General features: G+C 47.1%; 3 protein-coding genes across 3 annotated transcripts; all 3 read right to left on the bottom strand.

Moving 5' to 3' along the window:
- Positions 1-16,834: 16,834 nt before the first annotated feature.
- On the bottom strand, positions 16,835-17,800 carry LOC127047775 (olfactory receptor 52B2-like). Its single transcript, XM_050946563.1, has one exon. It carries the CDS (start codon positions 17,798-17,800, stop codon positions 16,835-16,837), a length of 966 nt encoding a protein of 321 aa, XP_050802520.1.
- Positions 17,801-36,120: 18,320 nt separating this feature from the next.
- On the bottom strand, positions 36,121-36,726 carry LOC127044351 (olfactory receptor 52B2-like). Its single transcript, XM_050939105.1, has one exon. The coding sequence runs from the start codon at positions 36,724-36,726 to the stop codon at positions 36,121-36,123; it is 606 nt and encodes a 201-aa protein (XP_050795062.1).
- A 9,033-nt stretch (positions 36,727-45,759) lies between these two features.
- On the bottom strand, positions 45,760-46,725 carry LOC127047823 (olfactory receptor 52B2-like). The gene has a single exon (XM_050946700.1). It carries the CDS (start codon positions 46,723-46,725, stop codon positions 45,760-45,762), a length of 966 nt encoding a protein of 321 aa, XP_050802657.1.
- Positions 46,726-71,647: the final 24,922 nt, after the last annotated feature.

Raw genomic sequence — 71,647 nt, 5'->3', positions numbered from 1 at the left:
AGCAGGACTGAAGACAAGATGGAGATGAGGCATCAGCCTTTTATAGGCTTTTCCAGGTGTAAGAACCTCTTAGTTCTTACTGTGGAAAATTACAGCAAAATGGAGTCTAGAGTCACATGGGGAAGTCCTGCACAACCTGTGTGAAGAACCAGCCCCTTGTCAGAGCATTCAGCTCACCAAAAGCCTGTCTGGCAGGCTCTTTCCTTCCCCCACTGCCACTGGCTGGGCCGCTACGCCGGGAAAGTCCAAGACTCTCCAGCCCAGAGCACTGGCCAGGAGGTGCTGAGATCTGCATGAGTCAAAACCCCTCACAGCGCTGGTACAGGGAAGACTCTCTGCCCCTAAGCTAAGCTCTGGAGCGGATGGAGGGAAGAAGGAAGCAATTTCCAGCCTGTTCATGCCCCGAACCTGCAGGTTTCACACCATCCCCCCAGGGCAGGGTCTTAGCACCCTTTTCACCCACCAAGCTCCCACCCTGGATTCTGTCCCTGGGTTTGCTGGGGTGCTCTAGGCATCCTCCCTTGCTAAGCCACCTCTCTGGCCAGGTTCGCTGAAGCCCCTGCAGTCAGGTTCCCTGGGACATGGTGCAAAATGCATCCTTAGGGCTTAACCCCTTCTTGCCCTCACTGTAGCTGAGGGACAGGAGACAGATGGTTACATTATGGCCAACAGGAGCCTGGAGGTTTTATCTGCCTTTTGCTATGGGAAGGAAGGGTGGGGATGGGGAGAGAAGAGATGAGCTCTGCAAAGACATGGGCCAGGTCATCTTCACGACTGAGGATGTGAGGGAGATTCCCAAACCTGAGCCATTCTTTTTAGGTGACAAATCTGATGAACTGTCCCAGATTGACATGTCATTAAAGGAGGTTTTGGAACAAATTGATAAACTAAACATTAATTAGTCACCAGGACCAGATGGTTTCACCCAAGAGTTCTGAAGGAACTCAAATGTGAAATTGCAGAACTACTAACTGTAGTCTGTAACCTATCAATTAAATCAGCTTCTGTACCAAATGACTGGAGGACAGCCAATGTGAGGCCAATTTTTAAAAAGGGTTCCAGAGGTGATCCTGGTATTTACAGGCTGCTAAGCCTGAATTCAGAACCGGGCAAACTGGTTGAAATTACAGTAAAGAACAAAATTGTCAGATGCATAAAAGGACATAATTTGTTCGGGAGAGTCAACATGTTTTTTCTAAAGGGAAATCATGCCTCACCAATCTGCTAGAATTCTTTGAGGGGGTCAACAAGCATGTGGACAAAGGTGATCCAGTGGATAGAGCGTACTTAGATTTTCAGAAAGTCTTTGACAAGATCCCTCGCCAAAGGCTCTTCAGCAAAGTAAGCTGTCATGGGATAGGAGGGAAGGTCCTTTCATGGATCAGTAAGTGGTTAAAAGATAGGAAACAAAGGGCAGGAATAAATGGCCAGTTTTCAGAATGGTGAGAGGTAAACAGTCACGTCCCCCCAGGGATCTGTTCGGGGACCAGTCCTATTCAACATATTCATAAATGATCTCGAAAAAGGGGTAAACAGTGAGCCAGCAAAATCTGCAGATGATATAAAACTACTCAAGATATTTAGGTTCCAGGCAGACTGTGAAGAATTACAAAAGGATCTTTCAAAACTGTGTGATTGGACAAAAAAATGGAAGATGGAATTCAGTGTTGATAAATCCAAAGTATTGCACTTTGGAAAACATAATCCCAGCTATACCTATAAAATGATGGGGTCTAAATGAGCTGTTTCCATTCAAGAGAGGGATCTTGGAGTCATTGTGGATAGTTCTCTGAAAATGTCCATTCAATGTACAATGGCAGCCAAAAATGTGAACAGAATGTTTGGAACAATTAAGAAAGGGGTAGATAATAAGACAGAAAATACCATATTGCCTCTATATAAATCCATGGTACACTGACAACTTGAATACTGTGTGCGGATGTGCTCACCCCATATCAAAAAATGATATATTGGAAATGGAAAAGGTACAGAAAATGGCAACAAAAATGAGTAAGGGTAAGGGACGGCTTCCATATGAGGAGAAATTGATAAGACTGGGACTTTTCAGCTTGGAAGAGAGATGACTAAGTGGGGAAATGATGGCGATCTATAAAAGCATGACTGGTGTGGAGAAAGTGAATAAGGAAGTGTTATTTACTACTTCTCATAACACAAGAACTAGGGGTCACTAAATGAAATTAATAGACAGCAGGTTTATAACAAACACAAGGAAGTATTTCTTCCCACAACGCACAGTCAGCCTGTGGAACTCTTTGCCAGAGGCTGTTGTGAAGGCCAAGACGATAGCAGGGTTCAAAAAAGAACTAAAGAAGATCACGGAGGATAGGTCCATCAGTGGCTGTTAGCCAGGATGGGCAGGGATGGTGTCCCTAGCCTGTTTGCTAGAAGCTGAGAATGGGCTACAGGGAATGGATCACTTAATGATAACCTGTTCTGCACCTGGCACTGGTCACTGTCGGCAGACAGGATACTGGGCTAGGTGACCTTTGGTCTGACCCAGCGTAGCCTTTCTTATGTTCTTATCCCTTCCTCTCCCCTGTGGCTGGAGGCAGCTCCCCTCCCTTCCCTCCTACTCTGTGCCAAAAGGCTGCCGCTGACTAGATTCTGGTGTGTAACCTGAGAGAAATCTGCTGGGGGGGGGTATATATCTGATCTTCCGGGCCCCCCACATGTTGCCTCAGGAAGACACTCGCAAGGTACCAGGAGAGGCAGGTCCATCCCAGGGGACCAGCCAGGCATGGAGGGCAGAGCACGCAGACAGGGAGGGTCAGGTAGGTGGGTCTGTCACCCCACCTCCCGTATGAGAGAAGTGTACAGGAGTATGTGTGTATCACTTCTCCCTGTGTCTGGAGGGGGTAGGAGAGTGTGTGTCACCCCTCTCTGTGTTGTACTTTTTTTAATGGGAATTCAATTTATTTGATGTTAATTTGAAAGTTCGTACTGCACAGTTCTGATTCATTGCTGTTCAACCTGCTTGAATACAAGTAATTTTACCAGGTGTCCCGTATTCAGCATAGGGAGATATGATCACCCTAAGTAGGCAGAACATTGGTTATCAAAACAGCCCTTATAATTCATTGCTTGTGTGTTCTTCAGTTCAGACATTCACCACAAAGCTCTCTGAAACCAGCTAATTTCTGGCAGCCGGAACGGACCCAGTCCTGGGGTCCTTATAGAGTTAATGGAAGTGTTGCCTGAGTGAAGGCCTCAGGATTTGGGGTGTAGAATATTACAGGGCCTGAGTAGATTTCCAATGAGATTTCCTCTGAACAGTAACGTAACCAAGAATGTCCCAGTCCAGAGCCCACTGAGTGCACCAGCAAGACCCCCAGTGACTCCTCTGGGAGTGGATCAGGGTAACCCGGTGACTTCTTCCCAACACCCAACCTCAGCGCAGTCACAGGAGCGTACCTCAGAGCCCCGGCTCCTGTCCTACCCCTGCAGTCAGAGATACGCACCCTCATTCTAGCCAACCCCAGCTCAAACATTTCCTAGGTTTCATGTTTCCATTCGCCCCTTCACAGATTCAATCCATGCAAACGACTCACCAGGCTCCGGCCTCAGCTGAGGAGGAGGAATCTCTGCCTGTGACCGGGTCGGGGAGCTGCAGGCGGCAGGGAATCTGCACTGACTGGGGCTGAGGTACAGGGATATTTATACTGTTGCCCTGGGAATCCCAGGGGGGACTCAGAGCCAGCACGGAGCCCCAGGGACCTGCCTCTGTGCCTGGCTCAGGTGGGGAAGAGCAGCAGGGAATTAACCCTTTCCGCCTCTCACTTGTTTGATCTGATCATTTCTCTCTTTGTACGTTATTTAGAAAAGTCCTTCTGACACTGAGGCCCCTGGCAAAGAATCCTCTGTTCTTTGTGAACAGCTCATATCTCAGGCCTAACACACTCACGACACCACGCACAAGTCCTATGGAATATTTACCCATAAAGAGTAGCATGTGTAAGGTGTGTGCAGAAAGCTTGTAACTTCTCAAGCTTCATAACCATTGCAAAAGGCATGTCTGGGTAATAGTTAAGGAATAACATATTGCTATTGACAGTGAGCTTTATGGACTTGGAGGAGAAGTTAGTCACCAGGGAAGTGTGTCTTGGTGATGGTCATTCCAGGAGGGTGTTGTCACCCCATGCTAGTTAGCCAGGGATGTAATGCCAGGCTCTTATCTCCAGCCTTGCTCCATCCCAGGATGATCAATGGAAAACCATCAGAGTCAACTGCAAACAATAAACACCACATAGAGTTAAATGAAGGAACATGACAACAGACAGGATTGCCCTGCCTGTGAACAGAAACAAAAGTCTGTTTCAGGATAACACAGAGTGGGGAGAGGCCCTCTGGATCCTTTCACTGAGGAGCCATCATGTGGGGCAGGGAAGTTCTCATGAAAAATTGGTTCCTGGTTTTTGTGAATCCAGCCAGCTCTGCATCAGAGTAAACTGGTGTGGGGTGGAACCTAATTTATTACCTAGGAAAGGGTTCTATTGACCCAAGTTCTCATTTTGAGATGTTCTATTGGAACCATTTGTTTCCCTGACTCTCTCGTTTCTAGTTAACTCTCCTTTCTTCTTAAATAAACTGACTTCTGTTTTATTAAACATGCTCACAAGCACCGTAAGTTATACAGGAGTGGTGATTTATGTTGCAATTGGTAAACTGGGATATGCTGCTCCTTTCGGGGCAGAGAATCTGAATGTCTGCGAGTAGCCAGTGTCAGGGGCAGGATATCACAGGGGATCAATTCACAGGGGTTCAGAGATGGGGGTGCCCCCTTTGTTTCCATGCAAGGCAAAGACAGGGCTGTTGAGGACAGTATCCCATTGCTGAATCAGGGGGTAACAGGGAGCCGTGAGAACCATCACACTCGTTTTTACCCAGTCTGCCTTTAGTCTCACTTAATCCAACCATCCTGAAAACCTGTATGTGTGTGTGCATGTCATGTCGTTGTAGCTCTATCAGTCCCAGGATATTAGAAAGACAAGGTGGGGAGGGAATATCTTTCACTGGACCAACTTCTGCCTGTTCACCTTGAATGGTCTCTTAGAATAGGTGCAAACTACTCACACTAAACTATCCGTACCACCTTATTATAGCTGGGACACCCTCAGTGCCTTTCCCACACCTGACGAACTGCTCCATATAGCTCGAAAGTTTGTCACTTTATCTACCCATAGTTGGTCCAATAAAAGATATCTTGCCCCCAACTTGTCTCTTTCTCTGTGTATATGTAAGTCAGTAAGTGATAGAGAGAGGGGAAATCAGGAACTTTTCTTCCTCTCACTACACTAGAACAATGGTCATGCAAGGCAGTGAAAGATGGTAAATAAAAACAAGGAAATACTCTCCCACAAAACAAGTAATTAGACTGTGGAACTCACTGCTGCAGGATTTTGTTGAGGTCAAGACCTTAGCTAGATTCAAAAATGGATTGGGCATTTTTCTGGGTATCAAAAGCCCCCATGGTTACCAGAGTTAATGACCACAAATGTTTTGGAAGGGAGATGACCCCTTGGCTCTGGGTTTAAGATAATTACTGTTAGAGATAAGGTCTTGTGAGCAAGACACGAGAAGTTATTTTTCCGCTCTACTCTATGCAGGTAAGGCCTCAGCAGGAGTATTGTATCTCGTTCTGGGCACTGCATTTCAAGAAAGATGTGGAAAAGATTAGAGAGGATCCAGAGAAGAGCAAAAAGAATGATTAAATGTTTAGAGAACATGACCTATGAAGGAAGGCTGAAAGAATGGTGCTTGTTTAGTTCGGAAAAGAGAAGACTGAGAGGAGACATGATAGCAGTTTTCAGGTATCTAAAAGGGTGTTATAAGGAGGAGGGAGAAAACTTGTTCACCTTAGCCTCTAAGGATAGAACATGAAGCAATGGGCTTAAACTGCAGCAAGGGAGATTTAGGTTGGACATTAGGAAAAAGTTCCTAACTATTGGGGTGATTAAACACTGGAATAAATTACCTAAGGAGGTTGTGGAATCTCCATCTCTGGAGCTATTTAAGAGTAGGTTATATAAATGTCTATCAGGGATGGTCTAGACAGTATTTGGTCCTGCCATGAGGGCAGGGGACTGGACTCGATGACCTCTCGAGGTCCCTTCCAGTACTAGAATCTATGAATCTATAGGATGCAGGGTGTGAGAGGAATATTATCCCATCCCATATCCACTCATGAGAGATTCTCACAGCTTCTTCTGAAGCATCTGGTGCTGGTCCCTGCTGGAGACAGGCTACTGGGCTCAATGGACCCGACTCTCATCCAATCTGGTGGTTCCCATGTTCCTCCACCAAGGTGCAAAGCTGATCTACTGCACAGCCCCTATGTACGGTGAGCATTGACATTAAACCAAAAATGGAGCTGGCACTATCCAAAAGTGAGCTGCTGAATTGGGAGGCCTCTTTTCTCTAGCCCCCAACCTGAGACACACCTCAGCCAAGATTTCAAGAGGTGCTGAGCTCTCGCAGCTCCCACTCTCTGCCACTGGAGTGGCAGGTGCTCAGCAGCTGTGAAAAACTAGACCCTGGATGACACAAGCTCAGCATCCAAACAGGAGTGGCGGATAGGGATGCCAACTTTCTGACTGCAGAGAACTGAACACTTTTGCCTTGCCCCTCCCCTTCTCCAAGGTCCTGCCCCCTGCTCCATCCAACCCTGCTCCCTCCCTCGCTCGCTCTCACCCGCCCTTGCTCATTCGCTCAGGGGCTTGGAGGTGCAGGAGGAGGTGAGGGCTCTGGCTGAGGGTGCAGGATCCGGGGAGGGGCCAAGAATGAAGGGTTTGGAGTATAGGAGGGGTCTCTGGACTGAGGTAGGGGGCTGGGGTGCAGGACAAGTTTTGGGGTGCAGGCAGCTCTTACCTCAGACGGCCCCTGGAAGCGTCCTGCATATCCCTCTGGCTCCTAGGCAGAGGCACAGCCAGGAGACGCTGCATGGTGCGTGCTGCCCCAGTCCAGAGGAGCTAACCCTGCAGAACCCATTGGCCACGATTCCCGGCCAAAGGTAGTTGTGGGGCTGGCACTTGGGGTCAGGAGAATGCGGGGAGCCCCCTGGCTACCCCCAGCCTGTGGCCAGACATGCTGGCTGCTTCTGGAAGCCCCTCAGAGCCAGGGTAGGCAGGGAGCCTGCCTTAACCCCGCTGCACCACCGTCCAGATTTTTAAAAGCCAAGTCACAGGTGCTGACCAAAGCCACCAGGTAGACTGTCCTGATTGCTTCTGTCAGTGAAGGGCGGAGGCAGAGAATTTCTCTTCTCAGCGCAGACTTGATCGGCGGTAATAGTAAAGGGCGCCAGGAGAGAAGGCTGCCATGGGCCTGTTTGACTCTGCATCCATTACTGTCTGGGCGTCAGGGACCACAGGTCTTTTGGTTTGGTTTACAGGGCCCTTAGGTGCTAGAACTCAGCTCTAACAATGTTGTTTTTTCCTCCTTATTATGTTGTACGTGAGCCTATTCGAGTCTCACAGTTTTGCATGAATACTGTGTGTGTGCCTCAGTTTCCCTGTGTGCTGCACCAATGCCTACGTGGTGGGAATAAGAATGTGAGGTTTTTGCTGAGGCCCTCGGGACATGGTGAGGTGGCTCTAGCTGCCTGCTCATAAGCAATAGCTGGTGCTCTTTGTCACCTGAGACGCAGGAGTGGGATGCAACTGGGTGACACTTTGCCCAGGAAATGAGACAAAGACCAGGAGGAGGAGCAACGGGTGTGTTGCAAGTCAGGCCACTGGAAGCTGGGCAATCTGTTGGGGCAGACTTGGAGAGAGAGGAGTCTGGCCTGGAGTCCTCCCAAGATGGACTTTGCTGAAAGTCACTGATTTCTGTGCTAACAAGCTCTGTTCTACACTCTGTTCCTTCGACAAATAAACCTTCTGTTTTACACACTGGCTGAGAGTGACAGCTGACTGCGGAGTTGGGGTGCAGGGCCCTCTGGCTTCCCCACAAACTCCTCCTTCACCTTGGGGGTTTTCACCGTGACTCGATGATGCGGGGGTTGGCGGCGATGACTGGGCAGGCGATGGTGTTCTCTCCACTGTCAGCCAGGCTTCGTGAGGCTCAGGGAGGGCTTAGGAGAGCCGGAGTGCAGGGGGGGCCGGGTTTGTTTCACTGTGGTGATAGTTTTAGTATTATTCTTGCTGCTGTGATCACAGATCTATGAGTGGTGGAGCAAGGTTCTCCAGCAGAACCTTGGCAGAGCTTGGGGATAAAACCCAGATGTCCTGAGTCACAGTCCTGATTCAAAGCCTGTGTGGATTTTGCAGCATTTTATACCTTAAGAGAGCATTCTGTAACCCCCATATTCCTCAGTTATAATTAATTGTGATCTTCCGTAAAAATCCTGCAATGTGAGCTATCAAGGGAAAGGTAATGAACTGCTGAAAGCCACTATTCTAGCTATATATATAGATCTTTTGTGCATATGAAGGTACAAGAATTGTGTTGTCTGGTCATCTCTAAAACATGCTGTAAGTTGCGGGATCAGCCAGATGTTACCTCTCCGAGACAACAACAAGGAAAGTAACCAGTGCTCAGGTGGGGTGTCAAACAGCCTGTCAAAAGCCATTGTCCAGCAAGGGAGCTACAATTCAATGACTCACCTGCATGAGGCCACACCAGGGGAACTGCTAAACCTTTCCCAGTGACTCAGCAATGCCTCCAAACATGCCTGGACTGGTGCTCTCCAGGCACATGGGACTGAGGGTATAAAACAGGACACAGGGGCCCCACACTTAGCATTTCTCCTGCCACCACCTACGCTGCAAGAAACAAGGAGACTAAGAAGAATGAAGGGACTGGCCCAGGATTCAAGGGTGAAATCCTTTTCAAGGGTGGGCTGCATAAGTATTAGAATTGCCAACAAATGGAGGGACTTGATCATTCCCCTCTATTCGACACTGGAGAGGCCTCATCTGGAGTACTGTGTCCAGTTTTGGGCCCCACACTACAAGAAGGATGTGGAAAAGTTGGAGAGTCCAGCAGAGGGCAACAAAAATTATTAGGAAGATGGAGCACATGATTTATGAGGAGAGGCTGAGGGAACTGGGATTATTTAGTCTGCAGAAGAGAAGAATGAGGTGGCATTTGATAGATGCTTTCAACCATCTGAAAGGAGATTCCAAAAACTCATAGACTCATAGAATTTAGGGTCAGAAGGGACCAATATGATCATCTAGTCTGACCTTCTGCACAAAGCAGGCCACAGAATCCTACCCATCTACTTCTATAACAAACCCCTAACCTATGTCTGAGTTATTAAAGTCTTCAAATTGTGGTTTGAAGACCTCAAGCTGCAGAGAATCCACCAGCAAGTGACCCGTGTCGCACGCTGAAGAGGAAGGCGAAAAACCTCCAGGGCCTCTGCCAATCTGCCCCAGAGGAAAATTCCTTCCCGACCCCAAATATGGCGATCAGCTAAACCCTGAGCATGTGGGCAAGACTCACCAGCCAGCACCCAGGAAAGAATTCTCTGCAGTAACTCATATCCCAACCCATCTAACATCCCATCACAGACCACTGAGCATACTTACGTTCTGATAATCAAAGATCAATTGCCAGAATTAAGCTATCTCATCATACCATCCCCTCCATAAACTTATCAAGCTTAGTCTTAAAGCCAGATATGTCTTTTGCCCCCACTACTCCCCTTGGAAGGCTGTTCCAGAACTTCACTCCTCTAATGGTTAGAAACTTTGATCTAATTTCAAGTCTAAACTTCCTAGTGTCCAGTTTATACCCATTTGATCTTGTGTCTACATTGGTACTAAGCTTAAATAATTCCTCTCCCTCCCTAATATTAATCCCTCTGATATCTTTATAAAGAGAAAGCATATCCCCCCTCAGCCTTCTTTTGGTTAGGCTAAACAAGCCAAGCTCTTTGAGTCTCCTTTCATAAGACAAGTTTTCCATTCCTCGGATGGATGGATCAAGACTGTTCTCAGTGGTGACAGATGACAGAACAAGAAGCAATGGTCTCAAGTTGCAGTGGGGGAGGTCTAGGTTGGATATTAGGAAACACTATTTCACTAGGAGGGCGGTGAAGCACTGGAATGGGTTCCCTAGGGAGGTGGTGGAAACTCCTTCCTTAGAGGTTTTTAAAAAGCCTTGACAGAGCCCTGTCTGGGATGATTCAGTTGGAACTGGTCCTGCTTTGAGCAGGGGATTGGACAAGAACCTCCTGAGGTCCCTTCCAACCCTGAGATTCTATGACTCTGTGATTCTATCATCTGTCTATTATGAACTGCAATATCCAGTGGGGTGAGAAAAAACTGCTTAATCTAGACGTTGCCCAGTCTAACAGGGTTGAGAGTTTAGACGGTGTTCTTATATTTTCTTTTATTTTAGTAACTAATCTGACTGTTTGCCTATCACTTAATATTACTTAAAACTATCATTTATGGTCAATGCATTTGTTTTACTGTTTGTATGAAGTGTGTAGCAAAACGTTCCACTTTCCATTGATGAAGTGGTGAAACAATACATTTGCACTGCTCAAGACTGTACATTCCTGATGTACAGTGCTGGGAGATGTGGGGGTCTTGGCTCTGGTGCCTTTCCCTGTGTGATGCATGAGTGGCTCTCTGAACAGTCATGCAATCTAGCAGGCTGTGGGGCTCCACATGCTGTTGTGCTGAGTGATAACAGCACCGGGAGGGGTTTTCTGCTGGTCACTAGCAAAGCATTGTGAGGCACAGGGGGCACAGCGGTCCCGGCTATCCCATCACAGATGTCATTCAGGGTCTACATCTCCCTGCCAGGCAGATACTTCTCCCTGGGGTTACAGGACTGGCCAGGGGAGAAAGGAAGGATTCTTTTCTCTTGTTCTTCAGTGATGTACAGTGGGAGCAAGAGGCAACTAACCTAGAGTTGGTGTGTTACAGGGTCTGTAACTAACTCTCTGCCTCCTTCCTTCCTCCCTGAGCCAGAGGGACCCCCCCACATACACCAGAAGCTACTGGAAAAATGGGGAAAACTAAACAGGTTGTGAACTTCCAGTTCATTGAGGTACAAACCTCCATCGGGGTAGGGGTAGGGTTCGGGTTAGGGTTACAAAACAGAAGCTACTGGAAAAATGTAGAAAATTAAACAGGTTGTGAATTTACAGTTCACTGAGATGCACACATCAATTGAGGGATGTCCAGGACAATTGGAAAAAGGCTAATGTAGTGCCCATCTTTAAAAAAAGGAAGAAGGAAAATCTGGGGAACTACAGCCTCACCTCAGTCCCTGGAAAAGTCATGGAGCAGGTCCTCAAGGAAACCATTTTGAAACACTGGGAGGAGAGGAAGGTGATCAGGAATAGTCAACATGGATTCACCAAGGGCAAGTCATGCCTGACCAACCTGATTGCCTTCTATGATGAGATAACTGGCTCTGTGGATTTGGGGAAAGTGGTGGATGAGATATATCTTTCAGAGTGGCAGTCGTGTTAGTCTGTATCAGCAGAAACAACAAGGAGTCCTTGTGCCACCTTAGAGACTAACTCCTTTATTTGGGCATAAGCTTTCGTGGGCTAGAATCCACTTCATCAGATGCATGGAGTGGAAAACACAAAAGCAGATATATTTATACATAGTACATGAAAAGATGAGAGTTGGCTTATCAGGTGGGGGATCAGACTAACAAGACAATTTAATTATCAGCAGAATACCAAGGGAGGGAAAATCACTTTTGAAGTGGTAATGAGGGTGGCCCATTTCAAACAGTTGACAAGAAAGTATGAGTAACTGTAGGGGAAAATTAGTAAGGCAAAATTAAGTTTTGTAATGACCCATCTGTGACGGGTTGGATCACAGATACTCCCTTGGGGCTGCCAACTAATGTCCCAAGATTACTTCTGCCCCTGCCTTCCCTGTCTTCCCATATTGGGACTTCAGTGCCCTGCCTGGTTTGAGCCAGACCCGCTAGTGTGCAGCAAACCTCGTCCCAGGTCTGACCCATATCCCCTAATAGCTGTAGGCTTAATTGAAATCAGGTTAAGAAGTGTTCCTATCTTTAACGCTCAGATGCTCAAACCCCAAATAAATCCATTTTACCGTGTATAAAGCTTATACAGGGTAAACTCATCAATTGTTCGCCCTCTATAATACTGATAGAGAGATATGCAAAGCTGTTTGCACCCCCCACAGGTATTAATAAATACTCTGGGTTAATTAATAAGTAAAAAGTGATTTTATTAAATACAGAAAGTAGGATTTAAGTGGTTCCAAGTAGTAACAGACAGAACAAATTGAATTACCAAGCAAAATAAAATAAAACACACAAGTCTAAACCTAATGCAGTAAGAAAAATGAATAGAGATAAAATCTCACCCTCAGAGATGTTTCAGTAAGCTTCTGTCACACACAAGACACCTTCCTAGTCTAGGCACAATCCTTTCCCCTGGTGCAGCTCTTGTTCCAACTCTGGTGGTAGCTAGGGGATTCCTCATGATTGACGCCTCTTTTATTCTGTTCCACCCACTTAAACATCTTTTGCATAAGGCAGGAATCCTTTTGCCTCTCTCTGGGTTCCCACCTGCTCCTTCTCAGTGGAGAAACATCAGGTTAAAGATGGATTCCAGTTCAGGTGACATGATCACATGTCACTTTAAGACGTCATTACCCACTTGCCAGCCCCCAGTATATAGGAAGACTTACAAGTAAAACAGAGCCATCTTTACAGTCAATTGTCCTGATTAATGGGAGACATTAAGATTCCAAATCAACATTAATGGCCCACACTTTGCATAACTACAATAAGACCTCAGAGTTATATTTCATATTTCTAGTTTCAGATACAAGTGATACATTTATTCAAATAGGATGACCACGCTCAGTAGATTATACGCTTTGTAATGATACCTTACAAGAGACCTTTTGCATGAAGCATATTTTAGTTACATTATATTCACACTCATCAGCATACTTTCATAACATCACATAGATTGAAACATCACACAATCCACTCCCAGTCTTTATTCAGATCTAATCTGATGGTGTCCGGTTTGCAAATTAATTCCAGTTCTGCAGTTTCAAGTTACAGTCTGGTTTTGAAGATTTTTTATTGAAGAATTGCCACTTTTAAGTCCGTTATTGAATGACCAGGGAGGTTGAAGTGTTCTTCTACGTTTTTGAATGTTGTAATTCCTGAGGTCAGATTTGTGTCCATTTATTCTTTTGCGTAGAGGCTGTCCGGTTTGTCCAATGTACATGGCAGAGGGGCATTGCTGGCGCATGATGGCACATATCACATTGGTAGATGTGCAGGTGAACGAGCCCCTGATGTTGTGGCTGATGTGGTTAGGTCCTATGATGGTGTCCCTTGAATAGATATGTGGACAGAGTGGGCACCAGGGTTTGTTGCAGAGTTTGGTTCCTGGATTAGTGTTTTTGTTCTGTGGGGTGCACTTGCTGGTGAGTATTTGCTTCAGGGTGGGGGGCTGTCTGTAAGTGAGGACTGGCCTGTCTCCCAAGGTCTGTGAGATTAAGGGATCGTCCTTCAGGATAGGTTGCAGATCCTTGATGATGTGCTGGAGGGTTTTAGTTGGGGGCTGTAGGTGACGGTTAGTGGCTTTAGATATTTTGACTTTCGAAAAGCTTTTGATATGGTCTCCCACAGTGTTCTTCCCGCCACGTGAAAGAAATACGGGCTGGATGAATGGACTATAAGGTGGATATAAAGCTGGCTAGATCGTCGGGCTCAATGGGTAGAGATCAACGGCTCAATGTCTAGCTGGCAGCTGGTATCAAGCGGAGTGCCCCAGGGGTTGGTTCTGGGGCCAGTTTTGTTCAACATTTTCATTAATGATCTGGATGATGGAATGGATTGCACCCTCAGCAAGTCTGCAGATAGCACTAAGCTGGGGGGAGAGGTAGAAACGGTGGAGGGTAGGGGTACGGTCCAGAGTGACCTAGACAAATTAGAGGATTGGGCCAAAAGAAATCTGATGAGGTTCAAGAAGGAGAAGTGCAGAGTCCTTCCCTTAGGATGGAAGAATCCCAGGCATTTCTACAGGCTGGGGACCGACTGGCTAAGCGACAGTTCTGCAGAAAAGGACCTGGGGATTACAGTGGATGAGAAGCTGGATATGAGTTGACAGTGCACCCTTCTTTCCAAGAAGGATAATGGGACATTGGGCCGCATTCGTAGGAGCATTGCTAGCAGATCAAGGGAAGTGATTATTCTCCTCTATTTGGCACTGGAAAGGACACATCTGGAGTAATGGGTCCAATTTTGGGCCCCCTACTACAGAACAGATGTGGGCAAATTGGAGAGAGTCCAGTGGAGAGCAAGAGAAATGATTAGGGAGCAGGGGCACATGATTTATGAGGAGAGGCTGAGGGAACTGGGCTTGTTTAGTTTGCAGAAGAAAAGAATAAGGGGGGATTTGATAGCAGCCTTCAACTACCTGAAAGGGAGTTCCAAAGACGAAAGAGCTTGGCTGTTGTCAGTGGTGGCAGATGACAGAACAAGGAGCAATGGTCTCAGGTTGCAGTGGGGGAGGTCTAAGTTGGATATTTGGAAAAACTATTTCACTAGGAGGGTGGTGAAGCACTGGAATGGGTTACCTGGGGAGGTGGTAAAATCTCTATCCTTAGAGGTTTTTAAGACCCTGCTTGACAAAGCCCTGGCTAGGATGATTTAGTTGGGGTTGGTCCTGCTTTGAGCAGGTGGTTGGATTAGATGACTGTCTGAGGTCTCTTCCAACCCTAATCTTCGAAACAAAGCATAGGAATAAATGGTCCATTTTCACAATAGAGTAAGGTAAACAGCAAAGTCCCCCCATGGATCTATATTGGGACCAGTGCTGTTCAACACATTCCTTAATGATCTGGAAAAGAGAGTGAACAGTGAAGTGGCAAAGTTTGCAAGGATACAAAATCATTTGAGATAGTTAAATCGAAAGTTGACTGAGAAAAGTTACAAAGGGATCTCACAAAACTGGATGACTGGGCAACAAAATGGCAGGTGAAATTCAGCATTCATAAGTGCAAAATGATGTGCACTAGAAAAAATATTCCTAACTTCACATATGTAAGGATGGGGTCTAAATTAGCTATTGCCATTCAATAAAGAGATCATAGAGTCACCGTGGACAGTTCTCTGATAACTTTTGCTCTAGGCACAGCTGTGGTCAAAAAGGCTAATAGACTGTTAAGAACCATTAGAAAATGGAGAGAAAATATCATATTGCCAGTGTATAAATCCATGGTACACCCACATCTTCAGTAGTGTGTCCAGTTGTAGTAGCCACATCTCAAAAAAGTTATTGTGTAACTTGCAACGGTTCAGAGAAGGGCAACAAAAAATGAATAAAGGTATAGAATGGTTTCCATGTGAGGAGAGACTAAAAAGTCTTAGATTGTTCAGCTTAGAAGAGACAACTAAAGGGGGATATGACAAAGGTCTATAAAATCATTTTATTTTCTTATATACACAATGCAAAAGCCAAGGGTTACCTGACAAAGTAAATAAACAGTATATTTAATAAAAACAAGAGAAAGTATTTTTTTTCATGGAGCACAGAGGTAACCTGTGGAACTCATTGCCAGGGGATGTTGTGGTGGCCAAAGGATTAAAAAAAGAATTAGATAAGTTAATGGGGGATAGGTCCATCAATGGCTATAAGCCAAGATGGTTGGGGATGCAAGCCCTTGCTGCTGGTGTCACAAAACCTCTGACCACCAGAAACCAGGATGAGCTGAGAGGGGATGGATCACTTGATGTTTGTCCTGTTCTGTTCACCCACCCTAAGCACCTGGCACTAGCCATTATTGGAAAATGGGACACTGCGCTAGCTGGACCTTTGGCCTGACCCAGTATATACCGTTCTTATGTTCTTATCAGACATTTCTTCTCAACAGCTGCAGGAATGGAAGGTGAGAATAAAGGAAAAAAGATTCCCACAGCATTTCTGCTGGATGTTGTGTGACGTTAGCAGAAGGTCAAAGAAGCCTCCAAGCCCCAGAAGGAGTCGGCAAGTTCTCCTCAGCAGCAAAACATTCCTTAGCACGATCTAAGAAACAGCCAATCACACACACACGATTCTATTCTCCCTCTATCTCTCCCACAGTCATGGGGATCAGAGATCATGTGCAAATGAGCCCCTCGCCCAGGCACCAGGCCACAGGACCCCCTGGCCTCTCTCCCACCCAGCCACCCCTACGAAGCCACGAGTGTAGGGAAGAGAGCGAGATCAGCATGGGGAAGCCGAGCCCATCCACGCAAAATGTGCCATGAGGCAGCAAAACACAAGGTACGTGGAACACAGGCCTTGGATACGGAATGGGGGACGGAGGCCGGCAAAGCTGTGACTCTGAGAAGGATTTAGGAGTTTGAGAAGGAAAGAAACTAACCCAAGGTGACACAGCAGGTCGGTGGCAGAACCAACACTAGAGCCCCTCTCTTTCAATGTGCAGCCCAGTGCACTTCCCACTGGCCTATGGCATAGCTCCCTTAGCTGCTGCTTTCTGTTTCCATTAAGAGTCCAGCTCAGCTGCAGTTTGTCAGACAGGAGATGCACACACTGTGCTCTCTCTCATGCTGATGTTTACCTTTGTTATTTCTTGTTTTGCTATTTCCCTTCAACTTAAAACAAGTCTCACTTGGTCTGGCTGCCTTCTGTGGCAGTGTGCAGTGTTGTTGTACCATGTCAGTCGCAGGATATTAGAGAGACAAAGTGGGGGAGTAAAGAGCTTTCATTGGACCCAAATTCTGTTGATGAGAGACCAGCTTTCGAGCTTACACAGTGTAAGTACATAGTAAAAATACCCCTAGAGTTCTAATGAAAACTTGGCTTTAATTTCCAAGTCTCAAAGCATTTTGTATTCCTCCTTTAGCTCGGTACCGAGCTTCTGCTCCAGCATCGATAAAAGACATTGATCACCTGTTTCAAGATCTCTTTTGTTGTCTCCCCATAAACGATGGGGTTTAACATGGGGGGAATGAGCACATAGAGGTTGGCCAATAGGTTAACAATATAACCTGGGATGATGTGCCCAAACTGGTGTGCTAAAGAGGGGAAAACAGCCGGCACATAGAACATCAGTATGACACAGACATGGGAGCCGCAGGTGCGGAGAGCCTTGAGCCGGGCGTCCTTGGAGGGGAGCAGGAAGACGGCCCTGAGGATCAACCCATATGATACAGCAATGAGCACAATATCTGAACCAATTACTAAAATAGCCACAGCTACACCATACCAGACGTGGACTGTGATGTCGTCGCAGGCCAGCCGGGCTATGATCATATGCTCACAATAGGTGTGAGGCAGGAGGTTGGTTCTGCAGAACTTCAGCTGCTTCATGAGAATGATGAGAGGTAAAATGATACAGAAACTTCTTGTGACAACTGCCAGCCCCATCTTCCCGATCACAGACTTGGTTAGCACTGCAGTGTATTTCAGGGGGTCGCAGATGGCAACGTACCAATCAAACGCCATGGCCAGCAGGATGGCCGACTCGGCAATAAAACTGACATGTATGAAAAACATCTGGGTCAGACAGGCAGCAAAAGAAATTTCCCCCGCCCTAAACCAGAATACAGCCAGTATCTTAGGCACTGTAGTGGCAGATAACAGCAGATCAACAGCGGCCAGCATGGACACGAATAGATACATGGGCTCATGGAGGCTTTGTTCTGTTAGTATGATGAATAGTAGGAGAGAGTTCCCAAAAAGTGACGCAGCGTAAATAAGACAGAAGAGGATGGCGATCCAGAAATGAGACTCCTCTGTACCTGGGATGCCGGTCAGGATGTAAGTTACAGGGTAAAAAAAGGTGTGATTGTCAGCTGGCATCATTTACTATCACATGGATCTTCTATTCAGTTTCCAATAACTAACAGCAAAAGAGAAAATCAGCGAGAACTCGAGTGTCAGCTAGGACTGGACTGCATTTGTTGAGAGAATCAGAGATACAATCAAAAACTTCATTGTGAGACAACTGCCTGTCATGTGTGACCCTAAATCCAGTAACACTCTCATACTGCGGAACTGTAGTAGGAAGAGAGCCTGAGACATAAGCCCTTGTGTCAGAGGTCTAGTATGAGGTGTGAGGCCTGAGCTAAAGTAACGGTCAAAGCCTTGTTGATATAAAGCAAAATTAGGCTGTGAGCCAGAGGCAGGCCCTGCTCACAGAATCTGGCAAGCACAGGGCTGATATTTGAAAACCAGACATTTCTAAGAGGTGCTGGGCACAGAGCACTCAGGTAAACACATTTCAGAAAGGTGATACCAGAACCTTTCCATACAACTCTTTCTCTACAGATAACAGGAACATGGTGACCCATCCTAAAGATATGATCAAGTGTACGAGGTGATGGGTGGTAACCAGCTACTTCAGAGAGTGTGAATTAACTATGTTAGAGTGTCAGTATGTGACTTGTTTGTATTGATGTATGAAATGGAGCCTCAAAAGGAGTGTCTCTGTGTAGCCTAGGGAGGAATGGAAATGCCCACTGTTCACTAAGGTGGTTCATTCTAATGGGCATACATGTATTACTGTTCATGTACAGTCTGAGGGATATTGGTGCCGTGCTTCATTGACAATAAACCTGGCTGGGTGCCTTCTTACATAAACGGTTCTTGTGGTCATTCGGTGGTTCACTCGAGGTCTGCTGTGCCAACTGTCTGCGCAGAGCTGGGACAGGACACAGAGAGAACACACACACACACAGCTGAACATTTCACCACATCGGTAACCCACAATAAGTTAAGTACTGCCCCTCTGTCATAACATCTCCATTCCAGAAGAAGGAAGATGGTTTGGATGATTCTGGCCCCAGGGGAAGCAGGACACATTCTCCTGGTGTTGCTGTCCACAGCAGAATCTCTGCTCTACACATTAGTTAGAGTTGTTCCAGGACTCAAGCGGTGACTGGAAAGTGAGTTAAAGCAGCCAGACGACTGGTTCTTCTGGCACTTACACCAATTTACACTCAGTACTGAGGAGTCACCCCCAGTTAGTAACAGGATGAGAGCAGAACCTCTTTCCTTCACAATCCTCCTGCTGGATCCTACTGGCTCTGAGGCCTTGACCCAACCAACACTCAAGCCTACGAGTAAATTCATTCACAAGAAACTCCCATTGACTTTGAAGAAAATACTTTCCTGAGTAAAGTTGCAATTTTTTTTCAGGATTTGGTCTCAATGAAGCTCTGGTCCACACTACAGACATATATCGGGATAACTGCATTGCTCAGGGTTGTGAAAAATCCTCACCCGAGTGCGCCATAGTAACACCAACCTGACCCCCTGTGTCGACATAGCTACAGCCTCGCGGGGAGGAGGATTAACTACGCTACCAGGGAGCTCTCCCCCATCAGCGCAGAGCATCTCCACTAACTCACCACAGCGGTGCAGCTGTGCGAACGCAGCATTTTAAGCCTGTCCGAGCTGGTAGCTCTGCTCCAGAGAACTACAGCTGCAGTAGGTGTAGGGGGACCAGGCTCCCCGTTTTTAAAGGGACAGTCCCGTATTTAAGCCCTCCTGCAGGTGTCCCAACTTTTTCTAAAAACAGGAAAAGTGTCTTGTATTTTTTCTCTCTCCTCCCATCAGTACTGGCAGGCCCTGCTGCTGGCCAGATCCCTGCTTCCCAGGTGCCACCTACCAGTGGTGAGTGGGGGAGTCTAGGTCCAATGATGGGGGTGGGGGTGCAAGGCTGTTGACAGGGCAAAGATGCAGCATACAGACCCCTAGCACCCCACTGCTCCCTCAGGTGAGCCAACCCCATATGCTGGCTCTCAGCAAACAGGGCCCCATCCCCCTGTCCCATTTCCCATTGTCACCGGCTGCACACTGCGAGCTGCAGTGGTTGGTAAGTGCGGGCAGGCACCAGGCAGTGGTTACGGGTCACCTCTGCTGCCCACCCATCAATCCTTTACGTGCTCCCCCTCATGCTTTGTCACTTCACTCTCCCCCACCCAGCCCCACTTCTTCTCCATGTCCCCCCCAGCGGGGCACATCCTGCTCCCAGCACTGAGCAGAGAACCAGCCCCTCATCAGAGCACTCAGCTCACCAACAGACTAGCCAGCTGGCTCTTTCCTTCCCCTACTGCCTCTGGCTGGGCCGGTGCCCCAGGAAAGCCCCAGACCCTCCAGCCTGGGGCGCTGGCCAGCAGGTGCTGAAACCTGCATGTGCCAAAGCCCCCATACAGCACTGGCAAGGGGCAGCCTCTCCGCCCTCAGCTAAGCTCTGGAGTGGCTGGGGGGGAGGGGGAAGCAATTGCCAGCCTGGTCATGTCACAAATCTCCAGGCTGCACAGCAGGGCAGGAGCTTAGCACCCTCTTCATCCCCCACCCCTCACCCTGAGTCTGGTCTGATCCATCCCCTAGGCATCCTCCCCTGCTGAGCCACCTCTCTACCCTGGATCACTGAAGCCCCTGTGTCATAAACAGATAGCTAAGGGTTAATGTCTCTTCCACCTGAAGCACCTGACCAGAGGACCAATCAGGAAACCGGATTTTTTCAACTCTGGGTGGAGGGAGTTGGTGTCTGAGTCTTTGTTTTCTGTCTGCCTGCTTTCTCTGAGCTTTGGAGAAGTAGTTTCTACTTTCTAGTCTTCTGTTTCTAAGTGTAAGGACAAAGAGATCAGATAGTAAGTTATATGGTTTCTTTTCTTTGGTATTTGCATGAATATAAGTGCTGGAGTGCTTTGATTTGTATTCTTTTTGAATAAGGCTGTTTACTCAATATTCTTTTAAGCAATTGACCCTGTATTGTATCATCTTAACACAGAGAGACCATTTGTATGTATTTTTCTTTCTTTTTATATAAAGCTTTCTTTTAAGACCTGTTGGAGTTTTTCTTTACTTCAGGGAAATTGAGTCTGTACTCACCAGGGAATTGGTGGGAGGAAGAAATCGGGGAGATCTGTGTGTTGGATTTGCTAGCCTGATTTTGCATTCCCTCTGGGGGAATAGGAAAGTACTTTTGGTTTCCAGGACTGGAAACAGAGAGAGGGAGTCACTCTGTGTAGTTTCACAGAGCTTGTGTCTGTGTATCTCTCCTTGAGCACCTGGAGGGGGGAAGGGAAAAAGGATTATTTCCCTCTGTTTTGAGACTCAAGGGATTTGGGTCTTGGGGTCCCCAGGGAAGGTTTTTCAGGGGGACCAGAGTGCCCCAAAACACTCTAATTTTTTGGATGGTGGCAGCAGGTACCAGGTCCAAGCTGGTAACTAAGCTTGGAGGTTTTCATGCTAACCCCCATATTTTGGACGCTAAGGTCCAAATCTGGGACTAAGGTTATGATATGGTGTAGCAGCGGGTGGGATATAGACAGAATCCAGAAGCCAGTAGGAATATTATATTTTTCTTTTCTCTGCTAAGGGCTTTTTAGCAGAGAGAAACAGTTGGTTTTAAAAGGGAACCAGAGAGAATTTTTTTTTCTGCTCTCTCTGGCAGTTTGTGGCTTGCATGTTAAGCAAGAAGCCATTACCAGACTGTTAAGGGTCTTTTGTCACACAATAGCACTCCCATTGAGAGTCATTACCAGCACTATATAAATGCAAATAAAGTGGTTTTTCAGGTTTACTGAACATTGAAAATTAGCTAAAGGCACTGTTGCTAGGCAGACTTCAGGAGGCAACAGAGAACCTGCAGTTCAGAAGATAAACACCGGAGGGCACCCCAACACAAGAAAACAGGAACCATGACTTCTAAGGCAAAAATTGAGGCCGAAAATCAAATCAAAGAAGCTGAACACCGGCGAGAGATGGAAAAACACAAACAGGAACTGGAAATAAAACAAAAAGAGATGGAGATAAAAGAAAGAGAAGAACAAATCAAACAGGCAGCACACAAAAGAAAACTAGAAGAAGAAGAGTTCGCCCACCGAAGGAAACAAGAAGAAGAAGAGTTGGCCCACCGCCGAGAAATGGAAAAACAACAAAAAGAAAATGAAGAGAAGGAAAAACAGAGAAAACATGAACTGGACTTGGCGAAAGCTGGGCTGCATGTGCCAGTCAACCCTAACAACCCGGCGCCAATTATTGCTCCACAGCACAGGAAATTTCCCACCTACATGGCAGGTGATGACACCGAGGCCTTCTTGGAAAATTTTGAAAGAGCCTGTCTTGGGTACAACATCCCCGAAGACCAGTACATGGTAGAATTGAGGTCACAGCTCAGTGGACCTTTAGCAGAGGTGGCAGCTGAAATGCCTAAGCAGCAAATGAATGACTATAAACTTTTTCAAACCAAGGCCAGATACACAATGGGGATAACCCCAGATCATGCCCGTCGGCGCTTCAGAACCCAAAAGTGGAAACCAGAGGTGTCATTTCCCAAACACGCCTACTACATTGCAAAAAACTATGAGGCCTGGATAACAGGAAACAACATTCAAACCTTGGAAGAACTGCACCTCCTCATACAAATGGAGCAGTTCTTGGATGGTGTTCCTGAAGACATCACACGGTACATACAAGATGGAAATCCCAAAGATCTTGCTGAGGCAGGGGAGATTGGAGCCAAATGGATGGAACTGGCAGAAAGCAAGAAAGCTACTGTCAAGGGGAACGATTACCCCAGGGGGCACACAGACCATAAACCCTACAACCGAGGACAGCCAAAGACCCCACATACCACCCAAGTAAAGCCACAGATACCCTACCCTTCAACCTCACCAGTCTCCAGTAACTCACCTCGGCCCAGTGACCCATCAGATGGAAGATGCTTTAAGTGTAATGAACTGGGACATATCAAGGCCAACTGTCCCAAGAACACCATGCGAGTGCAATTCATTACACCACCATCACACCAAAGATCCCCAGGCCCGGATGCCTCTCAAATACCCTTGGAGCGAAGGGAAAATTTGAGAGTGGGCGGAAAGAAGGTTACTGCGTGGAGAGACACGGGGGCACAAGTGTCAGCTATCCACCAATCCTTCGTTGACCCCAAATTCATCAACCCAAAGGCCAAAGTTACAATTTACCCCTTCATGTCACAAGCTGTAGACTTGCCTACAGCTCAACTGCCTGTCCAGTACAAAGGCTGGTCAGGAATGTGGACTTTTGCAGTCTATGACAATTATCCTATCCCCATGCTACTGGGGGAAGACTTGGCCAACCAGGTGAGGCGGGCCAAGAGAGTGGGAATGGTTACACGTAGCCAAACCAGGCAAGCTTCCAGACCCATTCCTGTTCCTGAACCGTCCACAGACACCCCTTCTGGGTTACCAGAGACCCAGACAGAGGTAGTGGACCCAGATTCCATGCCAACCACTGAAACAGCCACAGCACCTCCAGTCCCAGGCCCGGAACTGGAACAGCAACCAGCACCAGCAATTGCAACCCCATCTTCAAACTCAACGCCAGTGGGCGCCAGCGAGCCAGAACTGGCAGAAGCAACAGACAGCCATACCCAAAAGGCTCAGCCAGAGCCTGAAATACCCTCAGGTGTAACAGCGGAGAGCGGTTCACCAGCAACGGAAACAACCCCATCACCTACATCGCTTCCAGAGGGACCAAGCCCAAGTCCACAGTCTGAGGAAGAACTGGTGACCCCAGCCTCAAGGGAACAGTTCCAGACTGAGCAGGAAGCAGATGACAGCCTTCAGAAAGCGTGGGCGGCGGCACGGAGCACCCCACCGCCTCTCAGCTCTTCTAATCGATCCCGGTTTGTTATAGACCAAGGACTTTTATACAAGGAAATTCTTTCTGGTGGACACCGGGAAGAATGGCAGCCGCAAAAACAGTTGGTGGTTCCAACTAAGTACCGGGGGAAGCTCTTAAGCTTAGCCCATGATCATCCCAGTGGCCATGCTGGGGTAAACAGAACCAAAGACCGGTTGGGGAAGTCCTTCCAGTGGGAGGGGATGGGCAAGGACGTTGCCAACTATGTCCGGTCTTGTGAGGTATGCCAAAGAGTGGGAAAGCCTCAAGACCAGGTCAAGGCCCCTCTCCAGCCACTCCCCATAATTGAGGTCCCATTTCAGCGAGTAGCTGTGGATATTCTGGGCCCTTTCCCAAAAAAGACGCCCAGAGGAAAGCAGTACGTACTGACTTTAGTGGACTTTGCTACCCGATGGCCAGAAGCAGTAGCTCTAGGCAACACCAGGGCTAACACTGTGTGCCTGGCCTTAACAGACATCTTTGCCAGGGTAGGTTGGCCCTCCGACATCCTTACAGATTCAGGGTCTAATTTCCTGGCAGGGACCATGGAAAAACTGTGGGAAACTCATGGGGTGAATCACTTGGTTGCCACCCCGTACCACCATCAAACCAATGGCCTGGTGGAAAGGTTCAATGGAACTTTGGGGGCCATGATACGAAAATTCATCAACGAATTCTCCAATAATTGGGACCTAGTGTTGCAGCAGTTGCTGTTTGCCTACAGGGCTGTACCACATCCCAGTTTAGGGTTTTCACCATTTGAACTTGTGTATGGTCACGAGGTTAAGGGACCATTACAGTTGGTGAAGCAGCAATGGGAGGGGTTTACGCCTTCTCCAGGAACTAACATTCTGGACTTTGTAAGCAACCTACAAAGCACCCTCCAACACTCTTTAGCCCTTGCTAGAGAGAACCTAAAGGATGCTCAGGAAGAGTAAAAGGCCTGGTATGACAGACATGCCAGAGAACGTTCCTTCAAGGTAGGAGCCCAGGTTATGGTCTTGAAGGCGCAACAGGCCCATAAGATGGAAGCATCATGGGAAGGGCCATTCACGGTCCAAGAGCGCCTGGGAGCTGTAAACTACCTCATAGCATTTCCCAATTCCTCACTAAAGCCTAAAGTGTACCATGTTAATTCTCTCAAGCCTTTTTATTCCAGAGACTTAGAGGTTTGTCAGTTTACAGTCCAGGGAGATGATGCTGAGTGGCCTGACGGTGTCTACTACGACGGGAAAAAAGACGGTGGCGTGGAAGAGGTGAACCTCTCAACCACCCTGGAACGTCTGCAGCGGCAACAAATCAAGGAGCTGTGCACTAGCTTCGCCCCATTGTTCTCAGCCACCCCAGGACGGACTGAACGGGCATACCACTCCATTGATACAGGTAATGCTCACCCAATCAGAACCCCACCCTACCGAGTGTCTCCTCATGCCCAAGCTGCTATAGAACGGGAGATCCAGAACATGCTACAGATGGGTATAATCCGCTCATCTACCAGTGCATGGGCATCTCCAGTGGTTCTGCTACCCAAACCAGATGGGGAAATACGCTTTTGCGTGAACTACCGTAAGCTAAATGCTGTAACTCGTCCGGACAACTATCCAATGCCACGTACCGATGAGCTATTGGAGAAGTTGGGACGTGCCCAGTTCATCTCTACAATAGACTTAACCAAGGGGTACTGGCAAGTACCGCTAGATGAACCTGCCAAGGAGAGGTCAGCATTCGTCACCCATGCGGGGGTGTATGAATTCAATGTCCTTCCTTTCGGCCTTCGAAATGCACCCGCCACCTTCCAGAGGCTGGTAGATGGTCTACTAGCTGGACTGGGAGAATTTGCAGTTGCCTACCTCGATGATGTGGCCATTTTTTCAGACTCCTGGCCCGAACACCTACTACACCTGGAAAAGGTCTTTGAGCGCATCAGGCAGGCAGGACTAACTGTTAAGGCCAAAAAGTGTCAAATAGGCCAAAACAGAGTGACTTACCTGGGGCACCAGGTGGGTCGAGGAAACATAAACCTCCTACAGGCCAAGGTGGATGCTATCCAAAAGTGGCCTGTCACACGGTCCAAGAAGCAGGTCCAATTCTTCTTAGGCTTGGCCGGATACTACAGGCGGTTTGTACCACACTACAGCCAAATCGCTGCCCCACTGACCGACCTGACCAAAAAGACCCAGCCAAATGCAGTTAAGTGGACTGATGAGTGTCAAAAGGCCTTTACCCAACTTAAGGCAATGCTCATGTCTGACCCTGTGCTCAGGGCCCCGGACTTTGACAAGCCATTCCTAGTAACAACGGATGCATCTGAGCGTGGTATAGGAGCAGTGCTCATGCAGGAAGCAACAGATCACAACTTCCATCCTGTCGTGTTTCTCAGCAAGAAACTGTCTGAGAGGGAAAGTCACTGGTCAGTCAGTGAAAAGGAATGCTATGCCATTGTGTACGCCCTGGAAAAGCTACGCCCATATGTTTGGGGACGGCGGTTCCAACTACAAACTGATCATGCTGCACTAAAGTGGCTTCATACTGCCAAGGGGAACAACAAGAAACTTCTTCGTTGGAGTTTAGCTCTCCAAGATTTTGATTTTGAAATTCAACACATCACAGGAGCTTCTAACAAAGTTGCTGATGCTCTCTCCCATGAGAGTTTCCCAGAATTCAGTAGTTAAAAAAGTGTTCTTAAAATGTAGAAGTCTGTTAGTCATATACTTAGTGGTATATGTAAAGGTGCATGTGTTGTAGTAATCTGTTTATTTTAAAGTTCTAGAAGGAAATCGCCGCCAGTGAGCTTCCCCACTGTCTGCAATTTGGGGGGCGTGTCATAAACAGATAGCTAAGGGTTAATGTCTCTTCCACCTGAAGCACCTGACCAGAGGACCAATCAGGAAACCGGATTTTTTCAACTCTGGGTGGAGGGAAGTTTGTGTCTGAGTCTTTTGTCTGTCTGCCTGCTTTCTCTGAGCTTTGGAGAAGTAGTTTCTACTTTCTAGTCTTCTGTTTCTAAGTGTAAGGACAAAGAGATCAGATAGTAAGTTATATGGTTTCTTTTCTTTGGTATTTGCATGAATATAAGTGCTGGAGTGCTTTGATTTGTATTCTTTTTGAATAAGGCTGTTTATTCAATATTCTTTTAAGCAATTGACCCTGTATTGTATCATCTTAATACAGAGAGACCATTTGTATGTATTTTTCTTTCTTTTTATATAAAGCTTTCTTTTAAGACCTGTTGGAGTTTTTCTTTACTTCAGGGAAATTGAGTCTGTACTCACCAGGGAATTGGTGGGAGGAAGAAATCGGGGAGATCTGTGTGTTGGATTTGCTAGCCTGATTTTGCATTCCCTCTGGGGGAATAGGAAAGTACTTTTGGTTTCCAGGACTGGAAACAGAGAGAGGGAGTCACTCTGTGTAGTTTCACAGAGCTTGTGTCTGTGTATCTCTCCAGGAGCACCTGGAGGGAGGAAGGGAAAAAGGATTATTTCCCTCTGTTTTGAGACTCAAGGGATTTGGGTCTTGGGGTCCCCAGGGAAGGTTTTTCAGGGGGACCAGAGTGCCCCAAAACACTCTAATTTTTTGGATGGTGGCAGCAGGTACCAGGTCCAAGCTGGTAACTAAGCTTGGAGGTTTTCATGCTAACCCCCATATTTTGGACGCTAAGGTCCAAATCTGGGACTAAGGTTATACCCTGCAGTCAGCTTCTCAGGGCCCTGGTGCACAATGCTGCCTCAGGATTTAACCCTTTCCTGCCCTCAGTGTAGCCAGGGGACAGGAGGCAGCTGGGATATGTTGGGTGGCCTGCAATGGGGGAGTAGAGGGAAACGTCAGAGAAGAGAAAAGATGTGCTCTGCAAATCCACGAGCCAGGTAATCTTCACAGCTGAGAATATGAGAGAGATTCCCAAACCTGAACCATTCATTTTAGATGACAAATCTGAGAAACTCTCCCAGATTGAAGTGTCATTACAGGAGATTTTGGACCAAACTGATAAACTAAACAGTAATAAGTCACCAGGCCCAGATGGGATTCACCCAAGAGTTCTGAAGGAACTCAAATGTGAAATTGTAGAACTACTAACTAGTCTGTAACCTAACAATTAAATCAGTTTCTGTACCAAATGACTGGAGGACAGCTAATGTGACACCAATTTTTTAAAAAGAGCTGTAGAGGTGATCCCGGCAATTACAGGCCAGTAAGTCTGACTTCAGTACCAGGCAAACTGGTTGAAATGACAGTGAAGAACAAAATTGTCAGACACAGAGATGAACATAATTTGTTGGGAAGAGTCAACATGTTTTTTCTAAAGAAAATCATGCCTCTCCAATCTGCTAGAATTCTTTGAAGGGGTCAACAAGCATGTGGACAAAGGGGATCCAGTGTATAGAGTGTACTTAGATTTTCAGAAAGCCTTTGACAAGGTCCCTCACCAAAGGCTCTTCAGCAAAGTAAGCTGTCATGGAATAAGAGGGAAGGCCCTCTCATGGATTGATAACTGGTTAAAAGATAGGAAACAAAGGGTAGGAATAAATGGACAGTTTTCAGAATGGAGATAGGTAAATAGTGGTGTCCCCCAGGGACCTGTACGGGGACCAGTCCTATTCAAGATATTCATATATGATTTGGAAAAAGGGATAAGCAGTGAGCTAGCAAAATTTGCAGATGATACAAAACTTCTCAAGATAGTTAAGTCCCAGGCAGAGTGCAAAGAGCTACAGAAGGATCTCTCAAAACTGTGTGACTGGAGAAGAAAATGGCAGATGAAATTCAATATTGATAAATGCAAAGTAATGCATGTTGGAAAACATAATCTCAACTATACATAGGAAATGATAGGGTGTAAATTAGCTGTTACCACTCAAGAAACAGATTTTGACATCATTATGGATAGTTCTCAGAAAACATCCACTCAGTATGTAACGGTTGTCAAAAAAGTGAACAGAATGTTGGGAATCATTAACAAAGGGGTATATAGCAATACAGAAAATGTCATATTGCCTCTTTATATGTCCATGGTACGCCCACATCTTGAAGACTGTGTGCAGATGTGGTCACCCCATGTCAAAAATTGATATATTGGAATTGGAAAAGATTCAAGAAAGGGCAACAAAATGATTACGGGTATGGAACGGCTGCCATATAAGGAGAGATTAAGAAGACTGGGACTTTTCAGCTTGGAAGAGAGATGACTAAGGGAGGATATAATAGAGGTTTATAAAATCATGACTGGTGTGCAGAAAGTAAGTAAGGAAATGTTATTTACTCCTTCTTAGAACACAAAAACTAGGGGTCACCAAATGAAATTAATAGGCAGCAGGTTAAAAACAAAAGAGAGGAAGTATTTCTTCCCACAATGCACAGTCAACCTGTAGAACTCTTTGCCAGAGGATGTTGTGAAGGCCAAGACTATAACAGGGATCAAAAATGAACTAGATAAATTCATGGAGGATAGGACCATCGATGGCTGTTAGCCAAGAACAGCGTCCTTAGCCTCTGTTTGCCAGATGCTGTGAGTAGGTGACAGGGGGATGGATCACTTGCTGATTCCCTGTTCTGCTCATTCTCTCTGGGGCACCTGGCATTGGCCACTGTCGGTAGACAGAGTACAGGGCTGGATGGACCTTTGTTCTGACCCAGAACGGCCATTCTCATGTTCTTATCCCTTCCCCGTCCCCCCTACTCCCCTGCAACTGGAAGCAGCTCCCGTCCCTTCCTTCCCGCTCTGTGCTGAAAGGCTGCTGCTGGGCATATTCTGGTGTGAACCCTGGCAGAAATTCGGGGGAGGCGGGTGGTTTGTGACCTTGCATCCCCCTTGCCCCCACATGTTGCCTTGCAAAGACTCGGTGCAAGGTAGCAGAAGAGGCAGATGCATCCCGGGGTCCAGGCAGGCATGAAAGGTACAGTGTGCCAGGGAAAGAGGGTCAGGTGGGTTTGTCAGTCACCCCTGCTTTTGTGAGAGAGGTGTACAGGAACGTGTGTGTGTCACCTCTCCTCGTGTGTGTGTGTGGGCGGGTAGGGCTGTGTGTGTCACCCCGCCCTGTGTGAACCCTAAAGCCTTAAAGAGAAGAAGGTAGTTACAAAGAAAACAACTATGTCCTAGTTGTTTTTAACAGGGGCTCAATCAACCTGTTGTTAATTTGAACATTTGCACTGCATCGTTCTGATTGATTGTCATGGAGCTCCCTTGAATACAAGCAATTTTACCAGGTGTCCTGCATTCAGCATAGGGAGAGGAGGTCACCCTAAGTAGGTGGGACATTAGTATCTAAGCAGCCCTGATAATCGGCTGCTCCTGGGTTCTACAGTTCTGACATTCACAGCTAAGCTCCTTGAAACCAGCTGATTCCTACCAACCAGAACTGACCCCGTCCTGATGTTCTTATGGAGTTAATGGAAGTGTTGCCTGAGTGAAGGCCTCAGGATTTGGGGTGCAGAGTACCAGAGGGCATGAGTAGGTTTCCAATGAGATTTATTCTACAGTCACATATCTAAGAATGGCCCAGTCCAAAGCCCACTGAGTTCAACAGCAAGACCCCCAGTGACGCTCGTGGGAGTGGATCAGGGTCACCTGGCAACCGCTTCCTAACACCCAACCTCAGCGCAGTCACAGGAGTGTATCTCAGAGCCCCGGCTCCCCTCCTGCCCCTGCAGTCAGAGCTACGCATCCCCATTCTAGCCAACTCCAGCTCAACATTTCCTAGGTTTCATGTGTTTCCATTCGCCCCTTCACAGATTCATTCCATGCAAACGACTCACCAGGCTCCGGCCCCAGCTGGGGAGGAGGAATCTCTGCCTGTGACCGGGTCGGGGAGCTGCAGGTGGCAGGGAATCTGCACTGACCAGGGCCGAGCTACAGGGATATTTATACTGCTGCCCTGGGAATCCCAGCAGGGACTCAGAGCCAGCACGGAGCCCCAGGGACCTGCCTCTGTGCCTGGCTCAGGTGGGGAAGAGCAGCAGAGAATTAACCCTTTCCTCCTCTCACATGTTTGCTCTGATTATTTTTCCATTTGTTCATTATTTAGAAAGGTCCTTGTAACACTGAGGCCCCCAGCAAAGAGTTCCTTGAAAACAGGTCTTGTTTCAGGCTTGACAAACTCACTACAAAACACTCAAGTATTACGGAATATTGACCCATAAAGAGTAGCATGTAAGGTGTTTTAAGAAAGCTTGTAACTTGTCAAGCGAGCTTTATGGACTTGGAGTCGAAGTTAGTCACCAGGGCAGTGTGTCTAGGTGATGGCACTTCCAGGAGGGAGTTGTAACCTCACCCTGGTTAGCCGGGGAAGTAATGCCAGGCTCAGTTCTCCAGCCTTGCTCCAGCCCAAGATTATCAATGGAAAACCATGAGAAACAACTGCAGTCAACACCACCTGGAGGTAAATAAAGGAACCGTACAACAGACAGGATTGCCCGGCCTATGAACAGAGACAAACGACTGTTTCATGATAACCCCAAGTGGGGACCGGTCGTCTGGATCCTTTCAAGTAGGAGACATCTCCTGGCGCGGGGACGTTCTCATGAAAAATTGGATCCTGAAGTCAGGGGGTAACAGGGTGACTCACAGTCCTGGGAGCCGAAAGAACCATCATAGTCGTTTTTACACAGGCTGCCTTTAGTCTCCCTTAGTCCAACCATCCCGAAAACCTGCGTGTGTGTGTGTGTGTGTCTGTAGCTACATCAGTCCCAGGATATAAAAGAGACAAGGTGGGGGAGGGAATATCTTTCACTGGACCAACTTCTGTCGGCCTTATCACTTTGAATGGTCCCTTTGAATAGGTGCAAACTACTCACACTAAACTATCTGTACCTTTCCCAGAGCTGAAGAACTGCTCCATGAAGCTCGAAAACATGTCGCTGTCCCCACCAGAAGCTGGTCCAATAAAATATATCACCTCCCCCACCCCTTATCTCGCTCTGTGTTTATGTAAGATGGTAGGTGGTAGAGAGAGGGGAAATCTGGAGCTGCTCTTCCTCTCATAGCACTAGGACAAGGAACATGCAAGGAAAGTAAAAGGTGGCAAATAAAAACCAATACAAGGAAATACTTTCCCACAAAACAAATAAGCAAACTGTGGAACTCGCTGCTGCAGGATTTTGTTGAGGACAAAACTTTGGAAAGATTCAAAAAGCGATTGGACATTTATCTATCAAAAATACCCAGAATTACCATACCTAATGACCACACACATTTTATAAGAGAGAGTGACTCCCATGGCTCTGGGTTTTAGCCAATCTCTGTTAGAGATAAGGATGGGATGCAGGGTGTGAGGGGAAGATTATCCCATATCCCCTCATGAGAGATTCTCACAGCTTCTTCTGAAGCATCTGATGCTGGCCACTGCTGGAGACAGGCTACTGGGCTTGATGGACCTGGGTCTGATCCAGTCTGGTGGTTCCCATGTTCCTCTACCAAGGCGCAGAGTTGACCTGCTGCAGCACCCACCCTGGGACACACCTCAGCCTAGATTTCAAAAGGTGCTGAGCACTCGCAACTCCCACTCTCTGCTATTGGAGTGGTGGGTGCTCAGCAGCTGTGAAAAGACAGACCCTGAATGGCTCAACTCAGCATCCAAACAGAAGCGTTGGATGCTCCCAAAAAGTGTGTGTGTTGGACGGGGGCCCACCGGTGCCTGAAATTGGGCCTGCCCCCCCACACTGTCCCTTTCCCCAAGGCCCCTACTTGCCCTGCCTCTGCCCCTGAAAACCCACCTCACTCCTTCTACCCGAGCCGCTGCCTGCACCTCCCCTCCTCATGAGGCCCCACCATCTCATAGCCCCTTCCCCTGAGGCCCCATCCCACCCCTTCTCCCCGAGCCCCCATTGACTCCTCTCCACCCTCTCCCCCATCACTCACCATTCTGGCTGTAAGCATTGGTAGGGTTTATCCCTCCTACTTTTATCGGTGATGGGGCCAAGGCCCTTGCCACCCCTCATTCCAGTGCTCCTGCGTCCAAACCTGAAACCCTTTAAATCAGCAGCCACTTAGGAAAATGCTTGCCTGGAGTGCAGGGGACTGGACTAGATGACCCGTGAGGTGTCTTCCAGCCCTACACGTCTAGGATTATCACTGTGTAATGTCCCCTTGGTGTTTCAGGTCAGGTCAACTGTCCTGATGGCTTCTGTCAGTGAGAGGCTGAGGCAGATAATTTGTCTTCTCAGCGTGACTAGATTGGCAGCAATAGTAAAGGGCGCCAGGAGAGAAGGTTGCCATGGACCTGTTTGACTCTGCCTCCATTACTGTCTGGGCGTCAGGGACCACAGGTCTTGAACATCAGGCACCAGGGCCCTTAGGCACTAATAAACCCCTGTGACAAAGTGGGTTTTTCCTCCTTATTATGTTGTACACAAGAGTATTTGAGTCTTACGTTTTTGCATGACTACTGTGTGTGCCTCAGTTTCCCTCTTGTGCTGCACCAATGACTAAGTGATGGGAATAAGGCTGGGTGACATTTGCTGAAGGCCTCAGGACCAGGTGAGCTGGCTCCAGCTGCCTGCATGTCAGCGATGGCTGGTGCCCTTCCTCACCTGGGACCAAAGAGGGAGTATGATGTTGCACTCCATATGTTTTTTGAATATATGCTTATTAATGTAAATATGATGTAACTGGAATATGATTTATTCAAAAAGGTGTCATTACAAAGCCTATCATCTACTGAGAGTGTTCATCCTATTTGTTTGCAGGTATTATTTCTCTGTCTAGAGTTAGGAGAATAAGGGCTTGTCTACAGCACACAGCTTTTAGTGACAAGGCTTGGGGAGCAAACAGCTGTGCATATCTCTCTATCAGTGTCACAAAGGGTGGAAAGTGTATGAGTTTATCCTGTGTAAGTTTTATATAGAATAAAACAGATTTATTTGGGGTATGGATCCCATTGGGAAATGGGTGTCAGGATGCTAGCGTGGTAATCTGCTGAACTGTTTTTGGTTACAATCTGCTCCTTTGAGGGGCTGGCCCAGGCCTGTGTTGCAGCAGGCTGACTTATCTGGCACAACAAGGCAGGGTTCTGGAGTCCCAAGCTGGCAGGGATAACGGGCTCAGAGGTAATTTCAGCTCATCAGGTGGCAGTACCTACACAGGGCACAGACATATAACAACAGGCTCTTCTCCCTGGCAGAGAAAGGTCTCACACAATCCAGTGCTGGAAGTGGAAGCTAGACACATTCAGACTGGGAATAAAGTGGAGATTTCTAACAGCAAGAACAATTGGAACAATTTATAAGGGTTGTGGTGGATTCTCTATCATTGACCATTGTTCAATCAAGGTGGGATATTTTTCTAAAATTTCGGCCCTGGGAATTTTTTGAGGGAAGGTCTCCAGCCTGTGAGATGCAGGGGATCAGACTGTACGAGCACAATGTTGCCTTCTGGTTTTGGAATTAGTGAATCAGTGAATAATGGGGATGCAAAGCCTCCAATGGGCCAGTTCCCCTGGTCAGATTCTCCTTGGCCTTGGTGTGATGTCTAGTCTGTAAGTTCCTCAGTATAGGGTCACGTCTCAGTTTGGGAAGTGTCTGGCACAGACCTTTGGGCCCCACTGGAAACAAGATTAAATAATAATATGCAGTTGTTCTTCAGTGGATCTCAAAGCAGTCTATAAAGGATGTCAGTGTCATTATTCTCATTTTACAGAAGGGGAAACTGAGTTACAGGGAGGCAAAGTGATTTGCCCAAGGTTCTCCAGTAGGGTGGTGGCAGAGTGTGGGAATAGAATGCAAATCTCCTGAGTCCCACCCCATATTCACAGCCTGTATGGATGTCATCCAGGGTCTACATCTCCCTGCCCCTTTGTGCATCAGTAACTGGTTAAAATAGAGGAAATAAGGGGGAATAAATGGTTCATATCACAATGGAGAGAGGTAAACAGTGGGATCCCCCAAGGATCCTGTACCGGGACCAGTGCTGTTCAACACATTCCTTAATGATCCAGAAAAGGTAGTGAACAGTGAAGTGGCAAAGTTTGGAGGGGACACAAAATTATTCAAGATAGTTTAATCCAAAGTTGACTGAGAAAAGTTACAGAGGGATCTCACTGGACAATGAAATGGCCAATTAAATTCAGCATTGATAAGTGAAAAATGATGCGCACTGGAAAAAATCATCCTAAATACACATATATAAGGATGGGGTCTAAATTAGCTGATACCACCCAACAAAGAGATTGTGGAGCTGTCATCGGGTAGTTCTTTGATAATTTCTTCTCTATGCACAGCAGTGGTCAAAAAGGCTAATAGATCTTTAAGTACCATTAGGATATGGATAGAAAATGTTATGCTGCCACTATATAAATCCATGGTACGGCCACACCTTCAATAGTGTGTGCAGTTCTGGTACCCAATCTCAGTAAAGATATAGTGTAACTTGAAAAGGGTCAGAGAAGGGCAAGAAAGACAATTAAGGGTATAGAATGGCTTTCATATGAGGAGAGACTAAAAAGACTTGGACCGTTCAACTTAGAAAAGAGACAACTAAGGGGGGTTATGACAGAGGTCTATAAAATCATGACTGGTGAGGAGAAAGTGAATAGAGAAATGTTATTTTCTTTTTCACACAATGCAAAAACCAGGGTAGCTGGTTTAATACAAAAAAGAGAATGTATGTTTTTTAATGGAACACAGAGCTAACCTATGGAACTCACTGCCAGGGGATGGTGTGATGGGAAAGGATTGAAAATGATTTAGATAAGTTGATGGGGGATAGGTCCATTAATGGCTATTAGCCAAGCTGGACAGGGATGCAAGCCCATGCTGCTGGTGTCCCAAAACCTCTGCCCACCAACAGCTGGGATGGGAAGACAGGGGATGGATCGCACAATGATTGACCTGTTATGCTCACTCCCCCGAAGCCCCTGGCATTTGTCACTGTTGGAAGACAGGACACTGGGCTAGATGGACCATTTGTCTGTCCCAGTAGATGCCTTTTTGTATGTTCTCTGTGCTGTCTCCCTGAGGAGACTTGTACCTGGCTTCCATGCTGGCCCCAAAATGTGCTCACTTTGGCAATGAGGAAATTGAGGAGGAAAGAAACTCTCCCAAGGTGACACAGCAGGTCAGTGCCAGAATGAACACTAGAGCTCCCGTCTCCCAATGTGCAGCACAGTGCACTTCCCATGGCTTTATTGCCCGTCCCCCTTGGCTGCTGCTCTCCTTGGCCATTAAGAGTGCAACTCGGATGCAGCTTGTCACAGAGGAGCACACACCGTGCTCTCGCTCTCACAAAGTGATTTTACCTTTGTGCTTTCTTGTGTTGTTGTTTCCCTTCAACTTAGAACAAGATTCACTCAGTCTGGCTGTTTTCTGTGGCAGGGCGCTGTGCTGTTGCAGCCATGTGTGTCCCAGGATATTAGAGAGACAAACTGGGGGAGGAAATAGCTTTCATTGGACCCAAATTCTGTTGACTAGAGAGACCAGCTTTCGACCTTACGCAGTGGAAGTACATAATAAAAACATCCCTACAGTTCCAATGAAAACTTGGGCTTAATTTTCAAGTCCCAGAGCATTTTCTGTGTCCTGCTTTAGCTCAGCAGGGAGCTCCTCCTGCACCACTGATGAAACACATTGATCACCCATTTCAGGATCTCTTTTGTTGTCACCCCATAAACGATGCGGTTTAACATGGGGGGAATGAGCACATAGAGGTTGGTCAGTAGGCTGAGATTATAACCTGGAATGAGGTGTCCAAATTGGTGTGCAAAAATGGGGAAAAAGGCTGGTGTGTAGAACATCAGTATGACACAGACATGGGAGCTGCAGGTGCGGAGAGCCTTGAGCCGGGTATCCTTGGAGGGGAACCGGAAGACGGCCCTGAGGATCAGACCATAAGATACAGCAATGAGCACAGCATCCAAACCAATTACTAAAATAGCCATGGCTATGCCATACCAGACGCTGACTGTGATGTCGTCACAGGCCAGCCAGGCTATGGCCAGGTGCTCACAATAGGTGTGAGGCAGGAGTTTGGTTCTGCAGAACTTCAGCAGCTTCACGAGAAAGTTGATGGGGAAAATGATACAGAAAGTTCTCGTGACAACTGCCAGCCCCATCTTCCCGATCACAGACTTGGTTAGTATGATGGTGTATCTCAGGGGGTCGCAGATGGCAACGTACCGATCAAACGCCATGGCCAGCAGGATGGCCGACTAGGCCAGAAAACTGACATGGATGAAGAACATCTGGGTCAGGCAGGCAGCAAAAGAAATTTCCCCTGCTCTAAACCAGAGGACAGCCAGCATCTTGGGCACTGCCGTGGTAGATAACAGCAGATCAACAGCAGCCAGCATGGACACGAATAGATACATGGGCTCATGGAGGCTTCGTTCTGTTACTATGATGAATAGTAAGAGAGAGTTCCCAAAAAGTACCACAACGTACATCAGACATAAGAGGATGGAGATCCAGACATGAGACTCCTTCATACCTGGGATGTCGGTCAGGATGTAGGTCATAGGAGCAAAAAAGGTGTGATTGTCAGCTGGTATCATGTGCCATCGTTTGGATCTTCTATTCAATTTCCAGGAACTAACAGCAAAAGAGACAATCAGTGAGAAGGTGAGTAGTGGCTAGGACTGGACTGCATTTGTTACAGTGTGACATGTTCCCCCTGGGTGTCACCTGGAACTGGGTTTTCATTGAGCCCTCTGACCCACCTGTTTGTGCCCCTCTCACACTATGCTGCTGTGACAACCTGCAGACCTGCTCCCGATCTTATACTTACACCAGCATCCACACACTCAGGGACACACCCCGCTGCAGTTACACACAGGCTCTAACCAGCCGCTGCATGAACCAACAATAGAAAGGCTGCAGCCAAATTAACCACCAGCTTCCCAGATTCGTACCCCCCACTGGAGTGGAAACCCAAAATGTTACAGTCTTCCCCGGCACTGAGAACTGTACAGCGTAAGCTCATAGAATTCCCCCCCTCCCTGAATGTGGAAAGGAATATACAACAGCCTGTGCCAGTCGAGCTATGATTTTCCCAGGCACTTCATTCCAACCCACTAGTGTAGATAAAGCAAAAAACTACCAAAGATTGATTTTAAGTTGTTATAAGTGTTAGCAAACAGATTAAAGCAGATTACCTAGCAAATAAACAAAAATGCAAGTAAGATTCATATAGAATCTTAAAATCCATTTTTCATAGTTAATAAACTTATTCTGTTATAATCTAAACCGTGAGCTTTGACTGGAGTGCTTGGGGAAAATCTCGGTTTGGTTACCCCAAGTGTGCATGGTCATCTTCACACTGAGTGATAGGTGTAGGGGTATTAAACACACACACTGCGCAGATTTGACCAGGGCAGGATGGTACTGTTCTTGGGTCCTACTTGGAAAGCTACTGCTGAAAGAGCCTGTGTCCAATTGCAGCTGGGTGTGTCTCTACCTGTGTGAATGCTGGTGAAAGTGCAGGTGGGACGGCTTTGCAGCTTGTCACAGCAGTACAGTGTGAGAGGGAGCCCAGGCTGTCAGCGGGCTCAGAGGTACCGCAGTTCCAGATTGCACCCTGGGGGGAACTTGTCACAATCAGTATCAAAGCAGCCCTTATAATTGGTTCCTCCTGGGTTATTTTGGACATTTACAGCTATGCTGCTTAAAACCAGCTAATTTCTGCAAACCAGAACAGACTCAGTCCTGGGGTCCTGATTGATTTTCATGGAAGTGCTGCCTGAGTGAAGATCTTGGGATTTGGGGTGCAGAATATTACAGGGCCTGAGGAGGTTTCCAATGTGGTTTACTCTGAACAGTCACATAATCAAGAATGGCCCAGTCCAGAGCCCACTGAGTTCAACAGCAAGACCCCTGGTGAGTATTGTGGGAGTGGATCAGGGTAACCCAGCGACCTCTTCCTAACACCCAACCTCAGCGCAGTCACAGGAGCGTATCTCAGAGCCCCGGCTCCCGTCCTGCCCCTGCAGTCAGAGTTACACACCCCCATTCTAGCCAACTCCAGCTCAACATTTCCCAGGTTTCATGTGTTTCCATTCGCCCCTTCACAGATTCATTCCATGCAAATGACTCACCAGGCTCGGGCCCCAGCTGGGGAGGAGGAATCTCTGCCTGTGACCAGGTCGGGCTGAGGTACAGGGATATTTATACTGCTGCCCTGGGAATCCCAGGGGGAGCTCAGAGCCAGAGCTCCAGGGACCTGTCTCTGTGCCTGTCTCAGGTGGGGAAAAACAGCAGGGAATTAACCCTTTCCGCCTCTTATGTGGTGAACTGCGACTGTTCTTACTGTGGTCTGTGAATGCTGAGTGGGGCTTGTTGGCCTGGAAGGACAGTCTGCACTGGGGGATGGGAGACTGGCCTGAGGGAGGAGACCTGAGCATGTAACGCTAGAACCCAGGAAGGGGTTAGAGGCCAGGTGACACCTCTGCCTGGGCACTGAACAGAGGCTGAAGGAGAGGCTGGGGGGAGTTTTTCAGCTTGGAAGCTGTTTGGGAAATGGAGACAGGCACCAGATGGAGCTCAGGTCTCTCAACGGGGCTGGGGCCTCCCTGGGGCCCCAGATGGACCTAACTAAAGGGGGTCCTGTTGTCTGTACCAGCAAGACCTGTCCTCGACTGTGTTCCTGTCATCCAAATAAATCTCTCTTTTATTGGCTGGCTAAGAGTCATGTCTGACTATGGAGTGGGGGTGCAGGACCCAGTGGCTTCACCAGGACCCCACCTGGGCAGACTCGCTATGGGAAGAGCACGGAGGGGCACATGCTGAATGCTTCAAGGAGAGACCCAGGAGGTGAAGCCATGTGAGCTTCTTGCCCTGAAGAGAGTCTGCCCCGAGGGAGAGGAGGCTCCCCAAAGTCCAGACTGGCTTTGTGGTGACCAGTTCCAGAGCATCGCCTGGGGACTCCGTGACATCTCACTTGTTTGATCTGATCATTTCTCCTTTTGTATGTTATTTAGAAAGGTCGTTGTGACATTGAGGCCGACAGCAAAAAGTTCCTTCTTCCTTGCAAACAGCTCATATCTCAGGCCTGACAAAATCGCTACACCACACACAAGTCTTATGGAATATTTATCCATAAAGAGTAGCATGTGTAAGGTGTGTGCAGAAAACTTGTAACTTGTCAAGCTTCATTACCATTGCAAAAGGCATGTCTGGGTAATAGTTAAGGAATAACATATTGCTATTAACAGTGAGCTTTATGGACTTGGAGTAGAAGTTAGTCACCACAACAATGTGTCTAGGAGATAGCCATTCCAGGAGGGCGTCATCACCCCAATCTGGTTAGCTGGGGATGTAATGCCAGGCTCAGTTTCCAGACATGCTCTGTCCCGAGATGATCAATAGAAAACCATCGGAGAAAACTTCAAATAATCAACACCACTTAGAGAGTAAGTGAGGAACATTACAACAGACAGGATTGACATGCCTATGAACAGAGACAAAAGACTTTCAGGATAACACAGAGTGGGGAGAGGCCCTCTGGATCCTTTCACTGAGGAGCCATTTTGTGGGGCGGGGAAGTTCTCATGAAAAATTGGTTCCTGATTTTTGTGAATCCAGCCAGTTCTGCAACAGACTAAACTTGGGGGGGGGGGGTGAGCCTACATTATTAGCAGAGTGTAGAGTCCTTCTCTTAGGATGGAAGAATCCCATGCACCACTACAGGTTACAAGTGGCTAAGCAGCAGTTCTGCAGAGAAGGACCTAGGAATTACAATGGACAAGAAGCTGGATGTGAGTCAGCAGGGTGCCCTTGTTGCCAAGTAGGCTAACGGCTTATAAGGCTGTACTAGTACGAGCATTGCCAGCAGATCGAGGGAAGTGATTATTCCCCACTATTCAACACTGGTGAGGCCACATCTGGAGTATTGCACGCAGTTTTGGTCCCCCCACTACAGAAGGGAGATGGACAAATTGGAAAGAGTCCACCAGAGGGCAACAAAAAGGATTAGGGGGTTGGGGCACATGACTATGAGGAGAGGTTGAGGGAACTGGGGTTATTTAGTCTGCAGAAGAGAAGAGTGAGGGGTGATTTGATTGCAGCCTTCTACTACCTGAAGAAGGGTCCCAAAGAGGAGGTCTAGGCTGCATATTAGGAAACACTATTTTACCACTGGGATGGTGAAGCACTGGAATGGGTTCCCTAGGGAGATGGTGGAATCTCTATCCTTAGAGGCTTTTAAAGCCCAACTTAACAAAACCTTGGCTGGGATGATTTAGTTGGTGTTGGTCCTGCTTTGAGCCGGGGGTTGGACTAGAGAGCTAATGAGATCTCTTCCAACCCTGATATTCTATAATTTTATGATTCTATGAAAGATAACTATTGACCCAAGTTCTCATTTTGTGATTTCATACTGTATCCATTTGTTTCCACCTCTCTTTCATTTCTAGTTAACTCTCCTTTTTGCTTAACTAACCTGACTATTGTTTTATTATTGATGCTCACAAGCACCGTGTGTAATAAAAGAGTGGTGATTTACGGCAAAACTGAGTGTGACATACTATAAGCTTCTTGTATCAGAGGGGTAGCCGTGTTAGTCTGGATCTGTAAAAGCAGCAAAGAGTCCTGTGGAACCATATAGACTAACAGACGTATTGGAGCGTGAGCTTTCGTGTGTGAATACCCACTTAGTCGGTTGCATCTGACTAAGTGGGTATTCACCCATGAAAGCTCATGCTCCAATACGTCTGCTAGACTATAAGGTGCCACAGGACTATAAGTTGCCCCAGGACTCTTTGCTGCTTATAAGCTTCTTGTAACTCCCATATTCCTCATTTATATATAATTGTGATGTTGCTTATAAAGCAGGACATGCGAGGTGTCAGGGGAAAGATTATGATCAGCTGAAAGTCACTATTCTCTCTAAATATGGATGTTTTAGTGTCTATGAAGTTACGAGACTTGTGTTTTATGGTTGTCACTAAAACATGCTGTAAGGTGGGGAATCAGCCAGATATTAGCTTCCCAAGGACAACAGCAAGGAAAGTAACCAAGACCCAGGTGGGGTGTGAAATAGCCCATCAACAGCCATTGTCCAGCAAGGGAGCTACAATTCAATGACTCACTTGCATGAGGTCACACCAGGGGAATTGCTCAACCTTGCCTGGAGACTCAGCAGTGTCCCAGACATGCCTGGACTTGTTTTCTCCCAGCACATGGGACTAAAGGTATAAAACAGAACAAAAGGACCCCACACTTGGTCTTTCTCCTGCCCCCACCTATGCTGCAAGCAACAAGGACACTCAGAACCCTGAAGACTCCAACACACGGGACTGGTCCAAGTTTCAAGGGTGAAATGTGTGTGCTATGAACTGCAGTATCCTGTGTGGTGATAAAAACTGCTTAATCCAGGTGTTGCCCAGTCTAACAGGGTTTATACTCTGTGTTTATATTTTATATTATTTTCGTGACAAAAGCTGATTTCTTGGCTATCACTTATAATCACTCAAAATCTATCATTTGTAGTCGGTAAACGTATTTGACAGTTTGTCTTTACCAAGGAGTTTGCTTGAAGCGTGTGGTAAATCTGCGCAGGTGTTGCAAAGGCTGGTGTATATCCACTTTCCATTGATGAAGTGGGGAATCAGTTAATAAATGTGCACTGCTCGTCTTCAGCAGTGCAAGTTGGTGTATTGCTGAGGTAGAAGGCTGGGAGCTGGGAGGATTTGGATGGGGCCTTTCCCTGTGTGATTCATGAGCGGCTCTGGGAGCATACATGCAATCTAGCGGGGGTAGGGGGGAGCTCCACATTCAGTTGTGCTGAGTGACAACAGCACCTGGAGGGGTTTGCTGCTGGTCATTAGCAAGGCATTGAGAATGACAGCCCAGGCTGCAGAATTCAGGGGGCCCCGCCCTCGCATCATCCGTCCCCCAAGCCCCCACCCTGTACCACCCCTTCCCCTGCGTCCCAGTCCCACCCCTTGCTCCCCAATCCCCTGCCCCCCACTCATGTCTCTCCACCCCCTCCCTCTGTCATTCACCATTCTGGCTGTAAGCATTGGGAGGGCTTAACCCTCCAACTTCTATAAGTGATGGGGCCATGGGCCTTGGCCCCCCACATTCCGGTGCCCCAGCGTCCAAACCTGAAACCCTTTAAATCAGCAGCCACTTAGGAAAATGTTTGTCTGGAGTGCAGGGAACTGGACTAGATGACCCATGAGATCCTTTCCAGCCCTGCAAGTCTAAGATTATCACTGGGTAATGTCCCCTTGGTGTTTCAGGTCAGGTCGACTGTCCTGATCGCTTCTCTCAGTGAGGGGCAGAGTCAGAGATTTTGTCTTCTCAGTCCAGACTTGATAGGCTGCAATAGTAAAAGGTGGCAGAAGAAAAGGCTGACCTTGGCGTGTTTGACTCAGTCTCCATTACCGTCTGTGTGTCAGGGACCACAGGTCTTGAACATCAGTCTAGAGGGCCCTTAGGCACCAGGACACACCTGTTACAAAGTCATTACATTATATGTGAGTGTATTTGATTCTTACATTTTTGCATGAATACTGTCTGTGCCTCAGTTTCCCTGTGTGCTGCACCAATGCAGAGGTGGTGGGAATACAGGTGTGTGACTATTGCTGAGGCCTTTGGGGTCAGGTGACATCGCTCCAGCTGTCTGCATGTAAGCGATGGTCGGTGCCCTTAGTCACCTGAGAGCCAGGAGGGGAATGCAACCATGTGACAATTTGCCTAGGAAGAGAGACACAGACAAGGAGAAGGAGTAATGCGCATGTCAGAGGTCGGGCCACTGGAAGCTGGGCAGTCTGCTGTGGGGGACTCAGAGAGATGGAAGTCCAGGATGTCTGTCCTGGTCCTCCCAAGATGAATTTTCTGAAAGACAGGGGTTTTTTGCTAACAAGGTCTGTTCTTCCTCTTTCCATTCTGTCTGAGAGTCACGGCTAACTGTGGAGTTGGGGTGCAAGGCCCTCTGGCTTCCCCACAAAATCCTTTCTTACCTTGGGGGTTTTCAACATGACTAAAAAGACTTACTCATAGACTCACAGGTCAGAAGGGACCAATATGATCATCTAGTCTGACCTCCTGCACAAGGCAGGCCACAGAACGCCACCCATCCAATAATATAACAACCTCTAACCCAGGACCGAGTTATTGAAATCCTCAAAATTGGTTTGAAGACCTCAAGCTGCAGAGAATCCACCAGCAAGCGACCCGTGCCCCACGCTGCAGGGGAAGGCGAAAAACCTCCAGGGCCCCTGCCAATCCGCCCTGGAGGAAAATTCCTTCCCGACCCCAAATATGGCGATCAGCTAAACCCTGAGCATGTGGGCAAGACTCACCAGCCAGCACCCAGACTTGAGCTGTTCAGCTTAGAAAAAAGACCTGTAAGGGTGAATATGACAGAGGTCTATAAAATCATGCCTGGCGTGGAGAAAGTGAATAGAGAAATGTTATTTACTTTCTCACAATATACAAAACCAGAGGATACCTGATGAAATTAATAGGCAGCAGATTTAATACAAACAAGAGGACATATTTTTTCACACAACAGAGATGTAACCTGGGGAACTCATTGTAAGAGGAATGAAGTGATGGCCAAAAGTACAACTGCATTGAAAGAAGAACGAGACACATGGATAACTGGGGAAACAAAGAAATAGAACAGTCCATGGAGGATTGATCCATCAACGGCTATTAGCCAAGACAGTCGGGCAACTCTTACTGAACTGGAGAGGCAACGTAGTGACAGAGGATGTGGTAAAAGCTGAAGTGCTCAATGCTTTTTTTGCCTCAGTTGTCACTGGCAAGGTCAGCTCCCCGACTGCTGCACGGGCAGCACAGCATGGGGAGGAGGTGAGCAGCCCTCAGGAGTGAAAGAACAGGGTAAGGACTGTTTAGAAAAGCTGGACATGTACAAGTCCATGGGTCCAGACCTAATGCATCCAAGGACGCTGAGGGAGTTGGCTGATGCGATGGCAGAGACATTGGCTAGTCTCTTCAAAATTTTTGGGTGATCGGGGGAGGCCCCGGATGGTTGGGAAAAGGCAAATCTAACCATATTCTAAAAAGAGAAGGAAGAAAACCCGGAGAACTACAGACCAGTCAGCCTAACTTCAGTCCATGGCAAATTCCTGAAACAGGTCCTCAAAGGATCCATTTTGAATCACTTGGAGGAGAGAAAGGTGATTAGGAACAGTCAATATAGATTCATCAACGGCCAGTCATGTCTAACTAACCTAATTGCCTTCTGTGATGAGATAACTGGCTCTGTGGATATAGGGAAAGTGCTAGATGTGATATATCTTGACTTTAGCAAAGCTTTTGATATAGTCTTCCACAGTATTCTTGCCAGCAAGTTAAAGAAGTATGGGCTGGATGAATGGACTATAAGGTGGATAGAAAGCAGTGACCCTGAGAGGGATTTTGGAGTTTGCATCTCTTTGTGGAAGGTACTGTAACAAAAATCAAGTGAATGTGTTCGATCCAGGGGTGACTGGGTATAATTCTAGGGCCTGTGTTATACAGGAGGTCAGATTGTGGTTCCTTCTGACCTTAAACATTATGAATCACCATGTTTGCTGTTGGGTGGTGTGTGGGAGACTGTGCTGCCCTAGACATGTCCTCTTGGGGTGGATCTCCAGGTCGAGGAGGCCCATGGTGACACAGTAAAAGCCACTCCTGCTCAGGTTCTGGGCTGTGCAGTGGAGGGCCATGTAATCCCTGTGCTGTCTTCCTGAGGATACTTTCTCCTAACTTCCATGCTGGCCCCAAAGTGTGCTCACTTTGCCACAGAGAAAATTAAGAAGGAAAGAAACGAACCCAAGGTGACACAGCAGATTGGAGGGAGAACGAAGTCTAGAGCCCCTGTCTCCCAAAGTTCAGCACAGTGCACTTCGCATGCTGTATAGCACCTCTCCCTTGGCTGCTGCTTTCCACGCACACATCGTGCTCTCTCTCTCTCTCTCATGGTGACTTTACGCCTGTGCTTTCTTGGTTTGCGATTTCCCTTCAACTTAGAACAGAGACTTATTCAGTCTGGCTGCTTTTTGTGGAAGTGAGCAGTGTTGTTGTAGCCATGTGTATCCCAGGATATTACAGAGACAACATGAGGAGGAAAGAGCTTTCATTGGACCCAAATTCTGAGGTGAGAGAGACCAGCTTTCGACCTTACGAAGTGGAAGGACATAGTTCAAACATCCCTATAGTTCCAATGAAAACATGGCTTTAATTTACAAGTCCCACAGCATTTTCTGTTGCCTCCTTTAGCTCAGCAGGGAGCTTCTGCTGCAGCATCGATGAAACACATTGATCACCCGTTTCAGGATCTCTTTTGTTGTCACCCCATAAACAATGGGGTTTAACATGGGGGGAGTGAGCACATAGAGGTTGGCCAGGAGGTTGAGAATATAACCTGGGATGATGTGCCCAAATTGATTTGCAAAAGAGGAGAAAAAAGCCGGTGTGTAGAACATCAGCATGACACAGACATGGGAGCCGCAGGTGTGGAGAGCCTTGAGCCGGGCTTCCTTGGTGGGGAGCTGGAATACGGCCCTGAGGATCAGCCCATAAGATACAGCAATGAGCACAGCATCCAAACCAATTACTAAAATAGCCATGGCTACGCCATACCAGACACTGACTGTGATGTTGTTGCAGCCCAGCCGGGCTATGGCCATGTAGTCACAATAGTTGTGAGGCAGGCGGTTGGTTCTGCAGAACTTCAGCTGCTTCACAAAAAAGATGACGGGGAAAATGAAACAGAAACTTCTTGTGACAACTGCCAGCCCTATCTTCCCAATCACAGACTTGTTTAGTATCATGGTGTATCTCAGGGGGTTGCAAATGGCAACGTACCGATCAAACGCCATGGCCAGCAGGATGGCCGACTCAGCCATAAAACTGACATGGATGAAGAACATCTGGGTCAGGCAGGCAGCAAAAGAAATTTCCCCTGCTCTAAACCAGAATACAGCCAGCATCTTGGGCACCGTAGTGGTAGATAACAGCAGATCAGCAGCAGCCAACATGGACACGAATAGATACATGGGCTCATGGAGGCTTCGTTCTGTTAGTATGATGAATAGTAGGAGAGAGTTCCCGAAAAGTGTTGCAATGTACATCAGACTGAAGGGGATGGAGATCCAGACATGAGACTCCTCCGTACCCGGGATGCCGGTCAGGATGTAGGTCATGGGGTCAGAAAAGGTGTGATTGTCAGCTGGCATCATGTGCCATCATTTGGATTTTCTGTTCAGTTTCCTGTTACTAACAGCAAAAGAGACAATCAGTGAGAAGGTGAGTGTCGGCTAGGACTGGACTGCATTTGTTACAGTGTGATGGGTTCCCCACTGGGAACCACATGGAACTGGGGTTTCGTGGAGCCTTCTGACTCCCCCAGTCTGTGCCCCCTCTCACACTGTGCTGCTGTGACAAGCTGCAGACCTGCTCCCCATCTTACACTTACACCAGCATCCACACACGTAGGGACACACCCCGCTGCAGTTACATGCAGGCTCTAACCAGCCACTGCATGAACCAACAATAGAGAGGCTGCAGCCAAATTAACCACCAGTTTACCAGATTCGTACCCCCCACTGGAGTGTAAACCCAAAATGTTACAGTCTTACCCTGTGCAGAGAACTGTACAGCGTAAGCTCATAGAATTCGCCCCCTCCCTGAATGTGGAAAGGAATATACAACAGCCTCTGCCAGTTGAGCTATGATTTTCCCAGGCACTTCATTCCAACTCACTAGTGTAGATAAAGCAAAAACACCTTTATTAACTACCAAAGATCGATTTTAAGCTCCAGATCTTTCATACACAGGTTGGAAATCCCTTTAGCCTGGGTCCAGCACTTCCCCCCAGTTCACACTTTGTTCCTCGGGTGTTTCCAGGAGTCTTCTTGTGTGGAGAGTGAAGAACAAAAGATGACGCTATATGCTGTAGCTTTAGCATACGATGGGAACCCTCTGTTTCAAAACTTGTTTCCCACACCAGTTTGTTGAAAGATTCAGATATCTCAAGATGGAGTCCAGAGTCACATGGGCTGGTCACACACCCCTGTAGAGTGATAGCCGCCATTATCCATAGGCTGTCTGGAGCACTCTCAGGAAGGCTCATCAGGTGGGAGAGAAGTTTCTACTAAGACCTATTGTTTCCCCTAATGGGTCATTGGCTTGAATAGCCCCTTCCGGAGCAGCTATCAAGACTGAAGGCATCTTGCCTAGTGGGCGTAACCAGGTGTAACCACAATTGAAGTACAGATACATAGTCAATATTTATAACTTTAGATACAAAATATGTATGTGCACAGAAATAGGATAATCATATTCAGCAAATTAGAACATTTCCAATGACACCTCACATGATTTATCTTATACACAAAATGCATCACAATTATATCATAATAATATCACCGTGAAGAATATGGGGTGCAGTGTCACAGACAGAATTGTATCAGAGGGGTAGCCGTGTTAGTCTGGATCTGTAAAAGCAGCAAAGAATCCTGTGACACCTTATAGACTAACAGACTTTTTGGAGCATGAGCTTTCATGGGTGAATACCCACTTCGTCAGATGCATGTAATGGAAATTTCCAGGGGCAGGTATATATATGCAGGCAAGCTAGAGATAATGAGGTAGTTCAATCAGGGAGGATGAGGCCCTGTTCTAGCACTTGAGGTGTGAAAACCAAGGGAGGAGAAACTGGTTTTGTAATTGGCAAGCCATTCAGAGTCTTTGTTTAATCCTGAGCTGATGGTGTCAAATTTGCAGATGAACTGAAGCTCAGCAATTTCTCTTTGAAGTCTGGTCCTGAAGTTTTTTTGCTGCAGGATGGCCACCTTAAGGTCTGCTATAGTGTGGCCAGGGAGGTTGAAGTGTTCTCCTACAGGTTTTTGTATATTGCCATTCCTAATGTCTGATTTGTGTCCATTTATCCTTTTCCGTAGAGATTGTCCAGTTTGGCCGATGTACATAGCAGAGGGGCATTGCTGGCATATGATGGCGTATATTACATTGGTGGATATGCAGGTGAATGAACCGGTGATGGTGTGGCTGATCTGGTTAGGTCCTGTGATGGTGTCACTGGTGTAGATATGTGGGCAGAGTTGGCATCGAGGTTTGTTGCATGGATTGGTTCCTGAGCTAGAGTTATTATGGTGCGGTGTGCAGTTGCTGGTGAGAATATGTTTCAGGTTGGCAGATTGCCTGTGGGCGAGGACTGGCCTGCCACCCAAGGCCTGTGAAAGTGTGGGATCATTGTCCAGAATGGGTTGTAGATCCCTGATGGTGCGTTGGAGGGGTTTTAGTTGGGGACTGTATGTGATGGCCAGTGGAGTCCTGTTGGTTTCTTTCTTGGGTTTATCTTGCAGTAGGAGGCTTCTGGGTATACGTCTGGCTCTGTTGATCTGTTTCCTTATTTCCTCATGTGGGTATTGTAGTTTTGAGAATGCTTGGTGGAGATTTTGTAGGTGTTGGTCTCTGTCTAAGGGGTTAGAGCAGATGCGATTGTACCTCAGTGCTTGGCTGTAGACAATGGATCGTGTGATGTGCCCAGGATGGAAGCTGGAGGCATGAAGGTAGGCATAGCGGTCGGTAGGTTTTTGGTATAGGGTGGTGGTAATGTGACCATCACTTATTTGCACCATGGTGTCTAGGAAGTGGACCTCCCGTGTAGATTGGTCCAGGCTGAGGTTGATGGTGGGGTGGAAGCTGTTGAAATCATGGTGGAATTTTTCCAGAGACTCCTTCCCATGGGTCCAGATGATGAAGATGTCATCAATGTAGCGTAGGTAGAGAAGGGGCGTGAGTGGACGAGAGCTGAGGAAGCGTTGTTCCAGGTCGGCCATAAAAATATTGGCATATTGTGGGGCCATGCAGGTGCCCATAGCAGTGCCACTGATCTGGAGATATATATTGTCATCAAATTTGAAATAGCTGTGTGTGAGGATAAAGGCACAGAGCTCAGCAGCCAGTTGTGCTGTGGCATCATCAGGGATAGTGTTCCTGACAGCTTGTATTCCATCTGTGTGTGGGATGTTTGTGTAGAGAGCCTCTACATCCATGGTGGCTAGGATGGTGTTTTCTGGAAGGTCACCAATGCGTTGTAGTTTCCTCAGGAAATCAGTGGTGTCACAGAGATAGCTGGGAGTGCTGGTGGCATAGGGTCTGAGTAGAGAGTCCACATATCCAGGCAGTCCTTCAGTGAGAGTGCCAATGACTGAGATGATGGGGCATCCAGGATTTCTGGGTTTGTGGATCTTGGGTAGTAGATAGAACAACCCTGGTCGGGGCTCTAAGGGTATGTTGATTTGTTCCGGTGTTAGTGTAGGGAGTGTCCTGGGTAGATGTTGCAGTTTCTTAGTGTATTCCTGTCATAACATTTTTCCCAGATTTGGACCTTAGTGTCCAAAATATGGGTGTTAGCATGAAAACCTCCAAGCTTAGTTACCAGCTTGGACCTGGTAAAGCTGCCACCACCCAAAAAATTAGAGTGTTTTGGGGCACTCTGGTCTCCCCAAAAACCTTCCCTGGGGACCTCAAGACCCAAATTCCTTGAGTCTCACAACAAAGGGGAATAAACCATTTCCCTTCCCCCTCCTCCTTCCCAGGTGTTCCCTCCCTGGGTTCCTGGAGAGATACACAGAAGCAAGCTTCGTGAATCTAAACAGAGGGATTCCACCCTCCCTATTTCCAGTCCTGAAAAACACAAGTACCGAGATAGCTAATCTCTCTTCCCCCTTACCCAGAGGGCGTGCAAAGTCAGGCTTAGTAAATCTAACACACAGATTTTCCCTCTGACTTCTTCCTCCCACCAATTCCCTGGTGAGTTACAGACTCAATTCCCTGGAGCCCCCACTAAAGAAAACTCCAACAGGTCTTAAAAAGAAAGCTTTATATAAAAAGAAAGGAAAAATACATAAAAATGGTCTCTCTGTATTAAGGTCACAAATACAGGGTCAATTGCTTAAAAGAATTATGAATAAACAGCCTTATTTAAAAAGAATACAATTCAAAGCACTCCAGCAACTACACACATGTAAATACAAAAGAAAAAAATCTCTTTGTACTTACAACTGGGAAACAGAAGATTAGAAAGGCAGGAGACAGAAAAAATCCCTCTCATAGCCGGGAGAGTACAGGCACAAGACAAGAAACAAAGGACTCACGCACAAACTTCCCTCCACCCAGATCTGAAAAAGTCTTGTTTCCTGATTGGTCCTCTGGTCAGGTGTTTCAGGTTACTCCTTTCCAGGTAAAAGAACATTAACCCTTAGCTATCTGTTTATGACAATTCCTCAGTGGGATCTGAGGGAAGTGGCCTGTAGAATTTGGTGTTGGAGAGTTGTCTGGCAGCCTCCTTTTGGTATTCAGACCTGTTCATGATGATAACAGCACCTCCTTTATCAGCCTCTTTGATGATAATGTCTGGGTGGTTTCTGAGGCTGTGGATGGCATTGCGTTCTGCACGACTTAGGTTATGAGGCAAGCGATGTTGTTTTTCTACTATTTCTGCCTGTGCATGTTGGCGGAAGCATTCAATGTAGAGGTCCAGACTGTCATTCGACCCTCAGGAGGAGTCCATGTGGAGTTCTTCTTGTGCTGTTGGTGGGAGGGTACCTGTGTATCAGTGCGCTGTTCAGTGTTGTCCTGAAAGTATTCTTTGAGTCGGAGATGGCGAAAGTAGGCTTCCAGATCGCCGCAGAACTGTATCATATTGGTGGGGGTGGCAGGGCAGAAAGAGAGTCCCTGAGATAGGACAGACTTTGGGATCATTGTCCATGGATGGACAATGATTTATAGAATTAAGACAGAATTATAGATTCCATGAAAAACTTCATGTGACAGCTGCCTGTCGGGTGGGACCATAAATCCAGAAACACTCTCCTGCTACGGAATGTCTCCAGGTTCGGATGGTTCTGGCCCCAGGTGAAGCAGGTCGTGCCCTCCTGGTGTTGCTGTCCACAGCAGAATGTCTCCTCCTCACGTTTGCTGCAGTCACCCTGAGGGCTCCAGCGGTGACTGCGAAAGTGAGTTAAAGCAGCCACACAGCTGGTTCTTCTTTCACTTACACTGGTTTCATACTCACCACTGTGGAGTCTCTCCCAGTTTATAATAGGGTGAGAGCAGAACCTCTTTCCTTCACAATCCTCCTAATGGATCCTACTGGCTTTGTGTCCTTGACCGAAACGACACTCAAGCCTACGAGAAAACTCATTCACAAGCAACTCCCGTTGAGTTTTATGAAAATATTCACCTGAGAAAAGTTACAAGGTTTTTCAGGATTTGGTTCTAAATATGTGGGACAATCTCAATTAAGGTCTGGTCTGCACTCCAGACCTACACTGGGATAACTACGTTGCCCAGGTGTGTGGAAAACCCCTCCCGCCTCCCGAGTGATCTAATCCCCTGTATAGGCAGCGCTCTGTCAGTGGGAGAGATGCCTCTCAGAGAGGAGGATTAACAATGCTGACAGGGACTCTCATCCATCAGCGCAGTTGTGACAGTGCTGCCCGTGGGAGCCAGCTGAGGTCACTCAATCAGGGTGAACTGCAAACAAAACGGGGCAGACAAACCCCAAACGCTGGTGGTGATTCTAATACTTAGATTTACCAAGCCAGCACAAAACAGCTTCTATAGTCCCTCACTGGTTACTTAGAAGTTCAAACCATGCAGTTCCCTTAAAGTACCCAGCCTCAGGCGTCCATCCAGACACACCTGTCAGATATATGATGATGGTTCAAGAAATCTTATCTCATCATATAAAAGAAAAGGTTCTTCCAGTCCCAAAGGATCAGCCACATACCCAGGTTCAATTATAACTTAGATCTTACCCACAATACACGCTACAGCCAATTATAATTAACTAAGCTAAAATTTATTAGAAAAGAAAAGAGAGAGAATGTTGGTTAAAGGATCAATACACATACAGACTTGAATTCAGTTCTTGAGGTTCAGATGCATAGCAGAGGTGAGCTTGTAGTTGCCAAAAGTCCTTTTAGAAATAGTCTATAGGTTTTAATCCAATGTCCATATTCAGAGTGACTCCAGTCAGTAACTGGGGATCTCAATCCTTGTGGTTTAAGGTTTCCCCTTCTTGAAACTCAAAGCAGATCTGAGATGAAGGATCATGTCCCAGGCTTCTTATACATTTCCAGCAGCCTTTCGGCCTGAGAAAACAATAGGCTTAACTCTTTCTCCCAAACATCCTGGCAATTAGCACAGAGTAATTTATCCATTAAACAGTTAAGATACAGGTTACCACAACCTTCAAAGAGACACATAGACAATAATACAATTTTACTCAAGTATTATCATAAATGCTAATATTCCTTTTTTGATCTTTGAATTAAAACTATAGCAATAGACAAGACTTGTTTGCTGGCATCCCAAGACCTGAGCAAACATCTACCCTTCTACCTCTAACAATGCAGACTTGCATTTCAAAGCTCTATTCATTTATATGTCTTGCTAACCAGTTCTTAAGGTTCACCCATGGGTCAGGTCAGTCAGTGAGGTGAGTTAATTAACTCTTTCTGGCCCTGTCATCTTTCAATGAGATATTATATTACACTCATAACGTCACAGCAGTCTACATTAATGCACCACAGTGGTGCAGCCACGCTGCTGCAACATTTTAAGCCTGGAAGTGTTGCCTAAGCGAAGGCCTCGGGATTTGGGCTGAAGAATATTACAGGGCCAAAGTAAATCTCAAAGGAAGTTTACTCTGCACAGTCAGGGCTCAGACCCAGCATGCAGCTCCAGGCACCACCCCTCTGTGACTGAGTCAGATGGTGAAGAGCAGAAGAGAATTAACCCTTTCCTCCTCTCACTTGTTTGATCTGATTATTTCTCCTTTTGTACGTCATTTGGAAAGGTCGTTGTGACACTCAGGCCCCTGGCAAAGAGTTCCCTCTTCCTTGCTGTCAGGAGTCTCTTTCCCCACTTTGAACTTTAGCATCCAAAAAGTGGGGACCCGCCTGTTCCCTTCTAAGCTTAATTCCTAGCTTAGATCTTATCACACAGCCACCAACCCAAAATATAGTGTTTGGGTACACTCTTTGTCCTTCAGAACCTTCCCTAGGGGACCCAAGACCCAAACCCCCTGGGTCTCAAAACAAAGGGAAATAAACCAATCTCCACCCTCCTTTCTTCCTCCCAGATTTTCCCCTCCCTGGGTTACACTGGGAGATCACTGTGATTCAAACTCCTTGAATCTTAAAACAGAGGAAATTCACCTTCCCCTCTCTTCTCTCCCCCTCCCAGACTCTCACTGAGAGAGAGACACTGATCCTAATACAGAGAGAAATTAACCTTTCCCTCCCTTCTCTCCCCCACCAATCCCTGGTCTTACACAAGAATAAAAAAATCAATTAGGTTCTTAAAAAGAAAAACTTTTAATTAAAGAAAGAAAAAAGTAAAAATGATCTCTGTAAACTCAAGATGGAAAAATGTTACAGGGTCTTTCAGCTTCACCTAGACCAGAGGGATTTCCCCTCCCAGCCTAAGTATACAAGTACAGCATACAGAGTTAAAATCCTTCCTGCAAAATACACATTTGCAATAAAGAGAACAAGCAAATGCCTAATCCGCCTTCTCTAGCTAGTACTTACTATTTTGAACATGGAAGACTGTTTCAGAAAGATTGGAGGAATCTGGCTGCATGTCTGGCCTCTCTTAGCCCCAAGACAGAACAACGCACAAACAAAAAAACACAAACAAAGGCTTCCCTCCACCACGATTTGAAAGTATCTTGTCTCCTAATTGGTTCTTTGGTCAGTTGTCAGCCAAGTTTACCGAGCTTGTTAACCCTGGGGGAGAATGGCCTATTCAGGGCAATGGGCCATTAGAAAAAATAATAGGCCTTCGGAGAAGCTTATCTCTCAACCAGGGGAGCCTTCCTGTGAATGCTACAGACAGCCTCCCAGTAATGGCTGCTATGACTCTATGATATGTGATGAGACCACATGTCTCTGGACTCCATCTTGGGATGTCAATATTCTTCCATAAAACTGTCTGGGAACCAAGTTTTGAAATAAAGGGATCCCAACACATGCAAAAGCTAGAGAAGGCAGGGAGTGACATGATCTGAGGTTCTTTATTCTGCACACAAGAAGACTTCTGGAAACAGCTGAGAACAAAGACTCCAAAGGGAGAAGTGCTGGACCCAGGCTAAAGGGATTTCTAGTCTATGTATGAAACACCTGGGGATTCCCAAGCTGCAAAGAAATGCAGCTTGTGCCTTAAGAATCTAAAAATCTGCCTGTATCACAGTTAGGGTGAGAATATGCTAATTCATATCAAATCTGTTTAGTATGTTAAGTTAAGGTTGCATTTTTATTTATTTGCTAGGTAATCTGCTTGGCATCACTTATAATCACTTACAATCTCTCTTTTCTATTTAATAAACTTGTTCTGTTATAATCTAAACCGTGAGCTTTGACTGGAGTGCTTGGAGAAACTCTCGGCTTGGTTACTCCAAGTGTGCATGGTTCTCTTCACATGGAGGGAGAGGCCAACGGGGTATTAAACTCACACACTGCCCAGATTTGACCAGGGAAGGCTGGTACTGCTCTGGGGTCCTGGCCTGGAAAGCTGGTGGTTCAAAAGCCTGTGTCCAATTGCAGCTGTGTGTGTCTCTATGTCATAAACAGATAGTTAAGGGTTAATAGAACAGGAGTACTTCATGTCTCTTTTGCCTGTAAAGGGTTAACAAGTTCAGTGAGCCTGGCTGTCACCTGACCAGAGGACCGATCAGGGGACAGGATTCTTTCAAATCTTGGTGGAGGGAAGTTTGTGTGTGTGCTGTTAGTGTTTGGTTGTTGTTCTCTCTGGGTTCTGAGAGTGACCAGACGTGCAACCAGGTTTCTCTCCAATCTCTCTGATACAGTCTCTTATATGTCCAGAATAGTAAGTACTAGGTAGATAAGGTGAGTTAGGCTTATGTTTGTTTTCTTTATTTGCAAATGTGTATTTGGCTGGGAGGAGTTCAAATGTGTATTTTGCTGAAAGGATTTTATTTTGTACTTGTATACTTAGGCTGGGAGGGTATTCCCAGTGTCTATAGCTGAAAGACCCTGTAACATATTCTATCTAAAATTTACAGTGATAATTTTTACTGTTTTTTTCTTTCTTTAATTAAAAGCTTTTCTTGTTTAAGAACCTGATTGTTTTTTTATTCTGGTGAGACCCCAGGGGACTGGGTCTGGATCAACCAGGGAATTGGTGGAGAGAAAGGAGGGAAGGGGGAGAGAAAGGTTAATTTTCTCTCTGTGTTAGGATTACTTTCTCTCTCAGAGAGAGTCTGGGAGCGGGAGAGAGAAGGAGGGAGGAAGGTGAATTTTCCTCTCTTTTTTAAGATTCAAGGAGTTTGAATCACAGTGATCTTCCAGGGTAACCCACGGAGGGGAAGCCTGGGAGAGGCAACGGTGAGGGAAAGGGTTTACTTCCCTTGTGTTAAGATCCGGAGGGTCTGGGTTTTGGGGGTCTCCGGGCAAGGTTTTGGGAGGACCAGAGTATACCAGGCACTGGAATTCCTGGTTGGTGGCAGTGCTACAAATACTAAGCTGGTAATCGAGCTTAGAGGAATTCATGCTGGTACCCCATCTTTTGGACGCTAAGGTTCAGAGTGGGGGGATATACCATGGCACTCTACCTGTGTGAATGCTGGTGAAAGTGCAGGGGGGAGGACTTTGCAGCTTGTCAGAGCAGTACAGGGTGAGAGGGAGCCCAGGCTGCAGGGTCAGCGGGCTCAGAGGTACCCCAGTTCCAGATGGCACCGTGCGGGGAACCTGTCACAATCAGTATCAAAGCAGCCCTTATAATTGGTTGCTCCTGGTTTATTTTGGACATTTACAGATATGCTGCTTAAAACCAGCTAATTTCTGCAAACCAAAACAGACTCAGTCCTGGGGTCCTGATTGATTTTCATGGAAGTGCTGCCTGAGTGAAGATCTCGGGATTTGGGGTGCAGAATATTACAGGGCCTGAGCAGATTTCCAAAGAGATTTACTCTGAGCAGTCACATTAACCTAGAATGGCCCAGTCCAGAGCCCACTGAGTGCAGCAGCAAGACCCTCAGTGACTTTTCTGGGAGTGGATCAGGGTAACCTGGTGACCTCTTCCCAACATCCAACCTCAGCGCAGTCACAGGAGCGTATCTCAGTGCCCCAGCTCCCGTCCTGCCCCTGCAGTCAGAGTTACGCACCCCCATTCTAGCCAACCCCAGCTCAACATTTCCTCGGTTTCATGTTTACATTCGCCCCTTCACAGATTCATTCCATGCAAATGACTCACCAGGCTCGGGCCCCAGCTGGGGAGGAGGACTCTCTGCCTGTGACTGGGTCAGGGAGCTGCAGGCGGCAGGGATTCTGCACTGACTGGGGCTGAGGTACAGGGATATTTATACTGCTGCCCTGGGAATCCCAGGGGGGTCTCAGAGCCAGCACAGAGCCCCAGGGACCTGCCTCTGTGCCCGGCTCAGGTGGGGAAGAGCAGCAGAAATTAACCCTTTTCTCTTCTCTCTTGTTTGATCTGATCATTTCTTCCTTTGTATGTTATTTAGAAAGGTTGTTGTGACACTGAGGCCTTGGCAAAGAGTTCCCTGTTCTTTGCAAACAGCTCTCATCTCAGGCCTGACAAACACTACACCACACCACACACAAGTTTTATGGAATGATTACCCTTACACAGTAGTGTTAGGAGGTTTATTCCTTCACCCACTCACTTCCCTGGTCCTTCTCACATGAACAGACAGCAACAATACCCGAAGTCCAAAGGAGCAAACAATTCGATGTTTATTGGGATGAATGTCCAGCAAGCATGATTCCAGTTTCCTGTGATGCTATTGATATAAACTGGGACAATACAGAGCAGAGTTTGCAACCAAGGTCCTGTAGTGGCACCAAATCCTATGTTAATGGGGTCATATAAGGTGTCTAAGACCAACTTATGAGTTACTGGTTATGATGATGCTGTCTGTATGTCTATATCATTATGTAGTTGAAGTTATAAGTATTGGCTGTATACTGTATGTATTTCAGTTGGTGCTGAAGTTCTGGGAAACACCCCAAACAAGTTGGTGTTAGCTCTGCTTAGCCTGCTTGATGGCCCATTAAGGACCATCAGCTACACAACTGACCCATTGGGAGGAGGCAGATACGCCTTGTAACACAGCAGGGTGTGCAGGGACTTGCCCATGTGACTCCAAACTCCATTTTGCTGTAATTTTCCACAGTAAGAAAAAAGAAGTGTTCTTACACCTGGAAGTGCCTATATAAGGCTGATGCCTCATCTCCATCTTGTCTTCAGTCCTGCTTCTTACCTCTGGAGGGACTTTGCTACAAGCTGAACCTCTGCACAAAGGACTGATGACCCATCCCAGCGGGGGATGTTCTCCAGAGACTTGATTTGAACCTGCAGTTTACTCCATTATTGCTACAAGCCTGAACTAAAAACTTTGCCATTACTGTATGTAATTGATTCCATTTAACCAATTCTGGCTCTCTTCTCTACCTTTTTCCCTTTATGAATAAACCTTTAGCTTTTAGATTCTAAAGGATTGGCAACAGAGTGATTTGTGGGTAAGATCTGATGTGTATATTGACCTGGGTCTGGGGCTTGGTCCTTTGGCATTGAGAGAACCTTTTTCTTTTACTGGGGTGTTGGTTTTCATAACCATTCATCCCCAGGACGGGTGGCACTGGTGGTGGACTGGGAGACTGGAGTGTCGAAGGAAATTGCTTATGTGACTTGTGGTTAGCCAGTGGGGTGAAACCAAAGTCTTTTTTGTCTGGCTGGTTTGGTTTGCCTTAGAGGTGGAAAAACCCCAGCCTAGGGCTGTGACTGCCCTGTTTGAGCAGTTGGTCCTGAATTGGCACTCTCAGTTGGGTCCCGCCAGAACCGCATCATCACAGTCCCCCTTCCCAGCTCTGACACCACAGAGCCTTGCCTGTATCCCTGTTCCTGTTCCCATCCCCTTTTCCCATTTCCCCCTTTAACAAGACATGATTTTAATTCCCCCATCCCTGGTCCCTGGTCCCATTCCCACCCCAGCCCCCGCTTACTGATTTACTGAAGACTTTATAGTAAAACCAGACTTTTGCTTAGCTATTCCTTAACCAATCATTTTACTGAAATTTAAATAATCAATCCTAACATATTGTAACATGGTTATTTAACCAATTATATATCACCACCTTAATTGGTTTACACTTACAAAATTAATTATACAGCAGACAGAAACAATCACAGAACCAGACAGAGACCATGCAAATAAACATACAAAACAATACACGAGTGAGGATTTCATAACGACATCAATACAGACATAAGGGTTCTCCAGCTGTGTCTATTGATAAGTGAGTTCTTGCCAGACAGGATGCGATCAAACTAAATTTCCTTTTACATCTTCTAGGCTCTTCCCTTTCTCTGGAGGTGAGGGAATATCAGGGCAGGATTGTATTCCTAATAGCCCAATAGCACCTTATTTCAACGTGACTAGATTGGAATGTGAGGATGTGACCGTTTACTTCCCAGCTTATGGCTGCCTCTGCTGCTTAGCCGAAGAACCAGGCCTCGGACTGTCACAGTAAGAGAAGGCCATTGCACAGACAGTGATTTTGATTCTTTCTTTTATACCTCTATAACTAGCTAAGTGATAAGAATACATCTAAATTCTTAAAGTACAGGCCTTTGCAAACAGGACTGAATATCTATATCCTAACAAGTAGCATATAAAGGGGGTGCAGAAAGCTTGTGACTTGTCAAGCTTCATAACCATTGCAAAATGCATGTCCAGGTAATAGTTAACAAATAATATATTGCTATTGACAGTGAGTTTTATGGACTTGGAGTAGAAGTTAGTCACTATGGCATAGTGTGTCAAGGTGATGGCCATTCCAGGAGGGCATTGTCACCCCATGCTGATTAGCCGGGATGTAATGCCAAGCTCATTTCTCCAGCCTTGCTCCACCCCAAGATTATCAATGGAAAACCATCAAAGACAACTGCAGACAATCAATACTTTTTGGTAGTAAATAAAGGAACATTACAACACATGGGATTGCCCTGCATATGAACAGAGACAAAAGACTGTTTCTGGATAACAAAGAGTGGGGAAAGGCCCTCTGGATCCTTTCACTGAGGAAACATCTCGTGGTGCAGGGACATTCTCATGAAAAATTGGATAGAGAGGAGTCGCATCATAGGCGCATTTAACTCACACGATTTTAACTATACACACTCAGCAAAACAAAACAAAAAAGTGAAAAATAACAATTTAAATCCTGTACTTGTTTTGCGGGAGATTTCGCCTGCCATTCCTCTCAATGAGCATTTGACTCTATGCAATTTTGACTTACGCGCTGACTTCAGAACCTAATCCCAAGTAAGATGCGACTTCCCTGTACTGGTTCTTATGAATCCAGCCAGATCTGCAACACATTAAACTTGGAGAGTGGGGAGCCTACTTTATTAGCTAGGAAAAGGAACTATTGACCCAACTTTGCATTTTGTGATGTTATCCTGTAACCATTTGTTTCAACGTCTCTCTCGTTTCTAGTTACCTCTCCTTTCTTCTTAATTAAACAGACTTGTTTTATTATAAGTGCTCCCAAGCACCGTGAGTAATACAAGAGTGGTGATTTATGGCAAAATTGGTTGTGACATACTATTGTGAAGTTCTCCTGGTGTTATCTGGACCAGTGATAGGCTAGTGCTCTCCAATCCTCAAAGCTGGGAGCCAGCCTTGCCTTGCTTTGCTGTGAGAACCCCCCGTTCCTGGGCTGTTCACACACAGCCTCCAGCATGTAAGCTGCTCCCAGCTACATTAGTCAGCACTTTTGTCCAGGTGCTGCTTGGATTGTGCAACCAAATGACATTAGCCAATATCTCCGGTCCCTGACACAACCCTAGGAACTTCCGTCTTGCATTATCCAGTTATTCTCGCTGCACAGTGCAAGCTTATAGGAGTTTGTCAATTTAACAAAATAATTGATATGTACCAAGATTGTTATCCTAAGGGGAGTCCCTGACACGCTTCAAATCAAATGCACTGTTTCAGGTAGAATAAACAAACACATTTATTAACTACAAAAGGTAGATTTTGAGTGATTATAAGTTAAAGCTCAAGAAGCTAGATTTGGTCAAATGAAATAAAAGTAAAATGCAGCCTAAGCTGATCGTAACACTTTCAGTGCCCTTACAAATTTAAATACTTCTCAACACAGGCTGGTTGGCTGCCCTTCAGCCAGGCTCTCCCTTTTGATCAGCGCTTCAGTGTCTTGGTGGTGGTGTCTGTAGATGGAGTTGGAAGAGAGAGAGGGAGAGCATGCCAAATGTCTCTTCCTTTTATCATGTTCTTTATTCCCTCTTAGCTTTACCCCCACCCCACTTCAGAGTCAGGTGAGCACTACCTCATCGTGGTCCCAAGGTGACCAAGGGGAAGGGGGTAATTCACTCGATAATCCAACAGATCTTTTGCTGCTGCCTAGGCCAGTGTCCTTTGTTCCTGTGAGACTGGGCTGGGTTTGTCCCATAAATGCCCTGATGGCGTGTGAACTGCACCTCTGTTCCCGGAGAGTTTTGCCTGCGTTTGTTGTAAGCCACGAGAAAACATTTTCAGCCTCCTAACTATATACATGAAATTACAACCTATAAGATAAAATTACTAGTACAACAATGCTCAGTGCATCATAAGCCTTCCGAAACACCTGACATTGCAAACTTTGCATTGGAAAGCACACAATCGTATTATAAGGATGAACATAGGGGTGCTGGGTATTCCCCGAGATACAGAGTGTCACACTTGTCCCCTTATTTTACTGCAAAAGGGTTAGTCACTGACTATCTTGAAGGCAGTTTGTGTTATAGTTCTCTTGGCATCAAGCCATTAAGGCCACGAGGCAGCATGTCTCAGTTTCTCACTCACCTAGTGGAACAGGTGTCTTCACCGTGGTAAGCTATAAGTTTGTTTACAGGTATTAATTGAAGTGTAGCATTAACATCCGTGTCAAAATTCTTATCCCCCAAACCAACATTAGTACCAATTTTTTTTATCACGCATGTGCACTTACAAGTATCTGTATGATACCACACCCTCTGATCAGATGGTGCAGTCTGAGGTTAGTTTGTTCATTACCCACGCTGTCCTTTGACTCTCTCCCATGTAATCAGTCACTGGCTTTTCTTTCCCTCCAGTGTTCCCCTCTGGGTTGGCTCTTTATTTAATCATGTTCCTGGATTTTTGGTGCCTCAGGTCTGGCCAGATAGTTGTTCAGAGGGATCCTGTACATAGGCTGACCCTTTGGGGAGCAGTCTCCCAGCCCCAGGACTGTACATATCCAGAAAATCCAGCTCCACCTTTGGGATTACCCTGTGTTTCTCCCTCCCGACACTGAGTCGTTCCCTGCCCCCTAAGGGCTGTGATCTGTGCTCTCTTTCCTTCTCTCCTAAGAGACATTTCTTGGTGCTCCCTAGGAAGGGCTCTATCCCTTGCTCGGCTGCAGAGCTCTGCCAGCTAACAACAGGAACAGGATCCCTAATCTCTGACAGCTCCTCTCCTGCCCCTGCGCCTCAGGGCATGTTGCCTTCTGCTGGAAAGGAGCCAGTCTCAGCAACTCCCATGCTTGGAAGCACCCTGCTTCCCTGTGTTACAGAGTAGCCGTAATCCTCACCCAGCTCAGTGGTTTTGGAGATTCCCTCCCCCTGCTCTCGGCCATCCTCTGGGACACATTTCTCTCTGCTCCCAGGAGCCTGGGTTGTCTCTGGTTCAGCTGCAACCTGCCAGCAGCTAACAACCTGGACAATGCTCTCTGTGGCAGGCCTTACCCCCTTGTCCCTTCCTGATGTGGTGTTTCCTCCAGCTGCAGTGCAGGAGTTGGTCTCAACCTCCCTCCCACCTGGAAGCGTGTGGCTTCCCAGTTCTGCGGAAGAATGAAGGAGACTCTCCCTTTCTCTCAGCAGTTCCTGAGCCTTGACCTTTTCCTTTGGGGGTCCCAGCATGACACTCCCTCCTGCAGGACTGGCGCTAGATGGATGTCCACAGGAGCCGCGCGGGACCAGAGGACCGTCCACACGCATGCCTGCGACAGCTCACCGGAGCCGCAGACCAACGGACCCTCCTCAGGCACGACTGCAGCAGGTCCACCGGAGCTGCCTGCCGCTCCCCCCAGCACCGGCAAAATGCCGCCCCTCTAAAATCCTGGTGCCCTAGGCGATTGCCTAGTTCGCCTTTGTCATGGTATGAACCCCCACTCTGAACCTTAGGGTCCAAAAGATGGGGTACCAGCATGAATTCCTCTAAGCTTAATTACCAGCTTAGATCTGATAGGGCTGCCATCAACCAGGGCTTGCAGTGCCTGGTACACTCTGGTCCCCCCAAAGCCTTCCCAGGAGACCCCAAGATCCAGACCCCGTGGATCTTAAAACAAGGAGGAACTGACTCTCCCTCCCAGCTTTCCTCCTCTTAGACTTTCCCTCCCTGGGTCATCTGGAGAGGCTTCACCAACTCCGTGGTGAAACAAGATCCAAATTCCTTGAATCTTAACACAAGGGAAAATAAACCCTTTCCCCACTGGGTCCTCTCCCAGGCTTTCCCTCCCTGGGCTATCCTGGAGAGAGAGACAGATTCAAGCTCCGTGAATCTAAAACAAAGGGAAATTTGCCTTCCCCCGCCCCCTTTCCCCCCCCCCCACTCCCTGGTGAGTTTAGATTCAATTCCCTTGAACCTTAAACAGGGGAAAAAATCAGTCAGGTCTTTTAAAAAGAAAAGCTTTTAATAAAAGAAAGAAAAAGTAAAAATTGTCTCTGTAAAATCAGGTTGGAAAATGTTACAGGGTCTTTCAGCTTATAGACACTAGGCAGAGTCCTCCCCCTAGCACAAATACAATCCTTCCAGCAAAATACACATTTGCAAATAAAGACAACAAACAAAAAAGACTAAACCGCCTTTCTAACTGGTTCTTACTAATTTGAGCAGAAGAGATTTTTTCAGAAAGATTGGAGGAATCTGCTTACATGTCTGGCCCCTCTCAGAACCCAGAGAGAATACACAGAAAAAAACCCAAGAAGCACAAACAAAGGCTTCCCTCCACCAAGATTTGAAAGTATCTTGTCTCCTGATTTGGTCCTCTGGTCAGGTGGTCCAGGTTTACTGCTAGTTAACCCTTTATAGGTAAAAGAGACATTAACCCTTAACCATCTGTTTATGACACACACCCCAAATCCTAGACAGTGGGGAACCTCACTGGCAGTGATTTCTTCCTAGAACTTTAGAATAAGCAGATTAATACAACACATGCACCTTTACATATACTATTAAGTATGTAAACTACAATACTTTCTACATTTTAAGGACAATTTTTAACCAGTGGATTCTGGGAAACTCTCATGGGAGAGTGCATCAGCTACTTTGTTAAAAGCTCCTGAAATGTGTTGAATTTCAAAATCAAAATCTTGGAGAGCATCGAAGCAGTTTTTTGTTGTTTCTCTTGTCAGTATGAAGCCACTATAGCGCAGCATGGTCAGTTTGTAGCTGGAAGCCCCGTCCCCAAACGTATGGGCGTAACTTTTCCAGGGCGTACACAATGACGTAGCATTCCTTTTCACTGATGGACCAGTGGCTTTCCCTCTCAGACAGTTTCTTGTTCAGAAACAGACAGGATGGAAGTTGTGATCCGGTCCTTCCTGCATGAGAACTGCTCCCACACCACGCTCAGATGCATCCGTGGTTACTAGGAATGGTTTGTCAAAGTCAGGGGCCCTTAGCACAGGGTCAGACATGAGTGTCGCCTTAAGCTGGGTAAAGGCCTTCTGACACTCATCAGTCCTCTTAACAGCATTCGGCTGGGTCTTTTTGGTCAGGTCGGTCAGTGAGGCAGCGATTTGGCTGTAGTGTGGTACAAATCGCCTGTAATAACCGGCCAAGCCTAAGAAGGATTGGACCTGTTTCTTTGACTTTGGGACAGGCCACTTTTGGATAGCATCCACCTTGGCCTGTAGGGGGTTTATGGTTCCTCGACCCACCTGGTGCCCCAGGTAAGTCACTCTGTTTTGGCCTATTTGACACTTTTTGGCCTCATCAGTTAGTCCGGCCTGCCTGATGCGCTCAAAGACCTTTTCCAGGTGTTCTAGGTGTTCGGGCCATGAATCAGAAAAAATGGCCACAACATCAAGGTAGGTAACTGCATATTCTCCCAATCCTGCTAGGAGGCCATCTACAAGCCTTTGGAAGGTGGCGGGTGCATTTCGCAGCCCGAAAGGAAGCACATTAAATTCATACACCCCTGCGTGGGTGATGAATGCTGACCTTTCCTTGACAGGTTCATCTAGCGGTACTTGCCAGTACCCCTTGGTTAAGTCTATTGTAGGTATGAACTGGGCACGTCCCAACTTCCCCAATAGCTCATCGGTGCAAGGCATTGGATAGTTGTCTGGACGAGTTACCGCATTTAGCTTATGATAGTCCACGCAAAAGCGTATTTCCCTATCTGGTTTGGGTACCAGAACCACTGGAGATGCCCATGCACTGGTAGATGAGCAGATTATACCCATTTGTAGCATGTTTTGGATCTCCCATTCTATAGCAACTTGGGCATGAGGAGACACCCAGAAGGGTGAGGTTCTAATTGGGTGAGCATTACCTGTGTCAATGGAGTGATATGCCAGTTCAGTCCATCCTGGGGTGGCTGAGAACAATGGGGCGAAGCTAGTGCACAGCTCCTTGATTTGTTGCCACTGTAGACGTTCCAGGGTTGTAGAGAGATTCACCTCTTCCACGCCACCGTCACTTTTCCCTTCTTAGCAGACACCTTCAGGCCACTCAGCGTCATCTCCTCCCTGGGCTGCAAACTGACAAACCTGTAAGTCCCTGGAATAAAATGGCTTGAGAGAATTAACATGGTACACTCTGGGCTTGAGGGAGGAATTGGGAAATGCTATGAGGTAGTTAACAGCTCCCAGGCACTCTTTGACCGTGAATGGCCCTTCCCATGATGCTTCCATCTTATGGGCCTGTTGCGCCTTCAAGACCATAATCTGGTCTCCTACCTTGAAGGAACGCTCTGTGGTATGTCTATCATAACAGGCCTTTTGCTCTTTCTGAGCATCCTTTAGGTTTTCTAAAGGGCTAAAGAGTGTTGTAGGGTGCTTTGTAGGTTGCTTACAAAGTCCAGAATGTCAGTTCCTGGAGAAGGCGTAAACTCCTCCCATTTCTGCCTCACCAACTGTAATGGCCCTTTAACCTCGTCGCCATACACAAGTTCAAATTGTGAAAACCCTAAACTGGGATGTGGTACAGCCCTGTAGGCAAAAAGCAACTGCTGTAACACTAGGTCCAAATCATTGGAGTGTTCATTGACAAATTTACGTATTATGGCCCCCAAAGTTCCATTAAACCTTTCCACCATGCCATTGGTTTGATGGTGGTAACGGGGTGGCAACCAAGTGATTCACCCCATGAGTTTCCCACAGTTCTTTCATGGTCCTTGCCAGGAAATTTGTCCCTGAATCTGTAAGGATGTTGGAGGGCCAACCTACCCTGGCAAAAATGTCTATTAGGGCCTGGCACACAGTTTTAGCCCTGGTGTTGCCTAGAGCTACTGCTACCGGCCATCGGGTAGCAAAGTCCATGAAAGTCAGTATGTACTGCTTTCCTCTGGGGTCTTTTTTGAGAAAGGACCCAGAATATCCACAGCTACTTGCTGAAATGGGACCTCAGTTATGGGGAGTGACTGGAGAGGGGCCTTGACCTGGTCTTGGGGCTTTCCCACTCTTTGGCATACCTCACAAGACCGGACATACTTGGCAATGTCATTGCCCATCCCCTCCCAGTGGAAGGACTTCCCCAACCTGTCTTTGGTTCTGTTCACCCCAGCATGGCCACTGGGATGATCATGGGCCAAGCTTAAGAGCTTCCCCCGGTACTTAGTTGGAACCACCAACTGTTTTTGCAGATGCCAGTCTTCCTGGTGTCCACCAGAAAGAGTCTCCTTGTATAAAAGTCCTTGGTCTATAACAAACCGGGATCGGTTAGAAGAGCTGAGAGGCGGTGGGGTGCTCCGTGCCACCGCCCAAGCTTTCTGAAGGCTGTCTGCTTCCTGCTCAGTCTGGAACTGTTCCCTTGAGGCTGGAGACACCAGTTCTTCCTCAGACTGTGGACTTGGGCTTGGTCCCTCTGGAAGCGATGTAGGTGATGGGGTTGTTTCCGTTGCTGGTGAACCGCTCTCTGCTGGTGCACCTGAGGGTATTTCAGGCTCTGGCTGAGCCTCTTGGTTAGGGCTGTCCGCTGCTTCTGTCAGTTCAGACTCGCTGGCGCCCTCTGGTGTTGGGGTTGAAGATGAGTTTGCAAGCGCTGGTATCAGTGCTGGCAACGGTTCTGGTATTGGTTGCTTTTTCAGTTCCGGTTCTCGGACTGGATGCACTATGGCTGTTGCAGTCATTGGCAAGGGATCCGGGTCCACCACCTCTGTCTGGGTCTCTGGTAACACAGACGGGGCCCTTGTGGACAGTTCAGGAACAGGAATGGGTCTGGAAGTTTGCCTGGTTTGGCTGCGGGTAACCATTCCCACTCTCTTGGCCCACTTCACCTGGTTGGTCAAGTCTTTCCGCAGTAGCATGGGGATGGAATAATTGTCATAGACTGCAAAAGTCCACATTCCTGACCAGCCTTTGTACTGGACAGGCAGTTTAGCTGTAGGCAAGTCTACAGCTTGTGACATGAAGGGGTAAATTGTCACTTGGGCCTTTGGGTTGATGAATTTGGGGTCCACTAAGGACTGGTGGATAGCTGACACTTGTGCCCCCGTGTCTCTCCACGCAGTAACCTTCTTTCCACCCACTCTCAAAATTTCCCTTCGCTCCAAGGGTATTTGAGAGACATCTGGGCCTGGGATCTTTGGTGTGATGGTGGTGTAATGAGCTGCACTGGGTTGGGGTTCTTGGGGCAGTTGGCCTTTATATGTCCCAGTTCATTACACTTAAAGCATCGCCCAGCTGACTGGTCACTGGGCTGAGGTGGGTTTGTCATAAACAGATAGCTAAGAGTTAATGTCTCTTTCACCTGAAGCACCTGACCAGAGGACCAATCAGGAAACCGGATTTTTTCAACTTGGGGTGGAGGGAATTTTGTGTCTGAGGTCTTTGTTTTCTGTCTGCCTGCTTTTCTCTGAGCTTTGGAGAAGTAGTTCTGTTTTCTAATCTTCTGTTTCTAAGTGTAAGGACAAAGAGATCAGATAGTAAGTTATATGGTTTCTTTTCTTTGGTATTTGCATGAATATAAGTGCTGGAGTTCTTTGATTTGTATTCTTTTTGAATAAGGCTGTTTATTCAATATTCTTTTAAGCAATTAACCCTGTATTTTGTCACCTTAATACAGAGAGACCATTTGTATGTATTTTTCTTTCTTTTTTATATAAAGCTTTCTTTTTTAAACCTGTTAAAGTTTTCTTTACTGGAAAATTTCAGGGAAATTGAGTCTGTACTCACCAGGTAATTGGTGGGAGGAAGAAATCAGGGGGAGATCTGTGTGTGTTGGATTTGCTAGCCTGATTTTGCATTCCCTCTGGGTGAAGAGGAAAGTGCTTTTGTTTCCAGGACTGGGAACGGAGAAGGGGAGTCACTCTGTTTGGATTCACAGAGCTTGTGTCTGTGTATCTCTCCAGAAGCACCTGGAGGGGGGAAGGGAAAAATGATTATTTCCCTTTGTTGTGAGACTCAAGGGATTTGGGTCTTGGGGGTCCCCAGGGAAGGTTTTTCAGTGGGACCAGAGTGCCCCAAAACACTCTAATTTTTTGGGTGGTGGCAGCAAGTACCAGGTCCAAGCTGGTAACTAAGCTTGGAGGTTTTCATGCTAACCCCCATATTTTTGACGCTAAGGTCCAAATCTGGGACTAAAGGTATGATATGAGTGGCAGCGGTTACGGGAGAGACAAAATCCAGAAGCCAGTAGGAATATTATATTTTTCTTTTCTCTGCTAGGGACTTTTTAGCAGAGAGGGTTTGGTTTTCAAGGGAACCAGAGAGAATTTTTTTTTCTGCTCTCTCTGGCAGTTTGTAGCTTGCATAGTAAGCAAGAAGCCATTAAGAGACTGTTAAGGGTCTTTTGTCACACAATAGCCCTCCCATCAGGAGGCAAGTACCAGCACTATATACATGCAAATAAAGTGGTTTTTCTGGTTTCCTTTCATTGAACATTAGCTAGAGAGAGAAAGGGAAAAAAGCATTGTTGCTAGGCAGACCCCAGGAGGCAACAGAGCCTGCAGTTCAGAAGATAAACACCGGAGGGCACCCCAACACAAGAAAACAGAAACCAGGTCTACCAAGACAAAAATGGAGGCCAAAAAACAAATCAAAGAAGCTGAACACAGGCGACAACTGGAAAAAAGACAAAAAGAGGTGGAGCTGAAAGAAAAGGAAGAAAGCATCAAACTGGCAGCCTACCAAAGAGAACAGGCAGCCAAAGAGGCAGCACACAAAAGAAAACTAGAAGAAGAAGAGGTGGCCCACAGAAGGAAACAAGAAGAAGAAGAGGCAGCCCACAAAAGACAGATAGAACTCCAGAGGGAAGCCCACCGACAGGCCATGGAATTAGAAAAGGCTAAGCAAAACACAGCCAACCCTAACCACCCTGCGCCAATGATTGTTCCACAGCACAGGAAATTTCCCACCTACAAGGCAGGTGATGACACCGAGGCCTTCTTGGAAAATTTTGAAAGAGCCTGTCTTGGGTACAGCATCCCCGAAGACCAGTACATGGTAGAATTGAGGTCACAGCTCAGTGGACCTTTAGCAGAGGTGGCAGCTGAAATGCCTAAGCAGCAAATGAATGACTATAAACTTTTTCAAACCAAGACCAGATACAGAATGGGGATAACCCCAGATCATGCCCGTCGGCGCTTCAGAACCCAAAAGTAGAAACCAGATGTGTCATTTCCCAAACACGCCTACTACGTTGCAAAAAATTATGAGGCCTGGATATCAGGACACAATGTTAAAACCTTGGAAGAACTGCATCTCCTCATACAAATGGAGCAGTTCTTGGATGGTGTTCCTGAAGACATCACACGGTACATACAAGATGGAAAACCCAAAGATCTTGCTGAAGCAGGGGAGATTGGAGCCAGATGGATGGAAGTGGCAGAAAGCAAGAAAGCTACTGTCAAGGGGAACGAATACCCCAGAGGGCACACCGACCATAAACCCTACAACCGAGGACAGCCAAAGACCCCACATACAACCCAAGTAAAGCCACAGACGCCCTATTCTTCCACCTCACCAGTCTCCAGTAACTCAGCTCGGCCCAGTGACCCATCAGATGGAAGATGCTTTAAGTGTAATGAACTGGCACATATCAAGGCCAACAGTCCAAAGAACACCATGCGAGTGCAATTCACTGCACCACCATCACACCAAAGATCCCCAGGCCCAGATGCCTCTCAAATACCCTTGGAGCGAAGGGAAAATTTGAGAGTGGGCGGAAAGGTTACTGCGTGGAGAGACACGGGGGCACAAGTGTCAGCTATCCACCAATCCTTCGTTGACCCCAAATTCATCAACCCAAAGGCCAAAGTTACAATTTACCCCTTCATGTCACAAGCTGTAGACTTGCCTACAGCTGAACTGCCTGTCCAGTACAAAGGCTGGTCAGGAATGTGGACTTTTGCAGTCTATGACAATTATCCCATCCCCATGCTACTGGGAGAAGACTTGGCCAACCAGGTGAAGCGGGCCAAGAGAGTGGGAATGGTTACACGCAGCCAAACCAGGCAAGCTTCCAGACCCATTCCTGTTCCTGAGCCGTCCACAGAGGCCTCGTCTGTGTTACCAGAGACCCAGACAGAGGTAGTGGACCCAGATTCCATGCCAACCACTGAAACAGCCACAACACCTCCAGTCCCAGGCCCGGAACTGGAACAGCAACCAGCACCAGCAAGTGCAACCACATCTTCAAACTCAACGCCAGAGGGCGCCAGCGAGCCAGAACTGGCAGAAGCAACAGACAGCCATACCCAAAAGGCTCAGCCAGAGCCTGAAATACCCTCAGGTGCACCAGCGGAGAGCGGTTCACCAGCAACGGAAACAACCCCATCACCTACATCGCTTCCAGAGGGACCAAGCCCAAGTCCACAGTCTGAAGAAGAACTGGTGACCCCAGCCTCACGGGAACAGTTCCAGACTGAGCAGGAAGCAGATGACAGCCTTCAGGAAGCGTGGGCGGCGGCACGGAGCACCCCACCGCCTCTCAGCTCTTCTAATCGATCCCGGTTTGTTATAGACCAAGGACTTTTATACAAGGAAATTCTTTCTGGTGGACACCGGGAAGAATGGCAGCCGCAAAAACAGTTGGTGGTTCCAACTAAGTACCGGGGGAAGCTCTTAAGCTTAGCCCATGATCATCCCAGTGGCCATGCTGGGGTGAACAGAACCAAGGACCGGTTGGGGAAGTCCTTCCAGTGGGAGGGGATGGGCAAGGACGTTGCCAAGTATGTCCGGTCTTGTGAGGTATGCCAAAGAGTGGGAAAGCCTCAAGACCAGGTCAAGGCCCCTCTCCAGCCACTCCCCATAATTGAGGTCCCATTTCAGCGAGTAGCTGTGGATATTCTGGGCCCTTTCCCAAAAAAGACGCCCAGAGGAAAGCAGTATGTACTGACTTTAGTGGACTTTGCTACCCGATGGCCGGAAGCAGTAGCTCTAGGCAACATCAGGGCTAACACTGTGTGCCTGGCCCTAACAGACATCTTTGCCAGGGTAGGTTGGCCCTCCGATATCCTTACAGATTCAGGGTCTAATTTCCTGGCAGGGACCATGGAAAACCTGTGGGAAACTCATGGGGTGAATCACTTGGTTGCCACCCCATACCACCATCAAACCAGTGGCCTGGTGGAAAGGTTCAATGGAACTTTGGGGGCCATGATACGAAAATTCATCAACGAATTCTCCAATAATTGGGACCTAGTGTTGCAGCAGTTGCTGTTTGCCTACAGGGCTGTACCACATCCCAGTTTAGGGTTTTCACCGTTTGAACTTGTGTATGGTCACGAGGTTAAGGGGCCATTACAATTGGTGAAGCAGCAATGGGAGGGGTTTACGCCTTCTCCAGGAACTAACATTCTGGACTTTGTAAGCAACCTACAAAGCACCCTCCGACACTCT

The sequence above is a fragment of the Gopherus flavomarginatus genome, chromosome 1 (assembly GCF_025201925.1).
Source record: "Gopherus flavomarginatus isolate rGopFla2 chromosome 1, rGopFla2.mat.asm, whole genome shotgun sequence".
NCBI classification, from domain to species: Eukaryota; Metazoa; Chordata; order Testudines; family Testudinidae; genus Gopherus; species Gopherus flavomarginatus.
This window is presented reverse-complemented; position numbering and strand designations above follow the sequence as displayed.

Coding starts and splice junctions, on each gene's coding strand:
- LOC127044351 (XM_050939105.1), bottom strand. CDS start 36,726: ATGGCGTTTGATCGGTACGTTGCCATCTGCGACCCCCTGAGATACACC.
- LOC127047823 (XM_050946700.1), bottom strand. CDS start 46,725: ATGATGCCAGCTGACAATCACACCTTTTCTGACCCCATGACCTACATC.
- LOC127047775 (XM_050946563.1), bottom strand. CDS start 17,800: ATGATGCCAGCTGACAATCACACCTTTTTTTACCCTGTAACTTACATC.